The sequence below is a fragment of the Mya arenaria genome, chromosome 7 (assembly GCF_026914265.1).
Source record: "Mya arenaria isolate MELC-2E11 chromosome 7, ASM2691426v1".
Taxonomy (NCBI): domain Eukaryota; kingdom Metazoa; phylum Mollusca; class Bivalvia; order Myida; family Myidae; genus Mya; species Mya arenaria.
The window spans coordinates 7,871,829-7,943,917 of record NC_069128.1 but is presented as its reverse complement, the minus strand read 5'-3'; the positions used below and the strand labels follow the sequence as shown (position 1 = coordinate 7,943,917).

At 34.4% G+C, this 72,089-nt stretch overlaps 2 protein-coding genes, 1 long non-coding RNA gene and 1 pseudogene across 4 annotated transcripts in view; all 4 read left to right on the top strand.

Moving 5' to 3' along the window:
- Positions 1 to 4,908: 4,908 nt before the first annotated feature.
- Positions 4,909 to 12,936, top strand: LOC128240220 (STING ER exit protein-like). The gene is made up of 7 exons (XM_052956738.1): positions 4,909 to 5,062; positions 7,291 to 7,405; positions 7,984 to 8,025; positions 9,243 to 9,366; positions 9,656 to 9,745; positions 11,138 to 11,230; positions 12,225 to 12,936. Exons 1-7 carry the CDS (start codon positions 4,942 to 4,944, stop codon positions 12,276 to 12,278), a joined length of 639 nt encoding a protein of 212 aa, XP_052812698.1. The 5' UTR covers positions 4,909 to 4,941; the 3' UTR covers positions 12,279 to 12,936.
- Positions 12,937 to 27,564: 14,628 nt separating this feature from the next.
- LOC128240453 (SPRY domain-containing protein 3-like) lies at positions 27,565 to 31,240 on the top strand (annotated as a pseudogene).
- A 6,534-nt stretch (positions 31,241 to 37,774) lies between these two features.
- On the top strand, positions 37,775 to 57,049 carry LOC128240219 (acetylcholine receptor subunit beta-like). Of its 2 annotated transcripts, none has more exons than XM_052956737.1 (11): positions 37,775 to 38,193; positions 44,140 to 44,309; positions 44,616 to 44,660; positions 45,542 to 45,654; positions 49,486 to 49,632; positions 50,853 to 50,937; positions 51,423 to 51,508; positions 52,750 to 52,895; positions 53,219 to 53,296; positions 53,641 to 53,799; positions 55,275 to 57,049. In XM_052956737.1, exons 1-11 carry the CDS (start codon positions 38,169 to 38,171, stop codon positions 55,577 to 55,579), a joined length of 1,359 nt encoding a protein of 452 aa, XP_052812697.1. In that variant the 5' UTR covers positions 37,775 to 38,168; the 3' UTR covers positions 55,580 to 57,049. The 2 variants fall into 2 exon arrangements, with proteins under 2 accessions (XP_052812697.1, XP_052812696.1); XM_052956736.1 differs by having other exon boundaries at positions 44,137 to 44,309.
- A 13,872-nt stretch (positions 57,050 to 70,921) lies between these two features.
- LOC128239760 (uncharacterized) overlaps positions 70,922 to 72,089 on the top strand; it is a 2,067-nt gene continuing 899 nt past the window's right edge. Inside the window, exon 1 of the long non-coding RNA XR_008261915.1 lies at positions 70,922 to 70,987. This is a non-coding gene — a long non-coding RNA (uncharacterized LOC128239760). The remainder of the gene's footprint in view (positions 70,988 to 72,089) is intronic.

Here is a 72,089-nt window from a genome sequence, read left to right as displayed (position 1 = left end):
CGCCCACATTCACTTAAAGCAAAGACGTTTGCTACATTTTTGTTTAATCCACACACATATTTGCAAAAGTTAATATGTATTCTTTCCGTACAGTATGGCAGTTCATAACCACATACTTCTGACGAATAGCATAAAATAGGTACAACCATCGCGTCGAATAGTTTAAATGCTTCATCTGGTCCAAAGAAACCGAAGTGTTTACAGTAGTTAAATATGCTATAAACTGCCTTTTGAGCCTGCTTAGCCAATGTTTCTCTCGTCATTGTCCAAGATAGTTTGGGTATGAAAAAATATGGTACCACTTCTAGTTGCGCCCCTTTATATTTCCACCGCTCGTAATATCGCAGTGGTCTGCCATTTCAAAAAACCATAATACATTTCTGTATTAACCTTCATGCCAACCTTATCGCTGAAGTCCGCTATATTATTGATAATGCGTTGCAAATTTATAGCCGTTTCTGCGAAGCTTAATACGTCGTCAGCGTACATAAAAGCATACATTTTATCAACTTCATCACAGATAATGATACCATTGTTAGTATTTGTTCGTAAATAATGAACTAAATCGTTCATAAACAATGCAAAAATTATCGGCGAGCTCAAACACCCCTGTTTTGTGCCTATATTACACGCGAAGAAGTCTGTCAGACCATTTGCGACTTTAACACACGCTTTCATCCTGCTATACATGCATTAAACTAAATGTTGTATTGAGATAATAGCGTTGGGGATCAGTGCTCGTCTCGCATATCGGGTTTGATTCTTTGTCTTGTAACAATTTTAAATACAATTATTTTTATTGTAGTTTTTCCCATTACATTTGAAACAAGTAGTAAGCTGCTAAAACTCAGCAGGAAATGTTTAATGGAAACACCATGGTTGAGGTACTCCATGACAAAGGACGCTGTCTTTTGTGTAAACTACTGTGTGTTCAGAGGTAGAGACGGACGAGAGAAAGCCTTTACGGCCGGCACATGGGATTGGAAAAAATATTTTCATGCTAATTAAACGGCATGCAGTTGAAAAATCCCATCTTGATGCGTCTATTCGTGCCGAAGGCTATATGGATATCTTGCCCAGAAAATATTATTCGATAAACAAAACCATATCCAAAGCATCGGTAAACAAAAATTGATACATATTGTCCAGAATTATTTAAAAAAATGTGCTTTGTGCAAAACAAAATATACCGTTACGAGGACACACCGAATATAACAATAATTTCTTGGCCATAATGAGGACCTTAGCACAAAATGTCCAAATTGACGCAAATCAATCATCTAGACAACGCACACGATAACAGTGTATACACTTCACCAGAAATCCAAAAAGAATTAATTGGCATTTGCATAAGTCAGGTGAAGAAACAACTGTTGGAAGACTGTTGGTCGTGCCAATATTTACACCATCATTGTTAATAAAGCAACAGACAAATCGACAAAAGAACAATTTTTTGCGTGAGTTTCGTCAATAGGAGTTGCTTAGTCCGAGAAGAATTTCTTTGATTCGTTGAGTGTGAATCGATCAAGGGGTCACACTTTGCGCAAACATTGTGGAGTTCTTGCAAGAAGCAAATCACGATTTACTTAAGATCAGAGCTCAGTGCTATGACGGTGCGTCAAACATGTCTGCGAACTTTCCGGGACTTCAAGCTCTTATCCGTGAACGTTCATTACATGCAAATTACGTGCATTGTAAATTGCATTGTTTGAACCTGACTTTGGTAAATAGTTCAAACATTCCTTGTGTCAGAACTCTGATGTCGTCTGTTCAGGACAGAAACTTCCTGTTGATTATTCTGCTTAACGGTTGCTCGCATTCCAGAACGAGCTGTCACACGATGTTGCTACCCAAGAGGAAATGGACCAGCGCACTAAGCTCCGAACTCTGTGTCAAACACGTTGGTCCAGTCGGACAGACGCTCTTTAAACTTTCAAGAATGCGTTCCCTGTAGTGGTTCACGCATTAAAGACATTACTGGCAGAGAGTCGAAAAGGTAGGGCAATATCTGGCCGCCATATTGCGTTTTATATTTAGAATTGCGCTCCTTTTGGCGGAACACTTTCTGAGTAGAACCGTTCCCCGACAAATCTACAAAAGCAGGACAACGACTTGTTGCATGCTGTGAGTGAAATACGTGTCGTTATTAAGCTGTGTAACGATGAACGGGCTGATAAGTATGTATGTAGAGTAGAACCGTTCCCCGACAAATCTACAAAAGCAGAACAACGACTTGTTGCATGCTGTGAGTGAAATACGTGTCGTTATTAAGCTGTGTAACGATGAACGGGTTGATAAGTATGTATGGGATGCGCTTTACGACAAGGCCGTAGATGTTAGCGCTGATATTGACATTCGACCATCAATGCCGAGAGAAGCTGGTCGACAGCAGAACAGAGCTAACCCTGATGTCCAAACGGTGTCCGATTACTACAGGGTCACTTTGTAAAATGTTTTCCTGGACCATTCAGGAAATGGAAACTCGGTGCCGACAATATATGCCGCCTTTGCCCCCGACCTCCCTCAAACACACGAGACATTCAAGTCGGAAATTGCTTGATATAGAGTTAGATGGAGTATAACAAACTTACCGCAAGACATCCTTCAGCAGACGTGCAAGGACTTGTATCCTTGGATTTGTACCATCATCGGGGTCCTTTTGACCATGCCATCGACGTCGGCCACATGTGAAAGGTCATTTAGTGGTATGAAACGCATAAAGAACTATTTGCAAACAACAATGACGTCTGACAGGCTTTCGTCGTTAGCCCTGACCCATGTACAAAAGGACATGAACATTGATGTTTACCAAGTGATCAACGTGTTTGCCTCAGAGAAATGTAGAAAACTAGACTTTTTCTAAATTGACGTTGGAATTTGTTCACTTTGAGATTGACTTGAAACGCATTCAGATGTTGAAAGTTTGTGTCGATAGTTTTTCTTCTTGTCTTTTACTTGCTTTCATGAATTTCAAAAACATTTATAAGATTTACAAAATACTCGAGGGTTAAAACATATTGTTTAACATAACGGCCTAGCATAACATTTTATTTAATTAATTACTATAATTATGTTTATGCAGCAAACAAAGTGGAAACTAGCCAGCAATAAGTGTATTAAATAACAATATAAAATCAACGTGTCGTTGCTATTAACTTTATTCTTGTCATGAGACTTAAATCTAAGTAATATTTTATGATACATATGGTCTATGAATCATTCCTATTTGTACCAAATATACTCCAAAGCGCACCTCTGACATTCTAGGGTCAAAAACAAATTTAGGGGAGCATGCTCCAAGAACCCCCCCACTAGAATTCGGCCTTCACATTGATTCCATCCAAGCTACGCCCCTGATCTCACATGACCGAAATAACGGCATGCATTAATAATAAAAAAGTCGGAAGATTAATATACGTAATAATTTGTACAATTTAGACGTTAATGATACATTGTGTATTGATAAATAGTTTACCAATACTTTCGATATGTTTCTGTAAATTACTTTTTTGGCATCGGATTTAAACTCAAGAGACGCTCAGTGGGATGTGACGGGCTTAAGCCACAATAAAGCAAAATAGAGGCGGAAAGACCATCATGCATTTTATTTTAAAAAAAGGAAAGAGTATTGCGCATTCGTACCACCCCGATTCATGCGATAGCCCAGTGGAAGAGCGTCGGTATCGAATGCGGAAGGTCATGGGTACTGTCCCCCGAATGGGCCTTACTGTTACAATCGGAACACCTCGGCCAGTATCCAACAGGTATTGACCTCGGAAATCAATCGGAACACCTCGGCCAGTATCCAACAGGTATTGACCTCGGAAATAAATCGGAACACCTTGGCCAGTATCCAACAGGTATTGACTATCTCGAAGCTTGCCAGAGATGCCGTAACGATTGTGAGCCATACTGATAGACTATAGCAATGGGTACACATGGCCTCTTGCCTTCTGGCAGTTGGTTAACCTAAGTTCAAATGGCCCCTGCCAAGCGCCACATGCGTCTGAATCATTGTCTGTCTCTAAAGTGTTGATTGAAATTATTTTGGGTACATATAATGAGATAAACAACACATCTGATTATATTTAGTGCCTTTGATATACAAGAAAGAAACTTCTAACCCTTACCCTTCCTTTCTTGTCTATCAAAAGCAATGTACAATTATCTTCGATATCACGAACTAGGATATGTTGGTCAACAGTACGGTAAACACATAGTATGCAATGTATAATTATCTTCGATGTCACGAACTAGGATATGTTGGTTAACATGCGACATACACATAATTTGCAATGCAATGCACAATTATCTACGATTTTATTTGTTCATGGCCACAAATATATCAATTACATGTATTTCAATATTTAGTATTTAAAAAAAACACACTTGTAACTTATAGTTCCTTGTGGCTCTGACCAGATGGCGGTCTCATGTAAAGAGGGAGTTTAAAAGTACTTGCATGGCACATTAAATCTGAATATACCAGTAGAAACCGCAGTTGGCTAGCGTGAAGTGCCTATAGCAACGATGTGCCGCTTACAAACCCTACGCCCTACCTCTTACTTCATCACTGTCCAACCTTGGGATCAACCAAAGTGGAGTCTGGCATATAAAATGCCTTCTCATATTTGAAATCATATCTGCTTTGAACCACGTAAAGAAATGTTGTTATTTTATCAAAAATAAGTTGATCTTTCTTCGATTTCTGAAAATAATAATATGTCTTTTTTTTATGTAAACGAATATAAATACTGCACTCAGAGGTTGTCCGGTACCCAGCGTACTCTGCACAAGAGTAATGAAATGGTAAGGGCAAGTAACCCCGGTTACACATAGGAAACACACAACAGTTTGCTTTATTTCTGTTGCTTCTTTATTTTCTTTGGGGTTAGTATAGATATGTAATGCAATTTCGCGGCAAAAAAATAAAACGTCAAAATGCCAAAAGTTGTGTCTAAGTCTCTTGTTTGTACCGATACGAAGGATGAGGAAGAATATCAAGGAGAGAAACCATTAAACGTTTATTATTGTATTTGCGGACAAATGTGTCTCATTCTAGGTATATAATCAACATTCAACCTTGTTTTTCAATTTGGGGTCGGTGGAATTACCGAAATCCCGAAAATCCCCGTAAATACCGAAAATCCCTTCCATTCTCTGAGGTATATAGCGTTTTCTTTAATACGCCCGGATTTACTACTGTATTGTGTTCGAATGTTGTATGCCGTAATTGTTGGAGGTTGTAGAGGGGTGGGGTAGTCCAAATAATTGTACGTTGACGGATTTTTTTTAGATTTTTGATATGGCAAATCCTTCACGTACAAATTGTTTAGTATCAAAAGTGGGTAGTTGTTCCGATCAGGATTCCGGGTTAAAGCATATAGCGTCTATAAAATATCATAAAAACAATGATATTTGCCAGATAATGTTATTTTATATTAGTTCCGTACACAATTTTTTTTTTATCCAACTTATAATTATGAATTTGACGGCTTTTCTTCATTTCATTCTGTCAAAACATAACGATATATACATGAAGGGCACCTGCAAGGCTTCAGGGCACAGTTTTAAATCGCTCGGAACATTTCGGCCATGGCCGAGTTGTTACGATTGTATAACGAGGTCTATCTCGAAGCTTTGTCGGAGGAGGCCGAGTTATTACGATTTTATCGAGTTGTTCCCCTTCGCATAATTGTTATCTGTGTCAGTCAACTTTCGTTTTATTGGAAAGGTAAACAACTTGTTTTAATGCATTAAATGCTTGTTTAGTGCAAAATAACATTTCACTTACATAGCAAAATATGAAAATAACTCTTTATGATGAATTTCAACCATAAAATACTTCACTTAAAACAATTTCAATATTTTTAAAACACCCCCGTTTTTTGCACATTCCCGTTTAGACGTTAGGGATTGGAAGAATCCCGTATAACACGTCTATTATTTTAGACTAAGGGGTGGGGAAGCCTGGGGAGGGTGGGGATGGGGGTCGTGGTGACTAAAACCCGGGACCCCCTTTCATTTTCAAAAGTTCGTACAAAAGAAGAGTATGCGAGGAGGTTCTTACGCCGTTCCTTCAAAACTGCATTGTGTTTTAGTGGGTTGTATGCTGTATATCTTGGTATATCTCATTTCAAATTGTAGAGGTAAGGGAGGGTAGGGTCGTACCTTACCGTATACAAAAAAGTATGCGAGGGTGTGTACGCCGATATTTAATACTTCATTTTGGTCGTCCTGCCAAAGTTGTTGGTGGGTGGAGGGGGGTGTGGAATTCGGACGAGGGGGATGGCTAAATCCCGGGAAGTCCTTTTAATTTCATATATGTTAATGTTTTAACGACTAGTTCAATATCACATTTTATTGTGTTTGATTGCTATTCGTATTTTAAGTATATCGTATATTGAATGTTTTAAAGGTGTATTATTTGTTATTGATATTTCCTGTAATAAGTTATCCGTTTATTTCGTTGTAAAGCGTCTTTGAACGTGTGGTTAAAAATGGTGCTGTATAAGTTAATCGATAAAAAATAATTGTGTATTGTGAAGTTGTGTGTCGAGAAAGGTGAATAATTGGTATCAAGCGGGAGTATAAAAGAAAAACGCTATATACCTCAGAGAATGGAAGGTATTTACGGGGATTTTCGGGCTTTTTCGCAAAAATTGGCTCGTTCCTAGACAACAAATTAAAAAGTTGGAAAAAAATTCAATCTGTGAGAGTGCAGATGTATAAAATAATAGGAGGTCAAGGATTTTAATCCTTAGATAACAGACACCAGTATTCAGCGTCTTCCCCTCATAAAGGAGGCATACATGTTCTGAACCTAATCCTTATAAATCTGATTTAATCAGTATTGTATTTACTCAACTCACGGTAACTGTAGGTTGGACAGCACGGTCGTATGTATTAGGATGAACCCCTCAAACACGTCTTGTCGGGTCCAGGATTAGTTTAAGAGCGCCGCTCGCTGCCACACATGCCCGAAGCTTACTAGATTCCTATCCCGAAATATAACCGGCTAACTTATACTATTACTTTCACCACATCAGTTTTCCCCCCTAAAAGAAGGCATACAAATTACGATGCAAATAAATGTTTATATTTTACAACATAATTATTTATTTCAAAACTGGTTGCACTCGATGAACAACTTGTACCATAATGAAGTTTATCAAGTGATTTTTTCCCATCCAAAAAGCCTAGGGCTGTTTCCCCCAAATGCATTAAAGAGCACCTGAATGTACATGTTTAAAATGTTTTTTTGCTATTAGATGCTTTTTTTCAATTTAGATGTCCCGATTGAAAAGTTGCCTTTGCGGACGAGAGACGGGGCTCGTGTGATTGACAGCAGTAAACGAGCTTACAAGTTCACATGTGATCCAGATGAAATTATCTACCTTCAAAGGTAAAGAACAAATGTAAACGAATATGACAATTCAAGTGTTTTTGATAACAAAGTCAGGTATTTTTTGTATTTTTCTTATCGATACATCTGAAGATGGCTGTTAACAATGTGCACTTTATATCTGTCATGATCAAAGGGCACATTCATAAGCTGGTAATTAGGTTTACTAAGGTTCCAGTGACATGGTGTGCTCGAGGGTCCTATTTTTACTATTCAAACCAGAAATGCATGATTTATCTCTCTTGTGTGTACCCTTAACTATTTTTATCTAGAAATTGATGCACACCTTGCAGTTGTTTTTAGAATGTCAGAAAAAAGATAAATCATTTGTGGCAAGTCCTCTACTTGCGTCATGATGCATAATTTTAATGCCTCTAAAAGTTGATTTACTTTTTAAAGTGATTTGATAATTTATGCATTAACGATAATAACAGAAGTGGGGCATTAATGTTTGGGACTTCTCTAGCATAGGGTACCAGTAGGAATTTTCCATCATTACCAACAAAAAAATGCTTCCTTGGCCTTGAATTTTTATTTATCTAATATATTTGTATGAACATGTGAACTTTTATTTCCAGGCCTAATGGAATTGAGAAGCAGTATAGACAGAAGTGTAAAAGGTGAGAACATTTTTCAGGAGTTCTAAAATTATGGTTTAATCCGTAAGTCCAGGGTTAGGGGCTCTAGGGGCACCTTTTAGATTGATGAAGATTGGATTGATTTTTCCGAGGGGGTCTCTAAAATGCTGCCAAAATCATGTGATGCAGTTTAGATGGCCTCTGAAATACCAGAAAACATTTTCAACTCCCCCCCCCCCCCCTACTTGTCCCCCAAAGGCGCTCTGCCCTTGACCTCTGTAGCCCCCATACCTCCAGCTTTTTTCAGGACTGTCCACGTACTTATTTTAGCCTGCGACAGAAATGAAACAGTTTTTATCAGGTCATGACTTGTCAGGTTGTAAAGACACAGTATATTTGCTTTTTCACTTGTCTTTTGTATTTAAAAAAAAATCATAATTTTGTATTGTTATAGCCTTAGTGTTATCAGCTTGTAATGTTAAAACTTTCACCTTGGTCAAAACTTAAACATGCAATTCAGTGATAATACACACATGTTTAGTATGTTCCAAAAGCTCTGGCTTTGACAATATTCAGCTTTTATGGCACTTAATTGATTTAAAAACATCAATAGACAAACTACATGTAAGGTACCTAAAGTAATCATGGTTTTAGAAGTTAACCAGGTAACATGGATAAATATTGGTCAACCTAAACTTCAAGGATAATGACTCTTCAAGGTGGGGTGTATCAGTGATTTTTTAGTGCAATTTACTGCCTTGTAAAGGCTGTTTCCCCTGTGAAAAAAAGTCCATTTTCCCCATTTTTTTTCATTTTTTCCCAATTTGATAAATGTAGATATTGTTAATGAATAAAAAAATAATGAGAATAAGAATTACTCTTTCACAGCATAATGTATGCATTAAAAAGTTATATCATGTGTATTTGACATTATATTATGGTCTGATTTTAGATTTTCCCAAAGTCAATTTTTTTTCCCAATTAGTAAGACACAGGCGGTAATTATAATTCCAAAATAAATCACTGGGTGTATGGATCCCTTACGGTACCATCTCCAGGGTTGTGGTACTGTCATGTTTGAAGTGGACGGTGCATTGAAGACAGATACAATTGTGTTAAATCATAAGATCACAACTACTATAGAGTTAAAATGAACTTCAATACCTAAATAATGGAGCTTTAAAGATGTTTAAAATTATGTTTATTTTAAAAGATTATACACACTGTAAATGGAAATGAAAATTCCATACCTGTTTTAGATGTGGTCTATGGATAGCCTACCACCACCAGGGTCGGAGTACAGTCATGTTTGCTGTGGATGGTGCTTTGAAGACTGATGGTGTGAAGAAAGATGTGTACAGCCAGATTGCAAAACCAAAGAAGGTATATAAAATAAATGGTAGTGATAATCATAACATTGTATAGTTTTAAGCATTGATGAAAATGTGGATGCAGTGTTGTGTGTGCCAGTTGCTTATTCTTAGTATTATGATGGTTCGAAGAAAGAGCCTCGTTTCCAGCCTACTCATGAGCCCTTGAGTTGGATTTTCAATCTGTACTGACAACACTACATATAGATTTTATAAGTAAAGCCCACTTTCAGTCAGAGAAAGCATAAGGTGTCAAACTTAGCTTGATGTATAGAATAACCAAAATGTTTGAATGATTTCAGGTGACACTGACAAAGCATACAAAGAACATGGGCAAGTTCAGTTCGGTTACTGTGTCAACCATGGAAGATGAGGAGGAGGAGCTAGAAGCAGTAAGTAAACAGTCTTGATCAAACCAAGACTGTTACATGTATATATTCAAGTTCCACACAGTTGTTACTTCACTTTGCTGCACATTTAAATCACCTGACTGTGGTTAATTTCATTTATTTCATATTTACTTTTTGATATGAAACATTTCTTTCTTTTAAAGATTGACCCAAATCATAAAGTGATGAGATAAAATGAAATTAATTTCTTCAATTTAAAATGAAATGCTGAACTCCAGCAATTTTTCATGCGTTGTGTCAAAGGTCCACAAGGGAGATGATAAGAGATGAGATTTGTATTTGCTATGAATGATCTGAAAAACAACAACTGTCAAATGCTATAAACAGCCTAAATCAAACCCAGATTGGACATTGCCATGAACAGTGTCCATTAATCTGAGACTTCCTAAACATTGTTCCAAAATATTTACAGGTTACATTGTGGTCAAAATTAGCACAAGCCCGCAAGCCCTGTACTGGTAAAATGTCTTTCAGGCTTGTTCAAATTCTGAATATTATATAGCAGGGCTTGTTTAAAAATATGATTCCATGCAATAGTATAAGAATTCGGGCTTGTTCATCCAAAAGTCTAATCCCGATGGCTGGTTACAATCAGTGAGCCCGCGTTCATTGAGCATGAATGTCAAGTTTTGTCTATATACAACAGACTTTAGTGGATGTTAATATTTTTAATTAGGCTGTCTTAAGTGGATTTAAACAGTGGCTAAAATTTCTTAACAGCCAGTGGTTAAATCCCAGCAAAGAGTTATAGAGTTCTAATATCATTGAGTTTTTTTTTTAAATATTTTACTGCCTGTGCCTTGCAAATTTGGAAAAAAATGTCTGAATTGGGGAAAATACAAAATCAGATCAAAATAGCAAATATAATGGCAAACATACATGTTTTCACCTTTTTATGCTGTGATAGAGTTAAACTTGTCAAGATTTTGTTTATTTTTTAAGAAATTCATTGCTTTTTTATTCACTTTAACATAATGTGCATTAATGAAATTGGGAAAAAAATATTAATTCTGGGGAAAAATGTACATTCTTTCGCAAGGGAAAACAGCCGTTAGAAGGCAGTAAATTGCACCAAAAAATCACTGAATATGCACTGGTAGCCTTAATTAATCAACTTCAAACATCCTTCGACAATTTTTATTCAATTGGAATGACTTTTTGTTTAAATGCTATCAAATCTATCTATGGATAAAAGTTGCCATTAGGAGCTTGCATAAAATTCGTTTCATGGCTGGGGTTAAATAAAAAAAGTTGAGTTAAGAATCGCTCTTCCAGAATGTGAAGACCTATAACATGAAGATTTGTTTGCTATATTTCATTTTTCAAGACCAGTATTACTATTTTCACAGAACTTGTTTTTTCACGTGTTTCCAGAAAGAAATTGCTGATTCCTACGCTGCCAATGCCAAGGTCATCGAGAAACAGATGTTACGGAAGGGAATGAGCAAGAGAAAACTAATGGAACAGGTAAAAAAGGGTTTGAGATTTAGGGACTTTGAGTCGCCTGCCAAGCATGGCATGCACATATGGATTACTGGGTCTGGCGCTATTGTCAGCGTTGTTTTTACACTTTCATTTCCGAGTAAAAAGGTGGAAGGTCAAGATCATGGTTTCATTTACTATAGAAAGTAGGCCCTTTCTGTTTCTGATCAATAACTTGGTGTAGAGCCTTCAAACTATGCAAATTGATCATTATTAGTAGATGACCCCTATTGATTTAAGGGTAAAAAGGGCAAAGGTCAAGATTGTGGTGACCTTGGGTATAAATTTTCAGAGACTCACCTCAAGTATTACATTCGTTTGCAGAAATCTAATGTTCTCAGGCTAGGAATCTTGATATTGGGGTTTGACACATATAACGTAAAACATGTAGCAACACTCCAACTAAACAATTTGATTTGAATAGTAAAATCATGAAGTTGCAATATTGAATCATGAATTTGTCAAGTTGAAATTGTGAATTTGCGCAATTATGAATTCAAGAAGTTTAATTGTTATTTCATAAAATGGAATTTGTGAAGTTGTAATTGTGAAATTGTGATGTGTTCGTCCTGTCACCTTAGTAGGCCAGGCATGACCATTTCATTCTACTTCTCTCCCTCAGGACTAACGTTTCTTAGCTGTTACTGTTACACCATTGTATTAATCTGTCCTTGGCTAGGCATGAACATTATTCTAGTCCACATTCACGGCAACACATGTCCTATACTTTTACATGGCTATACTTTTATACCTGTGCTATTAATCTGCTCAATGTTAGTCATGAATGTTTTATTTTTGTCCACTTTCACCCCTACGTTTGTTCTTACAGCTTTACTGTTTTATCCGTGCTATTAATCTGTCATAGGCTAGGCATGAACACTTCATTCTAGTCCATAATGTCTAGTGTCATAATGGTTATACTGTTAGACCCCATAATATTAATCTGTCCCATAATGCAACATTTCTTTTAAACTTTCAGGCTGCAGAAGAAGCTAAGAAGATGAGACCAAAGGGAACACTGATTGACAAATGAATGCTGGATAAACATTTCTAGATAAACAGCTGATGAAAATTCTGAGATTCCAGGATTAACATTTGAAGACTTGGGTTAAACCCTGATTGACAAATGAATGTTTACTTGGGTTAATACCTTATTTTGAAATGAGTCCTTACTGGTTACAGTCTGTGACTTTACCCTTACATTCTAAGACTTAGGTTAAACCCTTATAGACAAATGAATTCTTTACTGGATACGGCTGTGACTTATACTCCACACTTCAAGACTTCGATTAAATCCTTATTGACAAATAAATGCTTTCCTGGATACAGTCTGTGACTTAAACCTCACACTTCAAGACTTGGATTAAATCCTTATTGACAAATGAATGCTTTCCTGGATACAGTCTGTGACTTAAACCTCACACTTCAAGACTTGGATTAAATCCTTATGGACAATGATTTGTGTTTGTTTGAAGAGCTTTGACTTAACACCTCATACTTTGATTTACTGTCTGAATTCAGACATTTCCAAAGGAAACCTTTGCTGACATATAAATGCAAGTTTTTGTAGGAAGCAGGGAAGATAAAATCATGGAGCAAATCTTGAAATACGGATTCAAAGATTTCAAGTTCATAAATGTGTGTTAAGTTTGTGTTTTACTAGACATTTGAATTAAAAATTGAAAGAATTATAGATGTTAGTGTCTTTAAAAATAGTATTAACCAGTGTGTTTGAATACAGTTTCATCTGGGGTCTAACAATAATATATGTGAAAAACTACAGAAACAAGCTCAGAAGCTAAAAGGTTAAACATAAACCCGGTTTAATGGCACTGGGTAAACGCCAAAGACATAGAACACAAAAACACAAAATCACAAACAAGAAACATGAAAGAACCGCACAAAACTCCACAAACAACACATTGCATAATACTATATATAAAAAACTAGGTAAGTTTCTCAAGGATTTAACTACATGTAAGAACCCTAACACTACTTTGGGCATAAGTCCCTCGTACTCTTAACAATACTCTCAGATTTGGATGTACAGTCTGTTATCCTAGTAAGATGGAGATATAAACTACGACTATGGTTCAAGTTTCAGTTAAACCCGTTTGGAAAAAGTTTACCATCAGAGATAATCATGAATGTGTATTTTTAAAATATGCATAATTATATTTTTGCAATCATACATTTTCTTATAAAACAGAGTAATGCTTGCCAGTGCCGTAGGTAGCTATCTGGACAGTAATATATGACAAATACATACATGTACATGATGTCAATGCAAACTTGGTGATAGTACCACTGCAAATTGGGTATATAGGTCCATAATATAAGGCTTATCTCTGTAGTAGCACGAACATTTAAGGCCAAAATGGCGGCAAATGCGCGCGCACACACACACACACATGCACACGCGCGCACACACACACACACGCACGCACGCACGCACACACACACACACACACACACAACACACGCACGCGCACGCACGCACGCACACATGTTGTCACTCTGGCACACGCATCATTGACATGTCAGCACTACAGTCAATATTGTATTTTCATGATCTTTATATTTTGCTACTTTGGTGTGTCATCTAGGGTAAAAAAAAACCTGGTCTCTGGAACTAATATTTTGATCTTCTTAAAATTGAATCAAATTACTTGTATGAACGATATCTCTGACAAGTATAACTATGGGTCTTCTTGGTTAAATAACTGCGACACTAGCTAAAATCAAAGGTTTAAAAAATATATCGTCAAATTAAAAATCCGGCGTCTTAATTTTATTAAAATATTGCTCGAGATTGACAATTTACATATCTGTTTTTTTTTGTAATTGTCATCAGCAGTTATATGCTGCTTCTCTCAATAAACTTTGAACACTGATAAACCAGCATTCAATTTAATGAAACTCAATTGACACTAAAACGTATACAAATGATAATAATGAAGCATATCGATGAGAAATATCTGAAAAAAAACTTTGCTGCTAAAATCCATTAATATGATTGCCCCGACAATCAACATGTTTGAACAGACTGTTGAGGAATGGAACCGTCTTTGTTGATAAGAAATATATATCTTTATGCACTATATATATTTTTAAATTATAACTTGATTGAGACTTAGGGTTAGAGCTAGGGTTTGATATAATTATAATATGTTTGTTTTTCTCAACACTATACTAATAACTATGCAGACTGTTTAACTCTATTTTCAAGTTACTGAAAATATGCTTATGCTTTCGAGAAGTTTCAACGCATTAAAAATGAGAGTTAAGAATGCCACCAGTATTCGAAAATGTAGTAGTAAAATGGTACATAATTTCGGAATATCTTCGTCCGATTCAGTAAATATTCACCAAACTCCGTGAACGGCTGCTGCCCACCATTGAATCACCACTAGTGCCAAAACAAACATGGACATTGCCTGAGCAGCTCGGACCGGGCTTTCCGTGAGGTTGACTGCGCACCAAGGCCTTTTTCTATGGTCCTGTCTCCATGCTTAATCTTTGCAAAGTTTAGAATGTAGAGAACACTATTAACAACAAAAATGCTCGCAGTGGTATAGTGGGAAAAAGAAGCTTGGCCAATTTTTCTGTTGACGGAGTCGAAAATGCATCTGGAACATAGATACGTGTAATTAAGCCGAATGTGAATATTTATTGCATATCACTGCAGCTGTCACGATGTTTTGTGTGTGATTGGGATCAATCATTTAAACAATCAAATTTTAATCGAATCATTGTGATCAAATGTGGCTTCGACAATTTATCTAACATCAGTATTAATTGATATGGTAAACAGCCTTTCATAATTGATACCTCCGCCTTGAAAAATCTCAAAAACGCAAACCTAGCTATGTAACATATGTTGCTTCTTTCTACCTGAGTAAAATGAAATATCATCACACATTCAGTAAACAGCCCCAACAATAAAACCAGCAGAGACACAGATATAACTGCTAACAGTTTCAGTGACTACCATGAACATTGAGTTCATTTAATCAAGATGTGTTTACTTGTCATTATAACAGTTAAGTTAAATGTAATTTTCAATGCACACTTGCAACAAGCAGGAAGAAAATTCAATGCGTTTGTCTATAAGTCCAAATGGTAAGTTCAATAAAGCCGGAACATAAGTCACAATTATAACTTTAAAACAATAATCATTCATTTGTATATATTACGTCGGACCTACAAGTAGGGAGGATACATTATTTGATATTTATCAACAATTATATTATTTCAACCATAAAAAGAACTATTGCATTCTACAGACGTTCTTAAAATGGCAGGAAAGTTACTTAAGCAATTAGGGAGCACGTTTCTATCAGAGCCTAATCAGGTGGCTGCAGTGATTGTAGGGATAGACTTTGGGACTACTTACAGTGGTTATGCCTTCATGTTCACCAGTGAACCTACCTCCATCTACACAGCCATTTGAGAGGAAAAGGAGCCAACCAGTGTTCTCATCAACCCAGATAAGACATTCAATGCCTTTGGAAAACAGGCTCTTGAGAAGTACACAGAGTTAGAACCAGAGGAACAACAGTCACACTATTTTTTCCACCACTTCAAGATGAAACTGTATGAGAGTAAGAGACTTACAAGAGAAACATCTCTTCAAGATCAAACTGGAAAGGAAATGAAAGCAATGGATGTTTACAGTATTGTCTTACGGTATTTCCATAAAAGGGTTATGGAACATGTATGACAAGTGAAAAGTAATCAAACCATTCAAGGATTTTCTTTAAAGCAAATCCTGTGGATGCTATCAATACCGGCCATTTGGACAGATTCTGCTAGACAGTTCATGCGAGAAGCTGCTACAAATGGTGGGGTTAAAAAATGGTCGGCTGGTATTAGAGCCAGAACCTGGTGCTTTGTTTGTTATAGAGAAGCCACTAAAACTGAGAAATAACAAGTCAACAGAGAAGTTTCCGGTTGGACACAAGTACATTTTTGCTGATCTTGGTGGAGGGACCATTGACATTTGTGTCCATGAAATCCATAAAAGTAGAACACTACGTGAATGTACAGAGCGACTGAAGACTATGCTGGCAGCTCCAGAGTGAACCATGAGTTTGAACAGTTCTTTGTAAGATTGTTTGGGGCGCCAGCACTTGATGAATTCAGAAGAGAATTTGCACACGCTTACCAGGAATTTATTAAGTTAGTCGAAGCAAAAAAGTTAACATTTTCACTATGTACAGAATTTTTTTTTTTTTGCTTGATTACGATTATGTTACATTAGTGGAAACTGAAAATGGAGAATCCATTGATAAAATGATATCAGAATCCAGGTATAAAGATCTTGTGCAATACAAGGAGGCAAGCCGCCGTCTTATTTTAAACTATTTAGTTGTGAAGGAGTTTTTCGACAGCTCTGTGGACATTATCATAGAAAAGCTGAAAGTGATTATGTCTGCTTGTACTCAAGACAACATCAACAGTTTGCTGATTGTTGGTGGTTACTCTGAGTCACCTTATGTGCGAGATTACACCAAGAATTTCCCCAACTGACCACTGTTTTAGTAGAAGGTGGAAGACTGGCAGTGATGAAAGGGGCTGTACTGATGGGACTGAAGCCCAGAAACATCATCCAGAGGAGGGCACAATTTATATAGGGTTTGGGTCTAATCTAAAGTTTAAAGAAGGAAAGCATCCAGAACAGTTTTAGTACAATGTTGATGGTAAGACCTGGTGTAAATGTGTTTTTTGTGAAGCTGATAGAGAGGGACCAGCTCCTGCAGCACCAGCAAGAGTTCTCCAGGGAATTTTATGATACCCCCAAAGAACCTGAGAGTAAACAGTTGATATGGCATATGTCACTGTGGCGGTCACCAATGCCTGACCCTAAGTACTGCCTTCTGGAGGAGGACCAGTGTGAGGAGGTAGGTGTCATCAACGTGCAACCTCCCTCTGGAAGCAAACATGATGTGGTACATTGTGTAGAGAAGTTGATAGTGGGGGAGACGGAGTTTACCATGAACGTATTCATCAAGGAGACTGGTGAGGAATATGAAGCAAACATTGACTTTCTCTGAACAGTTTCACCTGTTGTTATAAATATTCTTTTTAATTCTATCCTTGTGTGATGTCTGTGATGCAGTATTTACAGTACTGAAAATGTCCTATGTAACGTGCATACCATAATAGACGAGTCAGGGGTCTTTTTGTAGGTCTATTTTTTATTTTGCAAAGTGAACAATGGTAAACTTAACAAATATGTGGTTTTTTCCCGATAAAAAACACTACATCAGTCGCATTGAGTAATATTTAAATTTAAACAGATAAAAAGTTCACATTCAAATGCTTTGGAATATTTTCTGCATTAATATTTAATTAAAGTTTATGCAATTAGTCTTGGAATTTGCAACTTGTTCTACCCATGAAGAGTAACAAACATTCTTCATTCTTGCCCAAAGTTGTATAATGTAATTTTTGAAACCATGTGTTCAGTGGACCATTTCATCGATATACGTACTAAATTTTTTATACAGTTATGATGTAGCGGATACCGATCGCTTTGTAGTTGGTATTTTAAATTTTTGACCCTAAACATGATTCATCAAATTTTGCAGACTTTTATAGTTGCTTAATCGGGAAAAAAGTTCATATTTAGCTCGAGGGGTTTTAAAAAAGGTACTCATCTGGTGCGTTTAAAGGTGAATGACAGTGATATTTGTATTTGCTGAAATAAACTGAAATATTTATTTTGAGAGAATAAGACTATAGGATCATTTCCCATGACAGGAGTTCACTTAGAGGAGCAAAAACAAAGTAAATAGTTTCAATAATAATAATTATCATATAATACTAACTTTGGCGTAGCTGATTTTGGACTAGGGCACTTGTGCCACAGTTCTTAGTGCTGCACCAGATATCGACCTCTTCGGCTGGATCTATATATTTTGCTTCTTTGGTGTTTCATCTGGGGTCAAAAACTAGGTCTTTTGGACAGCTTTAGGAAAAGCTGGTGTATTTATAAAAGTTTCATTTATCCCCACACTAATGGAATAGTTTCTGTTGGTCTTCATGAAATTGAATCAGATTCTTTGTATGAAAGTTATCTCTGATTAGTAAAAATATGGGTCTTGGTTAAAAAACTACGCCCACTCGCTAAAATCTTAGGTTTGCAAAATTGCATCGTCAAATAAAAAATCTGGTTTCTTGTTTTCCTTATATAATTGTCCGAGATTGACATATTTACATATCATATTTTTTACGTAATTGTCATAATCAGTTATATGCTGCTTTTCCAATAAACTTTGAACTCTTATAAAACAAGCATTCGATTTAAGACGTGCCAATTGACACTAGTAACTATAAAATTGATAATGAGTTATGAGAATGAAGCAAATGGATGAGAAATATCTTAAAATGCGCAGATTCTTGCTACAATCCATTAATATGATTGCCCCGACAATTAAAATGTTTGAACAGACTGTTGAGGAATGGAACCGTCTTTGTTGATAAGAAATAAATATGTAGGCTCTATTGTTTTTCTAAAGATAACTTGATTGAGACTTAGGGCTTAGAGCTAGGGTTTGATTTAATGATAAGATGTTTATTTTTCACTATACTATGCAAACTGTTTAACTCTATTTTCAAGTCACTACGACATATGCTTTCGAGCATTTTCAACTCATAATAAAATGTTGTGGCTCCATTGATTCCCTGGCGTTAAGCACTTAATTTGGTTAATATTAAGTAAACAGAGATATGATCTAATATCTGCACATATAGAAGATTCTAGGAATATTGTCGCTTCTTTGAAAACTCTGGCTACGACTTAAATAGATGTTCTCCATAAAAGGAAGTGTCATAAGATTATGTTTGTTAAAAGCTGTCTTCATAATTGTTTTTATCGAAATATTCCTTTAGTGACCATGAACAGAATGAAAATTATTTTTTTTTAAATTTGAAGTCGCCTGATACATAACATGCGAATTGAGCACAAGTCTTTGTAAAGTATTTTGTAATGAAGCACATTTACTTTTTTACAGCACGGTCAAAGTTTGGTGGTAGCGTGGGCAATTGCTGCCACGTCTTTGCAATTCTTGTCAACCGCATGAGATGAAAATTTGTAATGACTTTCTGTTGCATCACGGCTTCCAAGCTTCTTCTTACGTATAAACATATAAATCACCAAGTTTAGAATGCCGCCAGTGTTCGAAAATGTAGTCGTAAAGTGGTACATAATTTTCGGAATATCTTCGTCCGATTCCGTAAACATTCGCCAAACTCCGTGAACGGCTACTGCCCACCATTGAAACGCTAGTGCCAAAACAAACATGGACATTGTCCGAGCAGCTCGGATTGGGGCTTTCCGCGAGGCTGACTGCGCACCAAGGCCTTTTTCTATGGTCCTGACTTCTTGCTTGATCTTTGCAAAGGTTAGAATGTAGAGAACACTATTCACAACAAGAATGCTCGGCAATGGTATAGTGGTAAAAAGAAGGTTGGCCAATTTTCCGTTGACGGAGTCGAAAAAGCACCTGGAAAATAGATAATAAAATAAGTGTAATGTTAAAGATGCACTATAACTCCCAAATAAGAGTTAACACATTTAATACAATTGTTTTAATATACCAAAAAGGATGAACAAATGTCGAAAATAATGATGCTTATGAAGGATACCGAGTTTAATTTGATAGAAAAGTGCAGAAAACGCGGTAATGCTACCTTATGAGACGATATTAGATCGCAGTAGATCTTTTAGCATTCACCAATCATTTAATATTTTTGCGTTTTCAGCTATTAAAAACACAGTTATGATATTATTATCAATAATTATTATTTTCCATAAATGCATTATTTAGTAAGTAGTTGAGGGTTAACCATTAAAAAGTTTTGTTTGTTATACATGTGTATGATTGTATTGATTTTGAATAAGAGTGTCACTTAAATATTTATTGCATATCACTGCTACTGGCAAGTTGTTTGTGTATGATTGGGATCAGTCGTTTTAACATTCAAACGTGTTTGATGTTGTATTTGTGATCAAATGAGGCTTCGACCTTTCATCTAAAATTAGCAATAATTGATATGATATACGTAAAGCTTTTCCCGGTCAAACGATAATTTAATTGATTTGACAATATATACCAGCAGACAACAATTAACACTAGGAGAGAGTCATCCCATTGGGCGTTGTCGGCATTCAATTGACATTCAAATCGATGTATAAATCAGACTGGCCGCTATCAATTGTATTACATCAACATTACTGAAGAAGCCATGACCAATTAACTTGTTGTATAGACGCATGCTGTTTAACACAGTTACAATAAGCATCTACACGATCGAGATGGACAATCTGGCTAGCTGCCAAACTGCTGGTAATACATATCTAATCATTTTGACCTCCGGACAAAGGCCAGTGACACACGCTCTGTAATGTAGTTCCGTCAACAATATGGCACCAAGTTTCGCAATCAAACAGCAATTATAAATGATACTGAGGACAAGTTTTATGTTGTTACACTGACATTTACAATTAAGTAGGAATGAATAACAAAACTTCATGCATGATGATACAGAGCGATTACCAATACCAATAATTTGTTAACAATGATAAAAACTTTTTGAACACAATACTGATGAAATTAAAAATAAGTATCATAAGGTGGTGGTTCACGGTACAGTGTTACTGTATATTATCTATTGTAATTAAGGGTGTATAAGCAAATATAGGTCTACGTTAAATAACAAGATAAAATTAATACATGTACTCATTACTTACGCAGTTCCATTTGGCCCGAATTGTCCAAAGTTCGCAGCCACAATCGACGCAACAAAGTGTGTTACAAAAGTCCACAGGAACAATTTCCAATCTCGGTTACCAAAATGCATGTTTTTGTGGAAATACATCATCATAAATGCATTGAAAGCCACGACGTTGACAATTAGTATCTGTGCTGCCACAAAAACAACTAGATTAAAACCATAAAAGGAACAAAGTTGCTTCGGGCGCACGTGATCTCGTGCAATAACCATATGAAGGTGATCCATCAGGTGTGAAAGACTGAAGAGTACGTCACACGTGGATAGGTAAACAATGAGACGCTCCGCTTTTGTCCATCTAGTAAAGAAACTCTTGTAGTCTTGATTTCGAAAGTAACAAATAATTGCGATCAATGCGCACGTAAAGCTTGTGACTATAAACACAATCGCTGGTACGTGAACGTAGTAAAATGATCCGTTTTCAATTCCATAAACTGGCATATCGTAGCCATCTTTTGATTGTGTGTCGACTGCATTGCTGCTTTTGTTATCAATCAAAGCAGCATCCATATTGTGTGGTGGATGTAGGGGGTCTGAAAGAAGACGGTATGATAAATTAAATATAATCAAACAAAATGCAAGTGTTTTCACTATCTTCAAACGGTTTATTTTTTGAGAAAAAAATCGTTCACCCATTTTGTGATAACAATAATATTCAAATATTCCATATCGGCTTCGATATGTTTCTGAGGGAATATATAATAAAACCAATTTCAGACTATAAATAAGTTTCAATCTATTCAAATATTAAAAAAGAGAGATAATTATCGTAAAATTTATCCCTTACCTAGCTCGCCCGTAATCGTTAAAGCCGATGTCGTTGTTGTTTTTGTAAAAGATATTCTATGTGTATTAACAAGAACGTGACACCGCGTCACTTGTATAACCTACTTATTACCCATAATGTTCTGTGCAAAACACAATTCTATTTACAATTCCGCACTGACACAATACGTCACAACTATTTACGGACATTTGAATGCACCGCTTAATAATCAGTTTAAATAATTAATACTGGTGGATGAGAACATTATTGACAAACTATATTCCTCATTCATTTGGTTAATTGGTGGTATTGGAATGTGCCAGGCTATATTAACTGAAACACCAAGAGGGAATTTACACTTATCGGGGGATGAGTTGTATAGTCAGAGAATAGATTAGTGTCGAAAAGGTTACACGACCGAAAGAGAGACGAAGCATAGAAGAAGCATTCCCGTGTACACTGAGGTCAAATGGGCTTTATGCGAGTCTCCTTAGTTTGGGTTACATTGTGCAATTTATCGTCCCCAGTGGAGACTTACATATTACTGTCATTGTCAAAACAATATCCTAATGCCTCGTTGTTTGCATGCTGCGGTGATCAGGGTGTTGTGTGGACATTCGGAGCTCCTCGGCATTTTTTTTTGAAAACAACCTCGGATGTATTTGGACGGTTAACATACTTAAAAAGTGGTACGGTTAAGTTCGCTGCAAGTAGATCGCGTAATAATGTTATATAGCAGTTGATTTTTATGACTTAACTCTTGGGAATTTTAATTATGTTTGCAATAATACACTTCACTGACAATCAATTTAAACTTAGATCAATAAATACAACTATAAAACACTACATTTAATAAATGATATAATTCAAAAATTGACGGACTACTTCAACTGATGAGACTGCTGACAAAGGATCACATCGCGGATTTTCATATTTCCGTTTGAAAATTAATGTTTTATGGCTAAAAGCGTTACTAACGGTTTAAGAAAAATGCATAAAACATCAATTTTTTTAACTTAAATATGAACATCTGCGATCTGATTTTCTTTCAGCAGTCTTATATCACTTATATTTGATAGATATTTACGCATGTATTTTCGCATAAATTGGCTTGTTCCAACACAAAATATAAAAAAAGTTGTCAAAACATTCAATCTGTGAAAAGACAGCTTTGATTAAGCAGGCAGAGGTTCGCTTGCCTTCTCAGAAACGGCAAAATGTGCACATGCTACCGTGTCACCCCCTTACACTACGTCCACTCCACCGATCCGCTAAAATTCACAATCTATATTCTGTACGTCATATCCCCTCAAACTGTAGAGATAAACAACTAAACGCCACTGCTTTCCACCAATTGTGCTTCCATCTGAGATATAATTAATACCATTTTGCACGGCATCGACGAAAATGAAAATGACGTGCTAACATCCGGTATTACGTCTCAGCCTTTATTATGCCGTTCGTCTCACGTAAGTAGGTGCATACCTACAAACGCTTCTTCTCCTTTGACCTTTTTTCAAAGCAATAGCTTAACTTCACTTTGCAATACCTTTTACATGATGTTTATGTATAACTGTATGTGTTATGTAACATAACACATAATCAATGGTAATTCAATGTATAAGTAAGTTTATAAAAGAGACAGGGCACACAATGCGGCCAAAAAATTAATGCTCTGAATATTGTTACGCTTAAACTCAATTTTTTAGTTGAACATGTTTGATGTAACCAATGTAAACGTGTAACCGATTTAACCGAGTAGCCCGATATTTCATAGAATAAAAAGACACTTTTCACAAGTGAAATACACAGCTGTATCTTGTTGTTACTAATATAACTGCAACAGATGACGGCCTAAAATCTCGATTTCAGTTGGATGTAACCGATTGTGACGTTACAGCCAAAGACTCCCAAATGTTCAACTGAACTCACCTGAACTCCACGAGAACATAACGACTCTTCCCCCTAGTTCCATGTTTTATTTAGTTATTAAAACAATCATAGTTCGATCAGACAAGATCTGGCTTACTCCAGTCCGTCTCCAAACTCGACTCTAGTCCAGCTCCAAAACGAACTGCCGATACAATAAAAGAACACCCTGCTTTATAGTTTTAAATGCATATCAAATCGTGACAATCAAAAAATGGTAAAACTCCCATTTTATACAAGTATTTGCAGCAGTTATAGCCAAAACGCGCATTTAATAATACATTCCATGAACAAATATACTACCATATACGTTTCTACCATAATAATCATCCTTACTAAATGTTTTGAATGGTCATGATTTTGTGAAGTATGAAAATGTGTATTTGCGACGCGATGTTGTATAGTAGTGACTATGAGAATGATTTCGACACATGACATTCTTATTTGTAAATTCATCATGATGAAATGAACGAAGCTATAATAAACTGGAACATGATGAGGAAGTTTCTTCAATACAACGTCTTTAAAGGTTTTGTTTGTTTGAAGCTGTATTTTTGTAAAGTTAATGTTTATGGAAATTATGTAATTTCATTTCAACAAAAATGCATGATTACGTATCGTTTGAGTTTCGGATTTTCTATCTGCATCCCGGAAGTGGCAACATGGTTATAATATTAACTAGTGGGAAATAAAGGTTTGGTCTATATATGCACATCCATCTACTTTCGGTTCAAGGGTTTTCCACAGTGCCAAAATAAATTTGTAGGACCAAAACATAAATGTTTAAAAAATATTTAGTTTTGAGGTTCAATATATTAGCAAGAATAATACATACATCTATTGAAACATGTGGTGTAATAAGGAGTTGAGCAACTTTAATGGGATAAGATTTTATCAGATTCTCAATTGAAAACTTTATACAAAATAACTGTGTTTTTGTGTTAAAGTTCTCATGACTACTCAATCAACAATGTCATGCGGCTTTGTGGTAATTGCAGTTATTTTGAGAAAGATATTTTCGTTTTTGTAACCAGGAAGTGAATTTAATCCACTATTTTGCATAAATTTTTTGAATATATTTTTATTTAAAAATGCAAAGACAGGAATGCCCTTACACGCTTGTAACGCCTTCTTTTTATTATCGTGTTTTCGGTGTTTCGGATATTCTACATGTACCACAGAAGAGGCAACATGGTAATAATTGTAACTAGCGTGAAATAAGTGTTTTAAGTTGCCATCAATAGTTTTAACTACGCATTTCTATATGTATCTACTTTCGGTTTAATATTTAGTATTCCACATTGATGTCACGGTCGCTGGGGTATACTGTAGATAAAAATGTGTTTGCTACTGGTTTTTCCGCCGACCATAATACTACAGGGGTGTTAGTTTATCTTTGCTATAGAAGCGTGCAAAGTAATTGGTTATCATTTGTACTCTTTTCCCTTCAATTTCTTTTCAAAAAGGTATTAAATGCATGCTTCACATTCCAATTACGATTAACCTATCCATATAAACGGTACATAGTTGAAAATATTGAACATTTAATTTTATTTATCTCTCCTATCACATATTCTGCATATTGTAAAGGAAATACCTTAATATTACCATTATATTTTCGGAAATTTATTGCTCATTTAGTTAATTTACTATACGGGATGAATAAACGTTCTTTTTTAGAACACCTGAGCACGAAGTGCTTAAGTGAGCTACTGTGATCGGTCTATGTATGTCGTACGACGCCCGTTATCCGTCATCCTTCGCCAACAATACAATATTTCCTCATAAACCGCTCGAATTTATTTGATGAAACTCCATAGGTATGTTCCTTGGATGGTGCCTTTCAACTTTGTTCAAATAAATTCCATTCAAAACTCTTCTTGCCGTGCTAACCAAAAGATCTACTTGATTAAAACCGTTAGGCCTAGTGCTTAAATGATTTGTTAAGTAACATTATCTAAAAGTCCTCTATTAAGATTGTTCATATAAAGTCCATAGGATCAAAATTTACCACGACCTGGTGTCCCTTGTTTAATATAAATATAGAAAATCTTTGAAAATATTTTTGTCCGAAACTGCTTGACACAGACCCTTGATATTTGGTATGAAGCATCATGTAGTAATCCTGTACAAAGATTGTTCAGATTATGCCCATTGGGTCAAAACTGGCCACGTCACGGGGGTCATAATTTCAGATAAACTTATATAGGGAAATTTTTGAAAATCATCTTGTCTAAAACTGCTGAGCACAGACCCTTGATATTTTGTATGTAACATCATATCTACCATGTTTCTTTCAAATTATGTCCCTGGGTTCTAAAGTGGCCCTGCCCCATGGGCCACACGTTTTCTAAAGGCTTTAGAAAAAGGAACTCTGATTTTTTTGTCTCAAACCTCGAGACCCACACCTAAGGTATCTGTTATTTAGTATCATGTGCTGGCCTTCTTCCAAGATTGTTTAAATTATGCTACTGGGATCAATGCTAGCCCCACCTTTCAACCAAATTTACTATTTTTGAAACGTCAGAAATCAAATTTGGACAATGTGTACAGCTTTAAAAACAAAAATCTATGGCGTTCTTGGATGACATTGACCTTTTGTCCTACTTCTTGTTTTTGAAGCTACTGCAATGTAATTTGGACCTATGTTCAGTTTTGAAAACAAATATCAAGGATGTTCTTGGGTGTCATTGACTGTGACTTTTTGCCCTACTTTATTATTTTTGAAGCTACTTCAATGTAAATTGGACCATGTGGACAGTTCTCCGTGTGACATATTCGATCTAAGCGTTATCCTATAAACAAACAAACTCATTCCTCCTAATAAAAAACAAAGGTTTAAAACATCCACTCAGGTGAGCGATTTATAAATATGTACTTTCTTAATTATTTATGTTTTGTATGTGTGTTTCTATCCAACCCATGTTACGATTGGCACTTAAGCACATTTGTTATAAAAATATTTGTTGTCTTTGGCTGGTGGTCTTAGCAAATAAACTATCAAAATTGAACTTGAACTTGCACCCGGATTTCATCGGACTTTTTGCCTGAATGGTATTCATTTTTTCTGGTAAATAATTTCGAGTTTTTTTTCGACTTTGACCACGTTAGGTGGCATAATGCCTTAACTAACCTGGATCACATGAAAACGTGTTTACTTAGCTATCTAGTTATAGGTAGATTTATTCGTTAACTACGGAGTCACTGTCATATTCTTTTCTTCACTGATTAGGTAGAGAACAGAACAAAACAGACCGAACAGAAATTTGAATAAGACTGAAACAATAGTTAATCGTCTAAGTAAATATTTTCATGTGGCTATACTTTATAATGTATTTACTAAAAATACAAATCAAAGGCATGAAAATAGGTATAGACTGCATTTAAATAATATAATTATTTTAATAAAATAGCAAAAGTGTTTACAAAGGCACTGAGAAAAATCAATATAACTGTTACATTATGTTGTATTATTAATATAACCTTTTAACTGTAGGAGTTTGAGCAATTGAATTCTGTCCGCCCTTTAGTTTAAGAATGTCTTGGTAGAGAAAAATGTTTTGGGGCCTCACATGTCGACCAAGTTCATAAAGTTATTTATTGCCTGCTCTCTTTGACATTTGTTATTAAATTAGTCAAATAAGGTTGATTTATTTATTTCGGTTAATTTAGTTACATCAGCAATCCGGGGACAAAAGCTGCTCTCTACGTTATCAGCGAACCGGTCTCTAAAACCAACAACTATTTTGAATTAGAAATCCTGAATACAGGAGCAATAGGAGCTGTTGGAAAAGGTCTTGTTCCTGAAAATTACCCTAGTTATGCAATGCCTGGATGGAGGGAAAATTCAATTGGATACCACGCCGACAATGGATGGTAACATTTTACATAGTCCTCAAATATCGTAATTTGGTGTTAGGCTACTTTGAATATGCATCCTGGAATCTGGTCATACTCCGAGTGTTTGTTATTATATGCCTCTGATAACTTTCAGACAACGGATTTTCATACATGTGATATCACGTGACAGTGTTCATTCTTTTGTTTTGTTCGTCGATGATTCCTACAGCTTCTTGAATAGCAGTTATTGAAATACATGACCCTTTGGTAAACATGTTGCTTTACAAATTGGTCATCTGATTTATATCATTTTTTATTCTAGCCTTTACCTTGATCAAGTCCGTGGTGATCCATTTGGTTCCAAATGTGGACAGGGTGATAGGATAGGCTGTGGCGTTAGATATCTGTCTTCAAGGACTGACATTGTGGATGTCTTCTTTACAAAAAATGGTCCAGAGGTACATTAGTAGCCAAGATTAACTGTTTGATTTTATCAGTTAAACCAATACTGATTTGTTTGTTGTTGATCAAATAATTACATATAAGTTGCTTGGTTCAGCCAGTTAAGGCCACACCGTTTTATTCTAATTCATTAGTGATGCAAGTAAGGAAATGCATATTTATTAGATGCTTAAACAAGTGCATTTGTCTTTCACAAAAACAACACAGGAGCTATTAAAATACCTGTATATTTATATTTGACAATGTTCCTATCGGATCCGGCTTTCAATGTCGCAGGTCAAAATGTGCATGTGACGTTCATCTTGCCTTGTCTTTATGAAGACGTGTGTTTGTTGGAAAACATCTTGAAAACAAGGGACCCCTAGAAGACAGGCATTTGAAGAAAACAATATGGCATTAACATATGAACCACATGCTTTTTCATTATGTCAAACGGGCTTGATATTCTTATTATTCATTCCATTAGAAACAGGCCTTCCACTCATGCAGAATACTATATCTTGACAAGTTACACCTGGAATATCCGTTCTCAATTTGAACGATTCTTGCAATTCAACTCACATATTTACGTGAAAATACATGTCCCCTATAAATACAGACGGAATGCCAAATTAGATTTGTTTGTTGTCATCAGCTGAACCAATGCTTAGTTTTGATGTCGTCCGTTGGTACATTTCATGTTGACCATTAAGCCTGGAAACAAAATAATTTACTGACCTTGATGAATGAGTTATCGGCATTAAAATTAAACATTACTAATAAAACTATATACTGTTTTTATATTTAATATTGCTATTCAATTTAGATTGGTTCGAGGAGGGTGAACATTCCAAATGGTGGATTGTTTCCTGCAGTTGGCATGAAATCTGACGGCGAGAGAGTTCGTCTTGATATGGATGCAGCCTTTGGAACATGCAGCGTGCGTCGCTTTATCAATTTTTGCATGATATGGATTTGTTTTTGTAAAATAACATTTTATTTCAAGCTTATTAATAAAAAAAATACAATTAAACACTTGGCTAAGATGATAGGTTAATGCGTTGCATTAATCTTTTCCGGCTATTTGTCTATTTAAGAAGTCCCAGCGTAATCCTAGAATGCAAGGGCTAACTTCGTGTCTGTTAACGGCGACTGTCTTAGGTCAGTTATTGTTCAAATATATATTTTCTTTTTTACCGGACACTTGATTGAACAGGGTGAGTTTATTAGTATACTTTTATAAAGAATTGATTTTTCAAGGTTGTTATTCATGTAAAACAATGAAAACTACAGATACTGAAGTTAAATATTTAAAAGGCATATAAATGCATGAAGATTGCAAATGCTCTTGCACTCTCTCGACTCACCAAGGCGACCCAGGTTCGATTCCCGGCCTGGGTGCATGTGAGTTTGGTATGTGATTACCAAGCCGGAAAAGTAGATTTTCTCCAGTACTCCGATATTCCCCACAACACAAAACCAAACTCTCGCGCAACATCGTGCTAACAAGAGTGACTTAGCATAAGTTAGCATAACTTTCTTCACAATCGTTGTAAAATGTATAATGTTTAAACTAAATGCTCTTTTTTTGCTCTTTCTTAAGTTACGTGAGCAATCCGGAGACAAAAGCTGCTCACTACGTTATCAGCGGACCCGTCTCTAAAACCAACAACTATTTTGAATTAGATATCCTGAATACAGGAGCAATAGGAGCCGTTGCAATAGGTCTTGTTCCTGAAGATTACCCTAACTATGAAATGCCTGGATGGAGGGAAAAGTTGGATACCATGCCGACAATGGATGGTAACATTATACATAGTCCTCAAATATCGTTATTGGTTGTTATGATATTTAAGTAAGACTCCTGGATGTATGTATTACCCAGAAATTCATCAGTTAACGCCTCGTTCGTACCTTACCACGTTGTTACTTACGTTTCGTTTTACATTTATTTCTTTATATACACTTAAAACAATTCCATAAATGTGAATACCGTTATGAACGTTTTGCGATTGTTTGTATTTCAGTCTTTACATTGCATCTGGCCATGGTGATCCATTTGGTTCACTATGTGGACGTGGTGACAGAATGGGCTGTGGGGTGAGATTTATAAAACAGTCGTTAAATGCGATTGATGTTTACTTCACAAAGAATGGTGGAGAGGTAGGTGTTATGTTTAGCTGACTGAGAGTTTGTTGTAAATACATACTATTCATAGATACACTGAGCCGGATGCTTATAATATCGTAGACATTTATATATACATTTGTACATTTTTAGCATATGCCGCAAAACACATACAATTTATTTTCTCATTTGCGTTACAGCTCATTTAGTTGAAAGTCATCTGATATGATATTGTTTTCGATATTAATCACTGCCTAAAAAAGACACCTTTTTAACTTGATATTTCAAAATATCGGAACAGAATAATGAAAAATCCCTACATACCTCAGTATATATTCAGAAGTAGTTACTCAATTGTAATATTCACTTTAATACGAGTTGAATTTTGTGATATACATGGTATCTAGGTGGGATCTCGGCGCATAAATCTTTCATCCGGTGGTCTTTTTCCTGCGATTGGAATGCACTCAAATGGAGAAAAAGTACGTATCTTAACACTTCAGGATGGAGAAGCAGATGTTCAGAAGGCGTTCGCAAATCTGACAATTCAAATGCTAGAATCAGATCAAGCTCACGCTAAAATTGTGTCAAGTGGACGCAATGTCGAGCATTTCGAGTCTAATGTATGTGATGCTATTGATGATTTTGCGTCAGACTGTTCCTGGAAGGAAACGAGAAGTAAACCATACTGAAAATGCCTCGGATTTCGTGTTAACTAATTTAGAAGGTGGATTGCATGATGAAGTTTGTGACTCCGTGACAGGACGAAGAAGGGGTGAGAGTTCTGGAGATGCAGTCGGTGGTCGTCGCAGAAGATGCACAGACAGAAAATAACAACCCCTATTTGAAGTATCGCAAACGGGTGGAAGCGGGTTTACATTTGTTGTTTATTTTATTCTTTTGTTCTATGGATGTGGGACACTTGTCCTGCATTTGCACTACTTTTTAATGTATCAAGTAAATGCAATAGTTGTGTGACTTATTGTACGTGCGAGATTAGCATGTTGAACGTACGTGAGCGAGATCAGCTCCTGTGGCTTGTTTGTATGATGAACATTAATTGCTGTGTTTATCAAAATATTGCAAACGTAGTGTGAATAACATAACGTGGTCATACACATATGTAAACGATACATTTAAGCAGTCTCTGTGGCGTGTTAGAATCTGAATATTTTTCTGCTTTGATCAAGATATTTCTAATAAAGTGAGACATATTATAGAGGCGTGTTTTGGCATGTCTTAAATATGTGAGCTATATTTTAAACGAGTTTCTGTGGCGTATTTTAAACTTATTTTTCTATGTTTATCTAAAAGATTGCAGTCGTTGTGTGACTTGACATACACGAGCATTTAGGCATGAGCGTTATTTAAGGTGTGTTTACTAGCGCTTGTGAACGATTGGCAGTTTTTTGCGCGAAGTTGACACCGTAGCTAGGATAGAACGAGGACGAATCAGAACGACAACGGGTATGGAAACCAGATGAAAACAAATTAAGACATTCCCACTTCCATTTCGTAGACCTTGTTCCTTACACAAAAATTACGGGCCACCTATATGTTGTAGAAATATTGATATAGAAAGAACAAGAGACTTCTGACGGAAGTGTTTTGGATAGGTAACCAACAGAAATATAGAGAACGTTAGGTCACTGAGAGCCAAATAGTGTTCTTTTGGTAATTGTGATATTGGAAATCTAAAATGTGCATGGGAAAAAATGCTTGAATAATTATTAGTATTTTATGAATTAAGTCTAATCTGAAATCTTAATGATCAATTTATGATTGCCTTTCTGCAATTTTATTGACTGAAATGAAAAGTGCATTCTTAATGTCATAATTCTACTGCTTGGAGGCAAAACTTGCAAAACAGCATATCATTTGGTATTTTTGGATAACCCCGGGTTGACCTTTAAAAATTGCACAGCACTAAATCATTTTCCTATTTATTCTATAGTCAAATGAACAATTTGCACGCGATATAACACAAATATTTAGTTCTTCCCAACCTCTAAAATAGTGTGTGGGGAGAGAGATTGAACGAAAAAGATAAATTGATCATATCCGGTGTACTAGTACAAACACTCTGTTGAAAATGTACGCAAAGCAAAAATACCAAGTAGACCCAGCATGTTCAGCCTGGTTTTGAAATCTCAAACCATTCAACTTCAAAACCTATAAACATAGAAAGCAGTCAATGGTATGGTCTAAAAAGGCTTTGATTTACTGTCATGTGTAAATAAAAAGAAAAAAAAAGACATGAATCACTTAGTAAATACTTCATTATTGGTGTTATTGTGCGCTATATATTATTAAACTAAATAATGTGACTCTATTGTATAAAGAGTAGTGTTCTTTCCTACAGTTTATGACTCATGTTGTGAATCTTTGAGGATGCGCGTCAATTAGCTAGGAAGGACATGCAATGTATGAATATATATAAAAAAAATGTTGTGAATACAGGCATATCTGCATTTTGACAAGGAAATCAACTGTCCTAAACTAACAAGTGAACGCCCAAAGGACGCATCTTCTCCGTCCTGTTGCACAAGGTTCCAATTCCGGAACAAGCGACCACGCTGATTTCGTATGGAGTATTATCAAAACAAGGGCTGAAAATGAACTCAATTAAAAATAAAAATGATGAACTAAGCCCACATTATTAAAATCATTAGGAAAAGGCCTCTCAACAGCGATGCGCTCATTTTCCAATCCTGAGTCTAAATATACATGTACAGCAAAACTGTCAAACTCGAGGCAGCGGTTACTTTTCTTGCTAACATGAATCACAGCCGTTATACAGCTTACTCGATGATAATCAAAATTATTTGACCTCGTTCAAAATGTTATAACTCTTTAATTACAATATTCTACATTTTAAAGCTGCACTCCCACAGATTGAACGTTTTGACAACTTTTTTTATTTTTTGTCTTGGAACGAGCCATTTTTTGCGAAAATCAATAGAAAACAGTTATTTAAATTGATGTTGTATGCATTTTTCTTAAACCGTTAGTAACTGTTTAAGCCATAAAACATTAATTTTCGAACAGAAATATGATATCTGCGAACTGATCTTTTGCCAGCAATCTTTTATCATTTGTTTGCAGATATTAATGCAAAAATCTGCACTTTCGAGGGCAAAAAAAAAGTTGTAGAAACGGAATATCTGTGAGAGTGCAGATTTAAGAAATATAACTTTAATTTCGTTTCGCCTACACTATCTAAGTATTTAGTGATACATAAAAAACCTTTAAGAGTGAATAGCTGACATCTAGCTTTTAACTTACGAGTACGCGGTGGCAGAGATCTTTTCTGAACGTTAAGTAAAGGGAGATAAATGCTAAGGAGAATTCAAAGTGTAAGTGTAGTTATCTGTTTTGATAGCAAGATCGCCATCGATTACTTTGTTAATTTAGAATGAATGACATCGACTATTATTTAAATCTGAAAATTAGTTTAATAATACAGACCGTAATGTTTAAGAATTTAAACTTAATACAGATGATTGACGTTGCCATCAATCTATCTTAAGTTTGCTGCTAAAAATGGTTAATATCAATGATAAACGATTTCACACGTTTATAAATCTTACAATATTTTGATAATTCTTAGCAATGACGAACACAATTTGCTTGAATGTTTTACTTACGACTCAAATAATGCTCGCATTCTATAAAAAAACACTTGAATTCTGATCATAATTTGTATCGTTTAAATCAAAGAAATAACTTACATTCTTGACATATTTGTGATGATGCCATATTCTTGATGTTCAGTGCGTTAAAATAAGAGTGAAAGCATTAAAGGACTTGGTTCGAGTAAGGCGAGAATGGCACCGGATTTATCCATATTTTACACTTCTCAGTTAAGCTTTAGTTAACTATTTCTACAAAGGAGAGCTATCATACTACATTACTTAACATATTTCTTTTACAAAATATGGGTTTAAATGTTTTTAAATTTTGCCCAAATAGACGCACTTTTGACAAAAATGGCCGAAAATGGCCGTTTTTTTGTTAATGTTGATCAGTTTTATGATTGTTTACATGTTGCGGCATTTCTAACCAGTTTTCATAAATTTGCCACAGCTTTCCCCATAAAAACTCTATGCAAACTGTGAATTTCATAACTGGCGAACAATGCCGCCAACTTCGAAAAAAAGAAAAGAACCGTACCTGTGTTCGGCTTTTTAGCTCGACATTTTAGCAGTATCGTACACATTACATTCGTAAACATTATGATGCCAACTCTAATCCAGTTTTTGTTGTAGTCTAAATAAAATTTGTTTAGTTCGATTTATTAATATTTTCCTTTTTTAAAGTGTGTGTGCATGAATAAAATGAATAAACTGCCTAAACTGCTACGTTTCCACCGCTTATTTTATTTCCCTAATATTTTCTTCGGAGTAAAATACAAAAGCGTCTGTCAGCTATGTAAAACAACGAAGAAGCTTTGCTTATAAGGTAATATTTGAGAATTGATAATGCTATTAAGAATTAAAAATATGTTTTCTTACGTGGACACTTGAATTGTTTCAAGGAATCCTTTTAATGTGCTTAATTTAAATTAAATTAAATTAAGCGCCAAGCACAACAAATGCTACAGTTGGTAATACAAGGGAACTCTCTTCAAGCAGAAATTGAGAAAAGAAGAGCCGTGTGGGTGCCGGTTAACGACACCGAGTTGGAAGGCTTTCCGCGTCTGACAGAGGACACACTTCGCACACTTACATGCGGTATATATCAACTAAAACTGAGCCCTGGTTATATCCAGGAGCACCTTGATGGCGACGAGGACATCTGTGGCTTCAAGGAAAACAGTGGACTTATTCGTGTTCGTCTTCAAAGTCGCCACATATCAGCCAAGCAATACACCAAAGGTATATACGATTTCTAATAGTTTGTTTTTATCAGTTGTGACTACCTCTTTCACCGTTAAAAAATGAGACCATTAAACACCGTATATACTGTCGCAAAATAACAGCATGGCTATTTCTTTTCTGATTATTTCGTATGGAGTAAATTATTGCGTTGTGTTAATAAACAAGCATCGCTCATAGCACAATATTTAGTATGCCAGTCCTCTGTTCAAAATAATTAAAATTGACGAAATGTGATTCTTACACATCACTACAATAGTCATGCGAAAAGCTACAGAAACAAGCTCAGTGGCAAAAAGTTTAAACATAAACCCGGTTTAATGGCACTGGGTAAACGCCAAAGACATAGAACATAAAATCACAAACAAGTACATGAAAGAACAGCATAAAACTCCACAAGCAGCACAGTGCATACATACTATATTTAAAACAAACTAGGTATGTTTATCAAGGATTGTTAGGTACGGCCTTGGAACGGTATATCTGGTAAAACTGATATATTAAACTGATATCTCTCAATACTCTGGCTATGCTCCATGATTTCGTCCTGTTATTAACAGAACAGTAAATTTATTACAACGAAAAATACACTGTCAAAAACAGGCTAAATACCCACACAAATATGCAAATAAACACAAGCATTTGCTATATATTTTCTACTACTGACACTTGTATAACAACGAAGCCTTGTGGGCAAAAAGAAAGACTGAAACATACTCTTTGAAATTATCTTGGTGCATACCTCAGATTCGAGCTACGTATTATAAATGAATAATAAATTAGAAAAATCAACATTTTGTCATTCGCCCATGCAAAAAAGCAAACATTAAGTCGCATGAGAGTTGATCAATTGCGTGTTTTCGATCGATTTACCAATATCATAAACTATCCAATTACTTGTTTTTTCTTATTCAAATATGACGATTTTGCCTGTAACATTATGGTTTAGTGATTTTCATCGTCAAATCTGATGTAAATATTAATGTTTTGAGAGTTAATTTCCAGTAGGAAAACACAAAAGTGTTAATGAAATTACAGAATAGTTTTAAAGCTGTTTTAAAGTAATTAAAAAGAGTTATAAGTTTATTGACACATGAATACATCATGCAAAGTGGTGTTCTGATACCAAACAGCACTAATCAGTTATTAATTTTAATATTTTTCCACACGAAGAGGTCCGCGTAAAAAATGATTTTGTATAAAGCGAAGAGGGCATGCGACTCTTGGGAAATCAACATAAATATAATTGTCTGCGGCGCGTTAGGCAATGACTGAAGGTGTATGGGTGTACTTTAAATTAACGACACAACATACTCCAGTGAGAGTTCAAATCGAGTTTGATGGTGTGGGGTTCAGGGTACATACAAAATGTAACCCTGGTTAGAGCTACCCTGGTCCTTATCGGGCGCCAGCGTATAGCACTATCACAAAGAACCACCATTTTGATTTCCATTCCGGAAGACAGAGGTGAGGCGTTGGATCGAACCTACGACTCGTATGTAAATAGTCAAATATCGTACTAGACCATGTGCGTATGAAAGCACAAGTCTATTAGAGGACCGGATTCCTTAATACGCTTGTCATTTAATCGTGTCATTGGCGATGCTTGTGACCCCAAATAATTTTGGAATTATTCGAATGAACATTGCTGGCTGACAACTTATATGTTATATGAATAATCGTAAATACAGAGCATGAAAATATATTGCATTCAGGTGGTGTTAGTGTTCTTTTTACTTTCAATATTGCCTATTTTTTATCATTTAAGGCCAGCAAAGCATATTAGCAATATGTGTTTGGTATAATTTTTGTATATTTTTTTCTATACACACTAAACCCTTTTAAATGATACCAGAATAATAGGGGTTCACATCATTGTAATAATTGTAATACACTGAATATCTTAAATCAAACAGTGTGATATATGTTATTTTGTATGTTTATGCCGGGGTTTAAATAAACCCCTGACCAACGTTTTGGATTGTTTAAGTAAAATTATTTAAATCATAGGTCAAACCTGATGTGTTTTTTTTAAAGTGACACACTCATTCAAAGTCAATGCATACACCAAAAACGTATACCAAACATCAATTCTGACTGATACAACTTAAAATACTTAATCGAAATGATGCATTTATGGAAAATATTAATTATTGATAACAAGATATTAACCGTGTTTAATAGCAGGAACGCAAAAATATTGAATGATTGGTGAATGCTAAAAAATTAACTTTGGTCTACTATAGGTAGAAATACCGTGTTTCAAATTAAACTCGGTATCCTTCACAAAAACCATTATTTTCGACATTTATTCATTATGTTTATAATATTTAAACATAATTATTAATTGTGTTAAATCTTGTTTTGGAGTAAGAGTGCATCTTCAATTGGACATTCTGCTGTTGTAGCTCAAGGGTCGTTAATATTTACGAACAAAGGTTCCGGAACTAGAAAAAGAACGTGTACCTAAAAGAAGTGTGGACGTACCTTAACTTTTAGGGAAACCAATTTAACAAATCGAGGAAGGGTCAATTATTTGTAACTAAAAAATGTTAGCAAATAATATAATTAATTAGGACTCGATACAAATGTAGAAAAAAAAGTTAAAGAAACTATTGAAAATAAATCGTTATGTATATTGGTTTTGTTAATCAGGGAGCAAATAGACAAATACACTATTCGGCATTATTGGAAAAACAGTTTAGATAATGGGAATACGCTTTCATTATAATTACATTATCCAACGACGTTACGTGTAGAAGACGCTCTCGACTTTGAGCTTAATCGTGGATTTATAAAATGATCGCGGTTTAAAAATATGGACACACTAAGAGACCGGTTAAAATAGCTGATAAAAGTGCGGACGCTACCACCTTTTTTAAAAGTTAAAATGACATGTATGTTTTAACAAAACATCAATGCAGTCGATTCATTTGATTAAACTGCAACGATGTTTTTGGAAAAAGAAACAAACTGATTATTCTAAAGACAACAGTGTATGCAAAGTTTAACCATATATCTGAGTATATATCTTACAGCTAAATATAAAATATAACAAAGAAATACTAGTTGGAAGAGTGTAAATAAAAAAGAAAAAAACAACAACGAGGATTTAAACACAGCCAAACACTTGACCAAATCGAAGATGTGGGAAATGTTTACTATTATAGGTAAGAGAAATGTTTTATTATCAACCTTGTTATTTCTATATAATCATGGTATATTTATTATCGTGGGGTAATATTTAGCATAACGTTGAAAAAATATTATTCCATTGTCAATTATTCCTTCATCTATTCTGTTCAAAATAATGAATTTATTTCATTGCATGGCATGTTATATCTAGATACATAATATTTCCTTCTATTGACGGGTTTTGGGTACTTAAAAACAAATAAATATGGCGCGTGCTTTTATTGAAAGATTAATTTGTGCTATTGGTATAGCGATTCTAGACAAATTTAAAACAGGAAATCGATTCAGTTCTTTGCTCAATGTGTTTAAGTCGTCGTGTTGAACAAACTAATTAATCATATGGTGGCTAATAATTATTTTCATGTCTGTGAATTAAAAACCCCACCTCAATTTATGCGTCTTAGTATTAAGATAATATGAATGAATAATTATCTTTCGAAGAAGGTTTCGTCAGTGTTTGTATTTAATATTTTATTCTTTACCTCTTGTTTATGAGTATACGTACTCACCTCTGATCAGATAATTTCTCAAAATGTGAACTCGGCAAAACAAGTGAAGACAGGAATTTAAAGCTACTTTTCTGAGTACTTGAAACAATATTTACTATTTGTACAATGTCTGTCAAAAGGTGCTGAATTAGAAGACGTTCAAGGAAAATTATCATTAAAGAATGAACAATACATACACAAATGTCCTTAAATTTGTTATCATCCTACTTATATCACATATCTGTGACAAGATTTTGATAAGCTTAATTAAGCATAGAGACCTCTTTAACATTAGCATACGTATTTCAACGATCGGTTTCGAACTTTGATATCAATATAAAGTAATTATTAGTAAGCTTAATTAAGCGTAGAAACCTCTTAAATATACATACTTCAGCTATCGGTTTCGTACTTTGATTACACTTTGATATACTTATTTCGTAAACCATATAACTTCTGACAGTATGAATTTAACATATAGACAAAACCACAATCGAGTTAAAAGCCGACTAAATGTTATAATAGCTTGTACTTTTGTTCGCTTGATTAGTTTTATTTATACCAGGCGTGTTCATTCTTTGTTTTATTTGTTTGTTTGTAACTGTATCAAGCTTTTCTTCCATTCTTGCATTTATACCTAGAGATCTTCATTATGAATGTTTAGTTGTAACAGTTTATGCGCAAAGGGCTAATTAAAGATCATAAATTTAAAACCCCAATGAGATTTCAATTTTATGATCGATTGCATTATGTTCTAAATTTATCCTATATTTTGTCATTTTTTTCGATTGGTTGCTCAATTCTAGGTGTATTCTTTGTAGTTCATGGTAAGGCCATAGTATATGTCAAAAGTTGTGTTTCACTGCATCTAAGCAATACATAAAAACACACATTTACTAAATCAACGATATATGTGTCTTTTTAATATGGATCTCTGATGTTTTTAATGCTTATTACCTTATTACAAACAAACTGCAAAACCAGTGTATGAGTATGATGAAATAATGGCACTTCTGCTTTTAATGTACACTTTTAATATGATTATGGATTACGGTCTGTGTTATTGAATTATCGTAGATTACAACTCGTCCATATAAACTTAGTTTGAATTAATATTACATAATTAATGATGCTAAAGACAAGACCTTCATGTCGCCGGGAAAAACACATGATATGGAAAAATACCATTTACATAATACATTACGAAACATACATTACATCAATGGCAACTCTAAGTTGGCTTTGCGAATCTTACAAAAACAAATTGCACATATGTATACATAATATTGCCAATATCACGAATAGTGTTCACTGAACTACAAACTTAGTCTACTTCTGTGGAACATTACAAATGTACCATTACGCGATTCATTTCCCAGACAAATTCATTGGCCCATTCCATCAATTGCGTCCGTCACATTCCAGTGCCATAAAGCGTCATGAGATTTAGCATTTTCTGTATCATACTGGCACGCAAAAATGTTTTAACACTCCAGCGGACAGAGCACGTGGCTGGCATTACTAGCACAAATTTCAGAAAAGTCATAGTTTCTGAGAACAGTTTTCTAGACACCGGATTCATGGCATGTTTGTGTCTATAGTTCATTGTCGTTTGGGTTCTTGTTCTGCCCCTAGACAGGGTTTTATTTTATTTATTTTTACTACTGGGCTTGTCCCTGTATTTTTCTTACTTTGAAATAGGTTCCAAAACACGCTGTAACAAAGCACATTTCTTGTCGCTGTTTATCCTTACCGTACAACGGGAGCGTTTTCAAGCTGGCTGAGATATCTTGTCGATATCATCCTTGTAGAACTCTACGGGCCGCTGCCCCTACCACCCAGATCCCATGCCTCTGTAGCCAAAATCATTTATATATTTATAACGTAGAATGATTCGCTTATTTCAAAATTTACTATCGGTATCAGGTAACAGTGGGGCGTATTGTTACAATTGCTATGACACATGGTCACATTAACAAATATACTTTCAAATTGTATTGACAAGGTTCACGAAGACAAAAGGCGGAATCATGATCTTATCTTATCATGATTTAAGAAGACAAAAGCTGGTTAAACAAAATGAACTTTAACCACTTGAGAGTCACGAATGGCAGAACTATTTTGTACGTAATATTGTGATATGAACGCTCGCGTAATGTCATCATTGTTTATATCAGTACTGCACTCTGACTGTCTTAAAATGACGTCATTTAAAAGTGTTTATAAACTCAAAATCGACCTGATATACTTGGAGTTTTTCAGATAAACACTTTAAAGTTATTGTTTTAATCAAATGTATCTTTTAAAACGTGGGTAGTAAACGGGATATCGAGTTTATAACAATATAATGATATATAGTGATATGAACATACATGCTCTCACTCTGGTGCGGAATCGTTACACGCTTATAACGCCGCTTAATATAACGCTTAATATAAAGTCCCTGTCACACTATCCTTGTTGACGCGATTCGACCTGTTTGTAACTGATTTCATTCGCAACATATGGCAACCAACGAAACCTATGCAACCATTTCTGTCAATAATTGGGATTAGGATAAGATAGTCGATCATTTAATTTGAGGTTTTTCAAAATGTCAGTAATGGTTAAAAAAAAGTCGGCAGCCGTTTACCGAGTATACGGCGAAATGCTTAAACCTCGGTTGAGACCGATCGGTGAATTTCTGGTACTTGTAACGACTGAACGGTTTTGGTCGGCTAGAGGTTGTCGATCGATCACATCTACATACTGCATTCAAAAAAAGGTCTTTTTCAGGGTTAAACTATTGATCTCTGATTTGTCAAGATGTTTGACAAGACAGTGGAAAAAAACCCCGGATCACTGGTCGATTTGCATAATAGCTCTTCGAGACCGCTAAGATACAAATGTAATCTCGGGGTGGCCAAACCGGTGTAAACCATTTTCTTTAGCATGCTCCAAACATATGTTGTGACCGAATGCGTCTTGTGATAGCTTTGAAATAGTGCAGCGACCTCAGCAAAACCATTCGAAGACTTTTGAACTCTCTCCTTTGAATTTTAGTTACGATTGTTTACGTTTATCTGGCGGAGTATAGCGCCTATTTTTAACTTCTTTTTTTAATGGTGGTCATTTGTTGTAATGAAGTATACATATAAAATGAAAGTGTTAGTTGTACCTGATGCTACATTTGTAACCCGATGAACGTTATTATTTCATATTCTGAATGTTTTTTGTTATCATAGTTGAAAGAATCTGGTAATAAAATATTCATATACTGTTTGTTGAGTTTTTCCGATCATATTTTCATAAAATAATTGAATATCAGACATTAGTATTGATCATTAATCAAGTTGTTTAATGGACCAATTAGTGAATTAATTATCTGCTTGCCTTATGGGTCCTCCCAAAGGCGATGGTGAACTAGCCCAACGTTCCAAATCACTCACCATGTATATGGTTGAGTTCAATTATTGCGATAAATTGGACACCAACTTGCGTAAAATTTTTGAATAAAATATTTAAAAAATCACAGATTGTAATTGGCCTATGACAAACGTCAAACACGCAGTATTTACTACGTTTTACTACTGACACAAGTAAACATTGGTGGAAAAAATGATTTACTGTACAAACCCTGTGAAATAATTTTTTGGTGCATTTGTCAGAATCGGTATACGTAAAATAAATGTTTATATAAAATCTTACAAATATATTCATGTCCCCAAAAGGCAAGGTGTTAATCTTGGTCGGGACATTTACAAACTATTGTATCCTGCGTTTACTTGCATCGTCACATCGGGCCACGTCGGGGAAGAAATTTAAAGAAATCGATACTATCTGGTCAATAATTTAATAAAGACTACACGGACAAGCCAAGTAGTCAAACTAATTAAGCCCCTTTCAGTGGCACAAAAAATGTACCGAAAAGACACACTGGACGAGAGACATAAACCGTACAAACGCCATCAACAGAACATTTATCAATAATAATAAAATTAGCTAAAAGACATTACCGATGAAAGTTCATGTTATAATATGAACTGTTAAAATAAATCCAAGTATGGTGTGTTATGTACCAGTTTCTGCAATTCTACCATGTGCTAATTATGCATTTACGATGCCTGAATAACATCACACTTATTGTTTATTATTGTATATATGTTGCTAAACTGTAAGGCTATGGCCATATAAACTGGTTTAAACCACGAGTAGAATTATGTTCTGACGTGTTGACCTCGAGTGTAACTCACCATTGCATGGCCATAATCCTACCATTTATCGGTAAAGCTATATTGATGTGTTGTTGGTTTGTTTCGAGGTGTTTGTATGTTTGTGCCTGTCGTTCAGTGTCGTAACGCCGTTACCCTGTGCCTCTTAACAACGGTCTCTGTACCCTAAATTAAGGAATGAATTGCGGGGTTTATGTCATTATCGGGGTATGAACGCAATTGGGCTAGTCAAAGTGTGTGGACGCGTACTTTGACCAGTCCAATTGCGTTTATATCCCCGATAATGACATCAACCCCGCAATTCATTACTTATATTTACACCAAAAGTTCCTTATTTCATTTAAGAATTGTTTAAAATAATACTTCATCTCATTTAAGAAATACATTCATTAATCCTTTCTTACCCATTATGTAAACAGAACGACCCGACTGTTACCGGAAACATTTTTTTCAAATGACGTCGCAATAATGCGGGAAAAGATCAACCACTTGAAATCACCTTTAAACGTAAAATTTAAACACTAATGGCAACAATACATTTAAAATATAACTAATTAACACTTTCTAAAATGTTGATTTATATTTTACGGTACCTGCTGATACAATACAAAGAATAACAAGATCAATAGTTTTCTTGTATATTGTAATGCGATGAATTGCGAGAATTATTGTATACTGGGCTTGTCGCTGTAGTTTTATTGTATTATACTATTTGAATTATTGTATACTGGGCTTGTCGCTGTAGCTTTATTGTAGTATTATATTTGAATTATTGTAAACTGGGCTTGTCACGGTAGTTTTATTGTATTATACTATTTGAATTATTGTATACTGGACTTGACCCTGTAGTTTTCACTGTATTGTTTATATTTAATCTCTGACTACTGGTCTTGTCCCTGTAGTTTTCATTGTTTCATTGACATTCGATTGTTTGATAACTTGGGATGTCCCGGTAGTATTTTTGGTATTTTACTATTTGAATTGTTGTATACTGGGGTTTACCTTGTAGTTTTCATTGTATTATATATAATTCATGTTTTACCTCTGGGCTTGTCGTAATGTCTTTGATTGTATTTGTAAGACTTTTCTCGTTTTTAGTGTTGCTAAAGATATACAGACATTTCAAAAGGTTTAGTTTTAATGAGCTAAACGTAAAGCATTAACTACTAAAAGAAACAACAACAACCTGTAACGCTAGTTTATACCACTCTATTTGCAGCAGGGCTGGTACTTGTGACAGCACAAGTCGTTAGGGGTATGTCCCCATCATACAGCACGGACCTGGAGACAGAGCTACGTACAGCCTTGTTTACAGGATATGAGGTTCTCCAAAGACCCGCTAAACAGGTCCCAGTGACAGTGTCGATGAATCTGATCACCGTCAATTCCTTGGTACGTGTGTATCTTCCTAACTACCATCATTTTTTTCAATTTTTATTAGGAATTTGATTTTTCTCTTTGTAAATCGCATATATTAGCTCAACCAACTAGCAAAAATTTAGGTTTTCGCATCTGAAAAGTAGTGTCGTTGGTGTTCGTAAGCAACATTTTTGTGGTTAGATTCATATATTATAAAACAATATAGATATTACAAAAAATATTTTAAAATAGCTTTTGTAGTTTTATTTAACATATTCTGCAAAAGAAAAAAACAAATGCATCTTCAATTGTTATTTCAATATCATATTTGATTTTCAGGACATCAAGGCACAGACCCTTTCCACATCCGGTTTCTTTGAAATTGTAAGTACTTACTCTTTAATATGTCGATCATATTATCATTTATCATTCGTCCGCGTCATATAAAATACATTTATAAATGGGATCATTAGCTCATCTGCACCTTGTACGACATCACAAGGTATATCAGGAAGAAAATGGGTATACAGTAAAGGTTTAAACCCGGAATCGTCGTCTCCTGTGCATCATTGCTTTACACCGGGCCCGATAAAGCGCCTTGCGATCTTTTCGAAACGAGCTAGGGTAACGCACCAGGATCGCAATGTTTCTCGACCTGTTTATCAACTCTGTTATTATCAAGTTGTGACTAAAACTTGCAGTTATCTTAATCTCATGAAACTTATGGCATTTCAAACAATGCGCTGGCAGTCCTCAAAGACCCACATACGCCAAAAACACGCTCAACGGGTGTATCCAACGTGTTATGGTCTACATATGTTGAAAAATGCATACATTGTTTCTAAGTAATTTAAACTGTATAAACTTGCTGACTAATTTCATCAACGATAGCGATAAATTTTGCTATAATCATTATCGTTTTTTTGTTTTATATTTTGGAATCATATATTATGTCCGCAATTTTAACACATATTTTCATGGTTCAAAGAGTTATGTTCATTTGAAAATTGCTTCCGATTTTTGATATAAGTGTGTATAATCGATAATTCAACAAAATAACTTTGGTTTCAAGGAAACGCTTATAGACTGTTCTAACAATTTCAATCTTACCAAATATTACATATAGATTATATTGTGTTCCAGTATTTTTGTATTTTTAGGTTAATTAAAAAGACAATTTAGAAGCGACCTATCAATTTTTTAGCAATTCTACATTTCTGAGTATCTTAACCGTTATATCATTCATGTGTTTTTATTTTCAAAAGTCGTGGCCTGACGACCGTCTTGTATGGGGATCGGATACCAACTACAGTAATATCCCGTTTTTGTTCTCAACCGAAACATACGCCTGGACACCGAAAGTCGTAATTGAAAATAGGTAATTATAGCAAGGAGTTTCTGACAATTTTGTAATTTGTCGAATTTTTGTACTATTTTCTTCTTCTCCTATGGCGATCTTGCCAATATATGTCACTTTTGGTGGAAAAAAGAACCCTCTATATTTTGGAATATGTGTACGCTAGTTCATTTATCTGCAAAGCGTTCTAGCTTTCTATTGCGTGGCTTTTGTGTACAGAAATAAATATATTTTTAAATGGGTTTTCTGTGTATGCACTTTAACCTGTGACATATTTGCAATGAAAATGGTTTTGCTTCTTTAACTTAATAATGAACTGAACTTGACTAGTTGCTTCGAAATGAAATAAAAACAAAACAATTTGAAGGTGACCATTAATGAGGCACTATGGGAATTAATATATAGTTCATCAAGTCGGTAAAAAAGCAAAATGGATGTACAAATGTATCTTTATTATGAAAAAGGATTTGCTAATACAAAGAATAATAACTGATAGATGAAAGAAGGATTTGGTAACGATTAGCCAATAAAAAGAATAAACATGAATATGCGAAAGAAAGATTTGCCTATATATTTGATAAATATAATATCTATATTTTAAAGGAAGATGTGCAGATACCCTATTTTGATATTCTAGAAGAGGACTGGTCCTTTTAAATTATCCGAGAGCAGTGTTATATCTCGTACATATATTTCTGTAGAATGTTTAATACGTATATCGTTTTTAAGCATTAACTTATTTTATGAGAAGCAATTTTCTTTATGCATTATATTTCTACTGCTCCGTTGAGTCTTTAAACAATACAATGTTGAGGCAGAGCGAGCCGTTTTGAAAAGGAGCACTAAGATAAAAAACCCAAAACCTAACCCCTTACTACCGTGTAATTCAATCTAAGCTTCCTATTCCTATTTAAACATTTTCACCTCGAAAGGTGGAATTATGTATGCTTTGGTACAGATATTGTTGGGTAACAAACATAAGAAGATAAGCTGAGACCACTCGTGGACAATAAATACAAACACTGTCAACAACTCCCTATATAGCGAAACTTTATTTTCGAAAATCACTATCACTAAGAGTCAAATCCAATTATTCTGAAAGATCCAGAAAACACACAACCACTGAAGTGCACTTAAGCCACAACTGTAAGGATAGATATCTCTATCTTTAATACAGTAGTTATATTCTGGAACAAATATGTTCGAATGCAAAACAATAATGGTTGGTGCAACACTGTCAAAGCTCCCTAAACATTCTTTAGCGATACTTTTCTTTTTAAAACCGACTATCATATCCATTGCTATCAAAGAACCAGAAGTTGAAACTTGAACCCTGACTGTTTTGGTAATTAATTCCCTCCTCCCTGTCGTGTATTTAAAAGACATCGCATTAGATGATTCGGTTATTGTACTGGAATGAAAATAATAAATAAATGCCAAAGATTCTTTGTGAATAGGTGAGACACATATGAACTTCCTTTCAACTCATTAGAATTTGTTTTGATGTGGTTGGAAGTAGTAAACCCAAACAAATTGTAGGACAAATTAACTCTCCAAGGTACTCATTATACATAAATTGGATAGCTCATTAATGATCATATATCATATTCCTTGACTAATTAAGATTTATTGTTTGTAACATGAATCTAATCTACTCATGTAAGTTCTTTTATTTTGCAAGGTATTAATTTCGAGACATTTCGCATTAAGTGTTTTTCCTTATTTTGAAACTTTTAAAAAATTGTGACATTTCGTATTCGGAAGCATCATACAGATTGAATATGTTGCTAGGTTATGAATAAGCGACCAGTTTTATTCGTGAAAAAATGCGAAACAATTTAACCCTCAGAAAATTAAACTACATGCATGTGCAATAGTAACAGGACAATAAAATGTATGGCCACGCTTTAGTTAGAACTTGCCTGCTTATCTAAACTTCTAAAGGTATGAACATATACAATCCAACTTATTTATTTAAAAGTGTCAATGTTCTAAATCGTAGTACCTGGCATCAAGTTAAAGGTCAGCTCTTACAGGAAAAGCAAATAACTCTGATACTGTAACATTCGTTTGATTTCTGACACAATCGTCGGTGCAGGTTTATTATCATAGTCAGTAAATTTCATTTTTTTTTTATTAAAACGAGTTTCTTGGTTTGCCATTCTATTATACATGTAGTTATTTTTTTTTTATATTATTATTTAAATATATTGTAATATAAATTAGAACTAATTGTATTGTTTTGGCGAAGTATGTTTATCAAACACAAACAAAATGTTATATTCTTTATGAATTTCAAATGACTTGACATACATTTATCTAACTATCTATACAACTGATTAACGGTGCGCATCACCTGGAAATTTATACAAAATGCTACCTTTTTTGGTATCACCCCGCCCAAAAGAGGTTTGTATCACTTAAGGGGATGATGTCTTTAAATATCTTGCTATTTTTGTGGTTAAGTCCTTTAAACAGATTTGCAGACAAATCGTATTTCAGGCATATCCTTTTTTATTAGGTTGCAGACATGTGTTAGTGTATTTTAGATGTTAACATCGAAATTAGTTCATGTTTAAAGTTTATTAATTAACAATATATTACGTCTTTGCATGGTAACATTTAAAAAAAACACCATTATGACGCTACTATTATGTAATTTATATTAAAGGGAGGTTATATAACACAATTTAACTATTGTTATAAAGCAATTTATTTCATTGACTTGTTTCTGACATAACGTTATGCTATTATCAAAAAGCTTTCGTCGAAAACTATGAAAGTATTTAAACATAACATTGTGTTAATTTGAAATTAAAATTACTATCAACACTCTTTGGACCTTATTATGGATGGTTTACGTAAACTTGATGAAGCGTAACATAGTTTACATGGTTATAGCACGATCAGCTGCTAAAACATGATTAACGAAAAAAAACCAAACCAAACAGCAACTGCCAAATACTCGGTTGGACCTTTGTTTTGTAAATTCAAGCCTTATATCAAATTCCAATAGCGCTAAAACATATTAACTTTAAAGATCTAATGTGATTTTTAGAAGATATTTCATCGAATCTTTCAATCGAGCATTTTGTTCACAATGTTTGATGTCTGAGCACAAGTCCCTTTTAAATTCTCTGTTAAGTAAGCATAATACATGTGTCCTTTTAAACAAATGTGGGTGTTCTGAGACCGTAGCAATTTTATGATATAATATTTTATCAAGCATTTGCATTTCAACGCAAACACGTTACTAGATGATAAACGGTTTCAGGCGCTAAGACTTTTGGAACTTACTAACCACCAATGTATTGAGGCTTGTTATCATTGCCTTTATCTTAAGGAAAATATATTTGCATTATGGTACCCCAGACGTGAATCTTTTATCATCAATATTTTTGCCATTGTTTTGAATATTTTTATATTTATTTGAAAGAAAAAAATATCATCAAGAAACCAGACTATGTTGCTGGCTGATATTCTGGAAAATTATGACACAAAAATATGCCCATATTCCATCTGTGAAAATGATAAAATTCAAAATATAACACACTTTTGGTAAAATATATTTTCACTTGATCAGTGTGTACTTAAAGATAAATAAACTTTTTTATTATTTTGAAACATTTTTCCTTTAGGCCTACCCCACTCTCTTGGGTTTACTGGAAATCAGCCACAGAAAATCACAGATATCTCCCCTGATGCCTTTTTTACCGGACTGTCATAATTACTCATTTTCATAACTCAAACAATCATTCGTATTCCATGTGAGACACATTATTAATACGTGTGTATTATTGTCTATGTTTCTTCGTTCCATTCATTATTTTTATAAATCATCTCCTGATTTAGTGTGAATGACCTTGAAGTGTTCAGCGACGTGAACACTCTCATCCGACTGAATGCCTTGGGTACCGCTAGGTGGACACCAGGGGGCGTGTTCGAAACGAGTTGTGAGGCGGATATCACCTACTACCCACTTGATACGCAGACATGCAGGTAATTATTTTCATTCTTATATTATTGATCCTCCTCAAAATTTGAATATTTATAAAGGCTGACATTATGACACACTTAACACCAAAATCAATTTATTGATCGATTTCATATAACTAAAACAACTTTTAAATGCATTCCAGCATAGTCTTAACAACATGGTCGTATACATCAAGCGAGATATCTCTGTCATTTGTCGATGACCCATTCATTTTGGATAACTTTGATGTAAACTAAAACAACTTTTAAATGCATTATTCCAGCATAGTCTTAACAACATGGTCGTATACATCAAGCGAGAGATCTCTGTCATTTGTCGATGACCCATTTAATTTGGATAACTTTGATGTAAACTAAAACAACTTTTAAATGCATTATTCCAGCATAGTCTTAACAACATGGTCGTATACATCAAGCGAGAGATCTCTGTCATTTGTCGATGACCCATTTATTTTGGATAACTTTGATGTAAACTAAAACAACTTTTAAATGCATTATTCCAGCATAGTCTTAACAACATGGTCGTATACATCAAGCGAGATATCTCTGTCATTTGTCGATGACCCATTTATTTTGGATAACTTTGATGTAAACTAAAACAACTTTTAAATGCATTATTCCAGCATAGTCTTAACAACATGGTCGTATACATCAAGCGAGATATCTCTGTCATTTGTCGATGACCCATTCATTTTGGATAACTTTGATGTAAACTAAAACAACTTTTAAATGCATTATTCCAGCATAGTCTTAACAACATGGTCGTATACATCAAGCGAGAGATCTCTGTCATTTGTCGATGACCCATTTATTTTGGATAACTTTGATGTTAACTAAAACAACTTTTAAATGCATTATTCCAGCATAGTCTTAACAACATGGTCGTATACATCAAGCGAGATATCTCTGTCATTTGTCGATGACCCATTTATTTTGGATAACTTTGATGTAAACTAAAACAACTTTTAAATGCATTATTCCAGCATAGTCTTAACAACATGGTCGTATACATCAAGCGAGATATCTCTGTCATTTGACGATGACCCATTTAATTTGGATAACTTTGATGTAAACTAAAACAACTTTTAAATGCATTATTCCAGCATAGTCTTAACAACATGGTCGTATACATCAAGCGAGATATCTCTGTCATTTGACGATGACCCATTTAATTTGGATAACTTTGATGTAAACTAAAACAACTTTTAAATGCATTATTCCAGCATAGTCTTAACAACATGGTCGTATACATCAAGCGAGATATCTCTGTCATTTGACGATGACCCATTCATTTTGGACAATTTTAGTGTAAGTAATTTTGGGTTTCATTTCCACTTGTAATGACAAGATTACGGTGTACAATATTGTAGCGCTGAGCTTGTAGTTAAGTGTTTGTGTGGCCTTGGTAATTGTGGAGTTCCAGTAAACAGAATATTGCTGCATTTTAAGGTAACTGCCCACGTTGTATCTATAGTTTTATTTTGATGTCAGGCATGGACTATTTGTAATTATATATTAACATATCGTGAGACTGGTTATCTGTTTTGCTGCAACTGTCTTTTAAATACATTTATTCTGAAATTTTGTTTATTGATTAATATTTTATTGAACATTGCTAACAATGAACGAATCACTAATTATTTTAGAATATAGTACCACATTTACGTCATATTGTCTGATAACATCACTTGGGTGATGCAACTTATTTTTGACTAATGCGGTTTCTTTTGTCAATGAACATATAAAACTAGTCTATTTATCTATACATTTTCTGACCGTTTATTTTTATTTAGGAAAATGGCGAATGGGAGTTGATTGAGACTTCAAACACTTCGGAATCAGCCGGAAGGTCAAAATCCGAGTCGTTCACTTATGACAGGTGAGTTTGTATTCATGAGATGTACCAACTGATTAAGAAGTTTAGGTCCGTCTGAATCCTGCAGTTACGATGGGTGAGATTGTTTTGGCAGGTTGACCAAGATTCGGTAGTGAAAGTCCTTTGGAGATAGTGAAGACCTTGAACTAGACCTAAACTTACGATATATGATTCTATATTAATGAGATGAACTTGTCTTGTTTAGTATAAGTCAGAATCTACAATATTAAAAAGTGACAATAGTTTTGGGTCGAGTCAAATCCTTTTTTAGGTGCGGGTGTACATACACTTGCGATGCTTTACAAATTATGTGACTCAGTATTAAGTACTGTTAACAACTGTAGGCCTATATGATAATATTAACTACAATGACTGAATTTACCAAATTGTCTTTATGGAGAACCCTCACGATAAATTACCATATTTTTTTTTAAAAAAAGGCCAGCTATCATATTTGTGACTATATATGACATACACTCACTACAGTTGGAAATATATAAAATGAAAATCTCTCTCTCTCTCTCTCTCTCTTTTTGTATCTCGGCCTGTATCCCCCCTCTCTCTCCCCCTCTCCTCTCTCACTCTCCTCTCTGTCTGTCTGTTTATATTTCTGCCTCTATTTCTCTCTTCCCCCTCTCCATCTCTCTCTGTCTGTATGTCTGCCCCCCCCTCTCTCTCTCCCTGTTTGTATTGTGGCCTCTCTCTCTCTTTCTCTGTGTCTGTTTGTATGTCTGCCTCTCTCTCCACCCCCTCTCTCTCTCTTACTGTTTGTATGTCTGCCTCTCTCTCTCCTTCCTTCTCTCACTTTGCCCCCCTCTTCTCTTTCTCCCTCTGTTTATATGTCTGTCTCTTTCTCCCTCCCTCCCTCCCCCCCCCCCCCCCCTCTCTCTCTCTCTCTCTCTCTCTCTCTCTCTCTCTCTCTCTCTCTCTCTCTCTCTCTCTCTCTCTCTCAGAGTAGTGTTATTTACAGCAGTGTTATGAACAACAGTGTTTTTTTACAGCAGTGATTTTTACAGCAGTGATTTTTTACAGCAGTGTTATGTTCGGCAGTGTTATGTTCGGCAGTTTTATGTACAGCAGTGTTATTTACAGCAGTGTTATTTTCATAAGTGTTATGTACGGCATGATAATCACCCTTAAACAATGACTTATCCATGCAATTTTCGTTGTATTATTCAGCAGAAGTCAACACAGCTTAATAGAAATATCTACACTATATTTTCATCATTAGTTTTCTTTTTCAGACTGTATTTCACCATGAAGTTGAGGAGGAGACCCCTCTACCATATATTGAACACGATCTTTCCAGTGATTCTCATGTCCTGTCTGATCGTGTTCGTGTTCAAACTGCCACCTGAGTCGGGGGAGCGAATCGGCATGTCGTTGACAGGTTGGTGCAAAAAATGCTTTGTTTTCTGAGTGCATAAAACAACAATTCAGCGATTTTAAAACCACAATCAATCAAGACGGGAATAGGTCGATCTTTCAGCTACCATTTTTTGTGCAAAATCAAACCTGATCACAATATAATTTCAACTCTTAATATTTATACTTCTCGAAAACATAAATATATATCACTTTTGGTTTCGCTGGGTTTTAAGCATGACAGAACTTCCTCGCGATGAAATATGAACGTAATTAAAATCTAACATTCAATAAACAACCAAAAGGAATATTTGTTTTTTTAAGAAATCGATGTTGTTTTTTCTTCAGTTCTTTTGGCCTACGCAGTGTATTTGACGCTAATAACAGACAATATTCCACAAACATCGCTTAGCGCCAGTGTTTTGTGTAAGTTATGGGTATCATTTATCAAAAAAATACAGTAAATGTTATTAAACATTCGTCTTTATTTTTGCTTACCATGTTATGAAGTCGATACATATTGTAGTTGGAAATAAATTATATACGCCCCTGCTAATAATTATTACTTAAGTTCTATTTCAATTACAAAACTCATACTATTTAATAAATTTTTATTTTGTACGGACGATATTTTCCTGCAGATTTATTCATATTTGCATACAAAAGCTTCATTCCGTTGTGAAAATAAAAATGCTGACACTGTTTGACCCCATACACAATCTTAATATATCAACTGTAATACTAAAATAATTATAACAATATTTGTTTAGCCACATACCTCACAATTATTCTGATGTTGAGCACGCTCTCGGTTATCTTCACGATTGTCGTCCTTGACATTTACTTCAACCATGACGATGACGAGGCGCCCACTGATTGGCTGCAGAAATTCACAAAATACTTCTTGGTGAAAATTACGTGCTGGAAAGGTAAGCCGGTTGCAAAATATATACAATTATTTGAATATAGGGAAAGCTGTGAATGGTGTTTTATATTTCATGTGTTTCTGTATTTTTGTAAGGTGTAATACATGTTCTGTCATTTGCTTTGAATATATACTTTATAAGTTTATGATAAACTACAACTGCTTTATAGTATAACAAATATATGTACATTTGATATTTGAAACATAACGGAAACAAAAAGTTAAATGACGATCATACCTTGTTTTAGAGGCAATATTTATGATGTACTTGCTGAATAAAATTTTCCAAAATAAAAGAGATAAGCTCTGTAAAAATATCCATTATATCAGCTTAGTTAACGCTTACCTTTCTATTCGGGTATATATAAAAAGGATACGTTATCATACAGTAAGCATTTCCGACTATTCTTATTAAAAAACTAGATATATGCCGTGTATGTTGAGTTTTCGTAGTTAAAATCCTTGTCAAATATAGCTGAACCTTTTTATCACGAGTGTCAATACATATAGCCCGGAATTAACATAACTGGGTTTTCCCATGCCGGTACAAATAAAAGGTGAATTTCAAGCTATTGAAATTCATGTAACAGTCCAGTGACTCTATTGTTTCCTAAGTAACATGTGTATATTACAACGGTTTAATTTTGTTTGTACCGGAGGATTAGGTCGGAAAAAACAGAATGGCTAAAATTCCGGGCTACAACTATTATGCGGTTACCGTACACGTATTTTAACGTGCCACAGACGATCCAAAACCATATCACAAATCTCTCATGTGTGTCTGCTCTGTTTACGAAACGTACTATTTGCAGTCCTGCTTTACGCTACGTGATCAACTTTAAGGACGCGATATTGTTGGCCTCTGCAAATCTCATATTATATTTCGTTAATTAAAGACACAAAAGTATACAAAAATATATAGTTCTCTTAATAAATATTCCGTTTATCAGGTGCCCTGTGTCGTAAAACAAGATCTTGGTTTACGTAAGGCTTGTTGGTTTGCCCCTGCTGTAGTTTCTATTATATTATTGTCTGTTCTATTTAAGAAATGGACGTAGTATTGCACACAACTCTTAAAAATTACTTCCGTTTCAATGTTGTGGAGTGGTCGACCTTGAACGTTTTCACTTTTTATGACAAGGTCCATCATAAGTCAATTTAAATGAAATCATAAAACATCAGTTCAGTTTATTGGTTCCATCTCTCAGGCCTTTCTAAAAGGACACTTATATCGGTGTCTTCCCAGAAAACGGATCCGCGAGTAATTCATAGCAGCGTTAAGCTGTATTTACATCGAGCAAAATGGATGAGTGTAAATAAACACTATTTAAGGTTAAATAATTGATTGCTGCTCAACAAAAATAAATGTTTACAGAACTGGTGCATCAGCGGAATACTGAACCATTCTTAACAACCATAATTATAATGAATGACTACGCTGCCTGTGGACGTGCATGAATATAAACTGTTCTATTGCAGGAGGAGCGTGTTGCAGACAAGGGAAAGTAAAACCATCGAACGTTTCTGATTCGCGCATTGCTTTGGTAGATCTGGACAAAGTAATCGATGATAACATAGACAGGTATTCGCCAGGTCGCAAGGTGGCACTGCCAGAAGATGATGATGATAATGATGAAAAGAACAAGAAACCTGAGGAAAGACATTACTCATGGAAGGAGGTTGCTCTTATTCTTGATCGCTTCTTTATGTATTTGTTTGTATTTTTGGTTGTTACTGTTACCGTGGTTTGTTTGTCGATTCTCGCTGTTGGTGGACAACAGTAAATGAACATGTTAAGGTGTTTGTGGTGAAAAAAATTAAACTTTTTTTTTGTTATTATGCCAACTCTACATAATAACTATTTCTGTTATACAATGTATGTACTTTTGCTACAACAACTGTTTGCAGTGCTTGGTATCGTTAATATAATCTATCACGTAAACTCTATTAAATAAGGGATGATCTATAACTTGATATCTGAAAGGGAGGCATTTGTTTGCATGAACTTGCAATATAAGTCTTCGTGATTGTTTACTGGAATATTTCAAAATGCGTGCACCATTGTGATATATTTCTGAAAGTCATTTTCTATTGCTATTCAATATCCTAACGTAGTTTCAACTAACATTTCATTCCCCAGTGATAGCATGGGTGCATACTATTTGTAATGAATAAGCATAGTGGTTTCAATAGATTTTCAACCAATGGCAAACATCAGCTTTGTTATTTTACTTATGATTTAACACTGAATATGCTATGTACGTTCGTCTTGGGGCTGGGGTAAACAAGTTTACAGTTAAACGAGCTTCATAGACTAACCGCTAATTAAACTAGATTTCATTATTATATTTTTGACAGACATTCCTCTTCTTGCTTGCTTCGTTTATGCCTTCATAATGAAAAATGTTAAGTTCACCCAGCAGTTAAATTTGTTGATAACTTATCTAATTAATACCTTCAAGGGAAGCTGAATTTTATTTTGTTAATGTTATCCGTTTTATAAACTCTAACGATATCATTTCCGTTGTGATTCATATATCGTGCTAGTGGACCTAAATGTACGGCATGGTGGTTGGTATTAGAAATGAGCAAAAAATGCGCGCTTGAGCGACGTTTTGAATCTTACGTCAGGTCATGCAGAACATAAAATAACAAGAATTCATTATGAATCACTGTACCACCGTTTCATTGGGCTCTTTGAAATGTGAAATGATTAAAGTGGTATAGTGGATAAGTTGCCCGTCTCGATTTCAAGGTTATGATTTAATGCCCCTCATAGCCTCAGAAAAAGGACATAAGGACTGGTATCTATCCAAGAAACAGACTCTATGCTGTTTTTTTTTCCTTTCAGCTTTTGTCGAAACCAAGTTAGATACAATTTTTCATTAGCTAACCAAGTTAAATAATTTGGCATTTCTTAAAATGTAAGCTGACTTGCTAACAATTTGATCACCTTTTTACTTGTATTTGCTATCACCCACAATTTTGTTTAGAAATGATGAGTACTGCGCACGGACACCAATATTTATTTTCTGTAGTGTTACTACCATAAAAGCACATAAACTCAAATTGTTTTGTACTATGATACTTTATCTGTAAGTTTGTGTGTAGATTAATATCTCAAGTTTAGAATAATTATCTCATTTAGATCAAGTTGAATTTTACATTAAATAGAATGAGAATGTACAGGAATATTTATATTTCATTGATCATGTGCTTATTTTTTATAATAGTAATAAAAGGAATAAAAGTTATTTTCTGAATTTGCTTGTTTTTGTTTGAAGAAAATGTGTTGAGGTTCTTGGAATAAGAATTAGATATAATTAATAAGAACAAAATCTGGCACATTAAGTTTTTTAATGATGACATTTAATTTTGTAGTGGCATAGATCTTCAAAATAATGTTAAATCTCCCGAGATTCTTAATCCACTTAAAGACGGTTGGCAAATTAATAAAAATGAGTGCAAAACCTAAATTACACTTAGAATAATATTTAATTGGATACAGATGGCTCATGTATTTTTTGTCTATATCTAAAACAAAAAGGAGAGATGTTTATCTAAATAAAACTAAAGGTTGAAATAAAGCTGACATTTAGTCCTTACATGCATCAAATTTGATGTATTATTTTATGCATACATGTACTATGTTTACTTCGATAACTGTCCAGTAAACCTACTACGTGTTCACGATTTATCTAGTGCAAACAGTGTGTTTTAAGTACAGAAGAACATCCAAATATTTTAGAGCGAACATACTTTGAGGTTACAATTAACATCTTCTCTGAAACAAACGCATATAACGTGTCCACACAATCCATTTCCTTTTTTTGTTTATCCTAACAACTATTTAATAGCCTATCCGGAAGCATGCCGGAGATGGCTGAGTTGATATGATTGACTCAACCGCAGGGCCTTCTCGACTTCTGCTTGTTAACCCATGTTCGACATTAATTACATGTAATCAGATGCTGATGTTTTACATGCGTCCGTTCATAAACTGCACCGCTTTACCGTCTCGACGGATTCGTGTTTAACGTTTGGAGGAATATCCTATTTTAAATTTACTGCACACATATTTGAGATTCCACAGGCTCAATATAACGTATGATTTGCCTCATCTTTCTTTCATTCTTGACATGGGCCTATCTTGTCAGCCATGTGGGCATGAATACGAGTGTGCATCGATTGATCATCGGAAAGTCATACAAAATTAAACGATGCAAACACAAATAAATTAATGAAAAGCCTGTTTTATCTTGCTTCTTCATTTCATTGCTCATAATGGATGCCGTAGGATGGGTATATATTCTTGTTTATATAAGTGCGGAGAAGCAATGCATTTAATGGAACTTATACATGCTTAATTGTTTTTTATCAAGTAATAATCTTGAAATTGCTATTTTAAAGACATTAAAGTAGTATGAAAAATTAATAATATTTATGTGCTCCCTTGTTTCCGCTTGTATAACTGTGAGATACGTTCGAAGATACTGTTTGCATCAATTATGTAACGTATAATTTACGAGTATTCAACATACATTTTGTCCAAGTTCAAGCTCCTAAAGCTCAACTTCTGGTCAAAGCAAACAAATATATATATTATTATAAACGATCAGGGAAACATCTTTCACTTAGCTGGTTTTAAAAACAGGTTTAAGACCACTGTCCCCTAACTTATTATTTCTTTCACTGTCCATCCAGTTCCTATCCAGCGTGGTAATGCAAGTACTTGAAATAGTCGGATCAAATTTGTGGCTTATCGGGAGAGCTCATTGTTATTCTAGTTATCATGACCACAACAGTTGACTTACTGACCCCAAACCGCTCAAGGTTTTCTAATAACCGTGGCCAATGAACGTACCAAGTTTGAAATAAAAAAATAACAACACTAAACATCAAGTCTTTCAAATATTGGTTATAATGAAAGTGTGGCGCTGACAAGAGAAACTGACTACAAAGAAACACATACTCATTATGTGTTTGCAATACTTCGAAGGTAACACTAGGAATTTATTAAAACAAATATTTAGTATTTGTTGTTTAGTGGAGCTTTGTGTATCGGTTGGTGCAATGGACTTTCATTTAACTTTTTGTATCGTTGAGTGTCATGGCTTGAATTTCCACGTTGTAAAATGCCAACGCTTCGTTAAAGCGCACAAGGCATTACAATGATTCTCTTTCGTTTGTCGGAGTTTGGTTCGTCCTCTTAATACCCACTTTAGATAACTACAGAGCGCCCCATTAAACGATTTATTAGTGTAAACTTTTATGTGGACCAAAACTATTACCATCTAGTTTTCCTTATTCAGAATGTGGTGCGTTTTGGACATCATATACTCTTTTTCACAAAAAGAGAAGGGATAGGACAGTCTTTGTTTTCTTGTTTGCATTTGAATAACGGAAAGGGTTTCATCGTCTTACTCGTTATTTGGATTCGGTGCGTTCTATCGCACCGTTAGACATTATAGTATTTTTTGTGTAAATCATTTGCTAACAAAAATGTTACATTGACATTTAAAGTTTTTGTGCGTTATTCTAATCTTGATGCGTTTTCAGAGCATAATATACAATAAAAACTTGACCAAAGATGAATAGTTATTTCTTCAGGAATAGGATGGTAAGGTTTACTTTGTCACGCATTGATTTGAAAAGTTGAATTCATTAAGGTATTTTAAAAATCAAGAGGAACAGTGTTTCAGGCATTTGAAGATAGAAATCGGGAACCGGTTCCTTATATTTTTTTTGACGTTTGCAATTTTCGAACACATGGGTTTTATAGACAAATATAACCAATACTTGTGATTCCATGTTATTTTGCAAAAGTATACTCGGAATTACGAATAAGGAACGAGTTGACAAAAAAGAAATTATGCATTATAAACTAACATTTCGCCAATACGTTGAATAGTCCCATTTCAATCCCATTTGAATCCTTTAACCATATTTCATTTAAGGAATGAATTGCGGGGTTGATATCATTATCGGGGTATGAACTCAATTGGGCCGGTCAAAGTGTGTAGAGTCCGAATTCATTTCTTATATTTACACCAAAAGTTCCTTTTTTATTCAAGAATTGTTAAAACAAATACTTCATTTCATTTAAGAAAACCATTAATTTATCCTTTTTTACCGATTCTGTAAATAGAACGACCCGACTGTAACCGGAAACATTTTTTCAAATGACGTCACAATAACGCGGGAAAAAATCAACCACTTGAAATCTGTTTTAAACGTAAAATTTAAACACTTATAGCAACAATCCATTTTAAATATAATAAATTTACACTTTCGAAAATGTTGATTTATATTTTACGAGACCTGCTGACAAAGTACAAACAATAACAAGATCAATAATTTTCATGTATAATGTTATGCGAAGAATTGCGATCCGAACATATCCGAAGATGTTGCGTTCATCGATTGATAAACGCAATTGACGAAAGGCAGTCCATATAAGGAATGAAAGTTGAGGTATAAATATGTCTATATGTACTTCATAAAGAATAAGGAATAAGAAACCAACTTATCGCGTAAGGATGACGAAATAATATAGATAACAAAACAGCATAGTAAATATATTTATATGATTTGACAGGATAGTGAGTTCTTTAACTTGTTTTTCCAATTGAGATATCATATCAATACGGCAATCTATTAGGTTCTGGTGGTTTGTATTGCCGATTAGCGAGTGCAAATAAGTTCATGCCCGAGGATTGTAGTGCTGATTAAGCGCTTGACTTGACATGTTTTACTCATTGACTAATTTAATTATTTTTCGTATTTGTTTAAATCTATAAGACAAACCTTTCCGGTAATGGTCAATAAAACTCTTAAAGCTAAATGATAAAAAATGGCTTTTTTCAGTGCCAATGTAAACAATACTTTTGTGAAAAACTACAGAAACAAGCTAAGTAGCAAACTGTTTAAACATTAACCCGGTTTAATGGCAATGATTTTTCGTTTTTAAGTTCTATGTCTTTGGCGTTTGTGTTTAAACTGTTTGCCAGGTTGTTAAACAATAGTTATTTGATTAAATGTATGCCCTTAGCTTAAGATAAAATTTATAATATACTTATTATCTAAAACATGTAATTCGCACATGAACTTTCTTCCGGTTTCTGTTTTTTTTTGCCCAAATGTTCATTCATACAAACATTTATAAATGACATAATTATATATGTATATCATTTAATACACACCATTATACTAAATAATATCAATGTGAACAAATAAATATTGATCTAACTCTTTGTTTGAAAAACTTCTATTAGCGTTTGGGACTTGTTTTCAAATAAAAAAGGTAGACAAAAAAAAAATTAAAAAAATGGGAGAGGTGGTGTGTATTTGATGTTTCGGAATAGTGTTCCTAATATAAATGTTAAATTTAAAAATGAAAAAAAAAACACAAAAAAAAACACCTGCTAACTTTAAAAAACCTACTTGCTTTAAAGAAAATGGATCTTATAAAGTACAGTTCTTTGGTGGATATTTCATTCAAATGCGCTTTACAATACTACTATATACTGGAGCTGTTTTACTAAGATAATAAGTGTTCTAATTGTTGCCATCGTCTATTATAGGTGTTGATTTTATTCTTCATTGTTGCTATTGTTTTCTCTATTTTTAGTCGTTTATTGAGATATTGGACAAACATTGCACATGTTGGTATTTTTCCTTCACATTTTGATTTAAAAATGAAATATTTTCCTAGAAGTATCATAAAATTTATTTGATAACCACATTTTTCTTTGTTTGGCATTAAATCACAAAAGCTAATGGTTTTATATGATAGTTCTATAAAGCTCACTTCATTGAAAGAATTTGTTATGAATGTTCTAAATTCACCCCAAAACGTCTGCGAAATATGACATTCCCAAAACATATGGATGTTTGAGTCGATGTTCATTACACAAAAATCACATAACCTTGATGCAACAATATTGTACGTGTAAAGCTTATCATTGTTTGGAATGATATTCATGATGTATTTATATTGGAATTCCCGAAGATTCGTATCTATTGTTAGTTTGAGCGCCTGTGTGTACACATTTTTCCATTGTATAGAGTTAAGATCAAATTGAGATTCCCAGTTTTTTCTCGAGTTCTATTTTCAGGTTTAAGTTGTATAATAAGATTCTTGTAGACTATTTTACTAATTTTTGTATTTTCCTCCATTTTATCTACAAAGTAAGTTGGTGTGTTATATGATCTGCCTTCATTTTTCAACCGGGATTTCCAGTCATCAGGAATACTGCTGATTAAAGCATAGTATTTCAAATATCGTGTGTACCAAGATCGTATAGTCTCGATAAGTCGTTAAAGTCATAAAAAGTTTTTTTCTGTAGTCATACAAATGTTCGACATATTTTAGACCCCTATAATGCCATTCTTTGTAAAAAAATGTTTTATTATTAGGGAGTTTTATTTTGCTGTTGTTCCATATAATTTCTTTTGCTACGATCGCAGTATCCGTCTTATATGTAAACGATGCCCATGATTGTATGACTTCTGTGAGAAAAACAGATTTTAATTTAAGATTTTGAGTGCTTTTCGGATCCATACAACTTTTAAAAATTAGATCTTCTCCAAACTGTTTGGTCATTTGCATATATAATTTAACCCATATAGATTGTTTGTTTAAAACAATTATTTTTACCCAGCTTGCTTTAATTGCTTTGACAAAAATAGATATATTGAGCATTTATAAACCACCATTTTCATATTCTTGAATTATTTGATTTCTTGATATTTTATCGGGTTTTCCATTCCATAAGAATTTGTACATTTTGTTTTGTATCATTTTTAAACATGTCTCTGATGGTGTTTCCAAGACATTTAGAGGGAACAGAAGTTTTGGGAACGCAAACGTTTTGATTACAGTGATTTTGCCAAGTAACGAAAGATTCCATTTTTTCCATTTTTCAAGACATGCCTCAAATTCTAAAATCTTATCAGTGAAGTTTACTTTTTCCATCTCAACTGTGCCGTTGGTAAATGTAATGCCTAGCGCAGATGTTTGGGTGATTTGCCAATTATATTTCTTACAAAACGGTATGTCAGCGTATTTAAGGGGACCTAATCGTAAAACTGCACATTTAGCTTTATTTAATGTTAACCCTGAAACTTTTCCAAAATCGTTTAGACTAATCATAAGCTCTTCGAAAGATTTTTGTGTTCCATCCATAAGGAAACTGGCATCATCAGCAAATTAGGTTTGTTTCAGTTCTGTATTATGTACATTTATACCTTTAATATTTTTGTTTGTATTGATTTCAACAGCAAGCGCTTCTATACAGATAAGGAATAAGTACGGAGATAACGGGCATCCTTGGCGTACACCTTTTTTAATGTTGAAAAAGTCAGAAAGATAACTTTCTTTACAATGCAAGAGAAGAGATATTTTTGAAAAGTATTTTTTGAAATTACAAAATAGCTTTTGATGAAATTACGTTTTTTTGGATTATGCTGCGATGTTTGGTGTCCGTTTTTTAGAAGCGTCCTAAAATCAGAAATATTTACATATTGTTTATCTCACAATAGAAAGGAAAGCGTCCAATACTGCCCTGAGCCCATGCCGTTTTCTCTAAAGTACGTGCTGCAAATACACATGTAAGTTTGTCGGACAATGGGTAGGGACTAAATCCAGAATGTAAGTAGGTCAACGGTTCTCCGGAGTCCCAGGTGAATCTGCTTCCATCCAGACAATTGCTCGCTCCTATGTATAAATTTGTGTTCCGGATATCGGCAGGGTTTATGTGGTCCATTACAAAGTCGTCTTCTTCTTTGTCATTGACAGAATCTAAGTTTGCTCCCATTAAAGCGCACACCTGTCTTGCAGCTGAACAATTTTCATGTTTTCCCACAACCAGATAACAAGAAGATCTGAAGTGTTTCCAGCCGTCGTTGCATGTTGAGTCAGGTGGAAAGGAAATAGCAAATATTGTCAAATTAGAATGCTAACCACCTTTCACCGCCTTTATCGTCCTGGATAAGCAGGTCACATACAGGACGCTGTTTGTAGTAGCGGATTGTCACATCGCACAGTGAAGAACTTGCAAGTTTGACGCACAACCCTAAGCAGTCTACAACTGACCGAGCAGAGGCACTCTTTAAATGTATCCCAGATAAATTTGATGTTCCTTCAAGTTTCTTGTATTTGGTAAGTTGAAGACATACTGCAGTTGTTAGTAAAACGTATGTAAATGTTGCAAATAAAAATGCGAAATCCATACTAAATAAAAGGTCGTTGATAGCATGCGTACAAAGCGACAATGATACGCTGAATTATTGTAAATTTCAAGTACAAAAATAATTGACATGACGCCGCACCGCCCTGATTTATAAATGCTCAACCAATTGAGATATTTACTAGTCATGTGACAGCTATAATGGAACAATTGTGCAGATTAATCTGTAATACAATATATTCATTTTACATATGTTGTAACTTAATTTATGGATTATGCAGAATCATCTGTTATTCAATATTTTGAGAGCGTTTGCAATGGATTTGTATGCATAATACTATTTCATTAAAATGCAGGTCCTGAATGTTTAAATGATGTATTCGCTACTCATAAGGCCAATGATTTTTTGAGGATTTTTCAACAATACTTAAAATAAATTCGCATCTATATATAACGTTTGCTGCAACAATAAAGTGGAGACGTACACAACAAAACGAAAATATGTGCGGCGTTAAACTAATCAAGAAATTAAGCAATGACCTATTTGAACGAATGCACAATGTACTTACATTTATGTAATTATGAATGTGGTAACAGCAATGAGTTGGTTCATGAATGAACATAATTGATATCGGAAAAGGTTTACGTCGATTGATTGTTCAATTTCACACATCTAAGTCGGACCAAAGTTTTGTATTTGGGATAACATCAGCTCTAATCCATTAAAAGGTTAACTAATTTTTTTCCAGTTCCAAATAACTTATATCTGAGACAGAGCGCTCTCACCTACTTGTACGCGCTATTCATGGAGTAAAATACAAGACTCGAAACGTTTCTGATCATTACCTGACTGGCAAAGTTTCACAAATATGGTGTGTACCCAACTTCTATACCTCCTTAATATCTTTACACACCCTTTTTATATATCCTTTATACAATGACTTGTGCTTATTTTGTATCTATTATATATCGTGTTTGAACTATCGAGCCTATATCTAAACAAACAATCCTTAGTTACATTTTCAAGCATTGGTAACGTTCTTTTTCGCATAAAACATATTTATCGGCTAATCGCCAATCATACGCATTTTTTCTGGAAAATGAGTAATTCAATTCCTACGGAGAGGAACTCTTTAAGGTATGCTTATGTTGTGTGCATATTCTGTGTATTTTGTTTGTTCATATTGAATAAAATATGTTTAAAGCAAGGAGTACGCGATACACTTGGCGGTTGTACGTAGTACTCAGTAGCTCGAACGGCAGAGTTTTAAATGCGAACTTCATATTATCCAATTGTGATATATGTACTACCATCAGTTTTATAAAAAGTGTAGTATTTTATGCAATGGGAAGGGTTGGGGTATAGGGCTTATCATTTTAAATGAATGAAGTGTGGGACTATTTCATAATACATCTGGACACTATTGGCCCCCACCAGCCCATAACTAGCCCCCCCCCCCCAACCCGTGTTGGTACTAGCATGTATTATAATGCTCTAGGGGGTGGGGGTGTCAGGTACGTAAAAAGGACATCAGGCTGAAGCTGTTATTATATTTAGACTTCAGATACAGGGAACAAGTATATTATAAATGGCTCAGATTAACTGCTAACACATTTTAGGTTGGCTATACAATTGAAACAACAAAGCCGCCTAGGACCAAACCCCAACGATTGCCGTTTTTCAAATCAAAAGAGGGCATGACTCAACATTATTTACAGCCAGAGTGTTGAGCCTTGCTAACCGAATGTTTATTGTCCTGAAATACGTGTATCAAGTTTCATTAGAATATCATGAATAATGTCAGTCTATTGCCAAATTTTTGCTGCCCGACGACGACACGAATGAAAACTTCGAGGCCCAAAGGCTGTCATAATACCTCGAAAATAAACTAAAAATGTATCACATTATATTCTAATGATTCCCAAGCCAGTGTAGCGCGACATCTCCTTTTGAAACAAAATACATTATAATTGTTGTAAAACACATATTCGCAATATATACGTGATTGCTCTAATCATTTAAATGCTGCTTGAAGCCTTTAACGGGTTGTAATTGATGGGCGCATGGCTTTAGGGCTTAATTTGTCAACTGACCCTTGTCCGGCTGTTTATGTTTAAATCGATGTTTAACCATGTTGCAAATGCACGAAATAGCATTACGTCTGTGGCAAAGGCTCTTTCAACTGTATATATATATATTCCTTATCGATGTAATACATATTTAATATATTCAACATTATAAGATGTTTAAAAAGTGCATGCATATATTAAAAAGAAAACACAACAAACTTATGAAATAACACATCAAAGCCGGTATATACAATTTGATTTTTTTTTCTATCGGAACCGATTTAAATGCCGCATGTCATAATGTTTATAGGAAGTTCTTTTTCTGATGACAAAAGGTGATTGTTTTCTTTTGAAAACGTCTTGGAAGATATATATATATATATATATATATATATATATATATATATATATATATATATATATATATATATATATATATATATATATATATATCTTATATATATATATATATATATAATATATATATATATATATATATATATATATATTTCTTTCGGCAAAGAGATCATACCGCATAGTTCACAACAACACATTAAGTATAATAAAAAACATCAAATACTTTATCTTGTACTGAAAAACCATGACATGCCCACAAGTGCCAATAATTACCATTTGAGGCAATTCAAAATCATGCAGTATTTATTACTCATTATGTATCAATTGTTTCATACATATTGGAATAATACCATGTAGGCATAACCAAATGTAATTTAACACAGAAAAATAAATTCCTTTCGTTTAACCTTATACACATGAAGAAGACGAAATACTATTTTAAAAATGTACTTCACAATGTTAGAAAATACGAATACGAATTTCACGAACATATCATTCCTTAATCTCAAACGCAGCTCATTTTTCACATTACAGTGTGCTACGATTCATAATCACTAATCTACTACTCTTTCTGAAAGCGCATGTATCTGCTCATTAAAGGAATAAATGACGGATTACTCCCGACTCCACACATTCTGACCAGCCCGATTGCGTCCATACCCTAATGATATCAATCCCCCAATTAATTACTTATATTTACACCAAAGTTCATTATTTTATTCATGAATTGTTAATAAAGTATTTCATTTCATCTAAGAAAACCTTTCAGTATTTCTTTTTTACCCATTCTGTAAATAGAACGACCCGACTGTAACCAGAAACATTCATCAAATAACGTCACAATAACGCGGGAAAAGTTCAACCACTTGAGATCACTTTCAAACGTAAAATTGAAACACTTATGGCAACAATACATTCAACATATCTTGAATACACACTTTCTAAAATGTTGATTTATATTTCACAGGACTTGCTGACAGGATACAAACAATAACAAGATCAACAATTTTCATGTATATTGATAAACGATAAATAGCGATTTAAGCATATCCGAAGATGTTGCGTTCATCGGATGATAATCACAATTTCATGAAAGGCAGTTTATTTAAGGAATGGAAGTTGAGGGGTGAATATTATGCCGTGAAACAGCATCGTTCATTATTGTAGAGAAGAAGAAGGTGGGATTGAAATAGAGAATTGACTGAAGTTATTTTGTGATGCTTGGGCCTGGACGGTGGCTTTGAACTAGTCATGCAACTAATACAGTTTATGCATGCTGCTGTCATATACTTCTTAGATACATCAATAGATACATCAATAACGACAATAACGACATGAAGTATTGATAAGAAAACACAATTTATCATAGAAACAGGTAAGAGGGTAACAAGAACATCCGTTTGGTACATTATTTATTTTAATAAATTATACATAATACAAAACGAAGTATCCAAAAGAGTTATCAAATTTAGGTAATATTTGGTCCAATGGTCAGAACTTTGTTTTTAACGACACCGTTATCAACTTTTAAACGTGAAATAGTTGAAGATATGGTTAAGTTTTTAAAGCTGAAATGTTTGTCTCAAATCATGTCAGAATAACGGCAGATTGCTAATGTATCCATTAAATTTACAGTGCAATAACTATTTTAAAGATAACACCGATGGAATTACCAACGATGTTAATGCAAAACATCACCATTATTCTACACAATCAGCGCAATTTTAGTTTCTAGCGATCCCTACAATCTTTAGATGTTTAATGTTGGTTCTCTCAATGTATTTTTATGAAATTAATAATGCTTAAAGTAGGAACATAAATCAAATCCGAAACATAATCTATTTTTGCGTTGAAGCATTCAAAGTATCACCATCGTTGTTCAACAACATGTATACATTTATCTATCAATAATTCAAATGCGAAGACATAGAGACAACACCATTTGACATAAATTGTTCGAATGCTACTGTTGAAAGCATTTAACAAGCTGAACAGAAAGGTATACAAATGTCTAGTGTGGACAAGTTATTGTTGTTGTTATTTTTGTCATTTGCACACGCCTATTAGGTTTTGTCCTTTCCTCGGTAAACGACATCCCCTTTCTTCCATATCTTGCAATTACCCGTGTTCCTATCGAGATGGCGACGTGACACTAGATATAAAATCGTCATACAAACGGAGACTAATAATACAAACTAGTGAATAATCTTTAGCAGTTAAAAAGACATACATAAAATAATTGAATAAAACTTTAACTATTATAAAAGGTAATATATTTAAAGGTGTTTTAGTACTATAGAACTGTTTTCATTGTGCAAACTAAACAGATGGCAATTTATACATTATTTGAGGGAAACAGTTCTAAATCTTTATATCTTCATGGCTATGTAAGTAATGATGATAAGAACTTACTAGCATACTCATTTTCATCTCATGTCGAAGGTTAATTGATACATGTTTTTATATTATGTTTCGCTGTTATAACGTTGAATTATACAATACTCGGCGGAAAGTGAGACACCATTACCAGGCTTTCGGAGCACAAACTCATCGTTCAAATATTCTGCGTGTAACAGAGTTGGAGCCCCATGATTAAACAAGACAGATGACTGGACCACCAGTGGTCTACTGTGTTTCAGTTCAAAAAGATGAATCATTATCAACTTTTGTTGTTATGGTTGTTACGGCCCGAAGTTAGAACACATGACATAAAAATATATTTTGTGGATGTTCGACAGCTGTGGTCAATCCTTTTGTCATGGTTTTGGAATGTATTCTGAATACAGCATGTACCTCGAGGCTTTTAGGGCAGCTTTAAAAGCGTGGAACAGAAGGTTTATAGAATTACATGTATAACGTATTTAATTTATCATCAAGGGATAAGTTATTTTATCATAATATGATATATTATCTTTTTTAAATAGTACAGTTAGTTCATTGCCATTGATCGAATGTTTTTTCACAGCACTGTAACCATTTTTTAGGGAGTATAATTATCTATTATTTCATTTGCTGACGTTTTGCCTTAAATGAATTTTAAAATTATAAGCATAGACCCTTGTTTTGCGTACCGCATTATACAACGCTAGTAATATCTGCTATATGTAATTTACTACTTATAAACTGATTTTCATCTTTGAAACTTCAATTTGAATTGTTATGAAATATTAACAATTTTTTACATTTCATTACATGCTTGCAAATAGAGAATAAACAATCCAACACATAATGTATTTTCTGAAAACAATTTGTTCTTAGCTACCGGTACATTTCTTCTAAAATTACTTTTTTTAATTATTCATTCCTTTTCTTAACTAAACTTTCGTTGTTTGAATTATAATGATGTCACGTCAATTTCTATGTGTGGGTTGGAGGCACACACCCTGGATATCTAAGTTTAGCTTAATTGTCAAGAGTATGTTTTGGTGTTAACCCTTTTTTTTTTACGCTACGACTCTGAAGTATGGGGCTTTTTGATAATTCGCAAACAGATAAAGTATTATTATTATTTATATTTTATATTACGTTATGTAATGTTTGACTTTTTTATAGGAAATCTCGGATCTCAAGAGGGTGGTGCGCGGTGCACAGAAAGTAATTATGTGACAACATTGTTAAATAATAATAAGTATTCAAGGCGCTGGATTCTGGTTGAAAATAGATGAATATTTCGTACCCAAAAGGCGGAGGGAATACACTTTCTGATGATCATAAGTAAGTTCTAACGACAAACTTTTTCTCTGGTGGCATTGTTATTGTTATAAATTAAATCTGATGTACATGTATATTTCAGTGCAATATTAGAAATATCCTTGTGGCCCTATTGGTCATCGCCGTACTGGCAACAATCGTCCTCATGTCAGTAGACGCCTGACTGGCCGGGCGGCAGCTCCGATAGCCTTCCCTTCCAGAAGTGCAAGGGGCACCGGCCATATACAGACAACTGCTTCCGGTTGGAATTATAGTCGCAACAGGTGAAAGAAACTTCCAGTCAAATGCTACCGCGTTCTCATTATGGACACCGTCTTCCAGTCCAAAAGTATTAGAGGGAGTGTGGGCGTAGTTATGAGGGATGCGATGAACACAAAAACGGTGTAGTTAAGTGAATTTTACCATGTCCTGCATTGTAAGAATTCATTTTAACCAATAAAGCGTACTTTAATTTACTCGCAAATCGTTACTTAAAAGTTAATACTATTATAAGAAATGATGAAGACCCTACTTTGGTGAACATACCGAGTATCCAGGTCCAGAATGGGCTTACTCTAAAAGATTCTCCGTTTGTTCAGCTTTCTGCATCTCCCGGAACACATTAATTGGATACAAATAATAAACAATAGACAGGCTTAGATAACGGCATGTTAGTTGTTTTTACATAATGAATAATGTTGTTTTCTCTGTGAAATGGTATAAGGCCATAGCAAATTAATCATCCTTTCAGAGGTGACGTTGGTAACATATGGTGCCAAGTGTATCAGGTGGCATGACATATCATAAGGCTAAAAGGCACAGTACTATAAATATACCATGGATTGTGCAACGGAACAGTAGATTTGTGAAGATCATACTAAACTGGTAAGTTTTGTTTCAAATTTGCTATAGTTGGTTGTTAATGGTTAATTGTAGAAAACATAGTCTTGATAGCTTAAAACAGGTGGAGTTTTGTGCAGTTGTTCCAGGTTTCTCGTTTGTGTTTTTTAGTGTTTTATTTGTGTTCTATGTGATTAGCGTTTCCCCTGTGCAATTAAACATGGTTAATGTTTAAACTTTTAGCTACTGAGCTTGTTTCGGTAGTTTTTCATATTTATTGACTACTGCCTGCGTTGCAAAATGATAAAGTATTGTAAATATCATTTCATTATTAAAACATGGGATCAGAGAATAAATAATTACAATACGAGTATATACAAATTGCTTCCAGTTACTATATACATGCATTTATTGCATGCTTATTATGAAAACTTTAACTGTCTGAATAGAAGGGACGTTGATTACACCCAACAACAGAAATGAACGTAGGTTGTCTCATTTTAACTCAAGTGAATATCTCGAAACAAAGATATTTTTTGTTCAGTTCTGGGAACGCTTATTTGACATTTTAATTACTTTTTGTAAATTAAGTTCGTGATACTTAATGAAATTCTTGATCTTGTCTATTCTTTATGTCATACGCTCGTTGGGGTGCTGCTTATACTTATGTGGATATATATGTATTGGAAAAGCTATTAAAGCTGCACTCTCACAGATTGAACGTTTTGACAACTTTTGTTTTATTTTTTGTCTTGGAACGCGATTTTTTTGCGTTAATATCTGCAAACCAATAATAAAAAACCTGCTGACAAAAGATCAAATTGCAGCTTATTTCCTTCCAAAAGTTGATGTTTTATGCATTTTTCTTAAACCGATAGTAGCGGTTTAAGCCATAAAACATTAAATTTGTTATTGAAATATGTACAATAGTGAACACAAAGATGCATGAGTTGTAATGAATAGTACAACATAAACTGACATAACTGTTATGTATTATGTTAATATACCTTAGCAAGCATTTATGACGTATAAGCTTCGAAATACAAAATATGAGTTCTGTCGAACCTCGTTGGCTCGACCTCAAAGAGACCAGCGGGAATAACGTGAGTCTTGGAAAGTTCGAGCCAAGCGGCCAATGCATACCTTA

What these genes read in the sequence shown, in the direction of transcription:
- LOC128240219 (XM_052956736.1), top strand. Translation starts at nt 38,169, where the DNA reads ATGTGGGAAATGTTTACTATTATAG. An exon ending in GGAAATGTTTACTATTATAG is followed by an intron (nt 38,194 to 44,136) that starts GTAAGAGAAATG and finishes CTCTATTTGCAG; the next exon opens with CAGGGCTGGTACTTGTGACA. An exon ending in TCATTTTGGACAATTTTAGT is followed by an intron (nt 50,938 to 51,422) that starts GTAAGTAATTTT and finishes ATTTTTATTTAG; the next exon opens with GAAAATGGCGAATGGGAGTT.
- LOC128240220 (XM_052956738.1), top strand. Translation starts at nt 4,942, where the DNA reads ATGCCAAAAGTTGTGTCTAAGTCTCTTGTTTGTACCGATACGAAGGAT. An exon ending in TATAGACAGAAGTGTAAAAG is followed by an intron (nt 8,026 to 9,242) that starts GTGAGAACATTT and finishes TACCTGTTTTAG; the next exon opens with ATGTGGTCTATGGATAGCCT. An exon ending in AGGAGGAGGAGCTAGAAGCA is followed by an intron (nt 9,746 to 11,137) that starts GTAAGTAAACAG and finishes ACGTGTTTCCAG; the next exon opens with AAAGAAATTGCTGATTCCTA.